General features: G+C 41.6%; 7 non-coding genes and 6 pseudogenes across 7 annotated transcripts; all 13 read left to right on the top strand.

Moving 5' to 3' along the window:
- The first annotated feature begins 5,288 nt into the window (after window positions 1–5,288).
- Window positions 5,289–5,479, top strand: LOC128655047 (U2 spliceosomal RNA). The gene has a single exon (XR_008401635.1). It is a non-coding gene; the product is annotated as a U2 spliceosomal RNA (small nuclear RNA).
- Window positions 5,480–5,747: 268 nt separating this feature from the next.
- Window positions 5,748–5,938, top strand: LOC128654918 (U2 spliceosomal RNA). Its single transcript, XR_008401558.1, has one exon. It is a non-coding gene; the product is annotated as a U2 spliceosomal RNA (small nuclear RNA).
- A 6,325-nt stretch (window positions 5,939–12,263) lies between these two features.
- On the top strand, window positions 12,264–12,486 carry LOC128654965 (uncharacterized; annotated as a pseudogene).
- A 1,159-nt stretch (window positions 12,487–13,645) lies between these two features.
- LOC128654923 (U2 spliceosomal RNA) lies at window positions 13,646–13,836 on the top strand. The gene has a single exon (XR_008401562.1). It is a non-coding gene; the product is annotated as a U2 spliceosomal RNA (small nuclear RNA).
- Window positions 13,837–20,511: 6,675 nt separating this feature from the next.
- On the top strand, window positions 20,512–20,695 carry LOC128655035 (U2 spliceosomal RNA). Its single transcript, XR_008401627.1, has one exon. It is a non-coding gene; the product is annotated as a U2 spliceosomal RNA (small nuclear RNA).
- Window positions 20,696–21,750: 1,055 nt separating this feature from the next.
- Window positions 21,751–21,941, top strand: LOC128654917 (U2 spliceosomal RNA). Its single transcript, XR_008401557.1, has one exon. It is a non-coding gene; the product is annotated as a U2 spliceosomal RNA (small nuclear RNA).
- Window positions 21,942–29,506: 7,565 nt separating this feature from the next.
- Window positions 29,507–29,710, top strand: LOC128654962 (uncharacterized; annotated as a pseudogene).
- Window positions 29,711–30,742: 1,032 nt separating this feature from the next.
- LOC128655078 (uncharacterized) lies at window positions 30,743–30,857 on the top strand (annotated as a pseudogene).
- A 311-nt stretch (window positions 30,858–31,168) lies between these two features.
- Window positions 31,169–31,373, top strand: LOC128655034 (uncharacterized; annotated as a pseudogene).
- Window positions 31,374–38,276: 6,903 nt separating this feature from the next.
- LOC128655069 (uncharacterized) lies at window positions 38,277–38,447 on the top strand (annotated as a pseudogene).
- A 12,657-nt stretch (window positions 38,448–51,104) lies between these two features.
- Window positions 51,105–51,291, top strand: LOC128654972 (U2 spliceosomal RNA). Its single transcript, XR_008401595.1, has one exon. It is a non-coding gene; the product is annotated as a U2 spliceosomal RNA (small nuclear RNA).
- Window positions 51,292–58,910: 7,619 nt separating this feature from the next.
- On the top strand, window positions 58,911–59,114 carry LOC128655015 (uncharacterized; annotated as a pseudogene).
- Window positions 59,115–65,849: 6,735 nt separating this feature from the next.
- On the top strand, window positions 65,850–66,034 carry LOC128655005 (U2 spliceosomal RNA). The gene has a single exon (XR_008401613.1). It is a non-coding gene; the product is annotated as a U2 spliceosomal RNA (small nuclear RNA).
- Window positions 66,035–70,666: the final 4,632 nt, after the last annotated feature.

Consider the following 70,666-nt stretch of genomic DNA (forward strand, 5'->3'; position numbering starts at 1 on the left):
CTCTTGCTTTCGGATGGCGGACTCTAAATTTTTTTCGGCCCCAGGAGGGGCGCGAATGTTTACTGTTGCTAGAAATTCAGTTAGGTATTTTATTGATGAGACAGTTAGGAATAAGGTAACTGAAAATTTTTTGTTTGATAAAATTTTGTTTGGTCTTTTCAAGTTTCAGAAAGAGGATTTTTTTTGTAGTCAGGATTTTTCAAGATTAGGTTTTTTGGACATCACTTTTCACCATTTTAATGCAGTTTTTAATTTTAGGAAGCTTTACCAGGAATATGAGAAGCATAAATTATTTACAGGGATAAAATGTGATATGATTTACAGAGATGAGGATGTTTTTTTAACCTTGCATATGTACAATCCTTACATTCAAGAGGAGGATATTGTAAAATATTTGAGGAAATATTGTTCCAAGGTACAATTTGTTAAAAAAAACAGTTAATGAGAAGGGCATATGGAATGGTAAGAGACTGTATAAGGTCCAATTCATTAAAGATGATACTTGCCACAATGGTATTAGATGCCCACCTTTGAATGTGTCAATAGGTCCTAATAAAGGAAGGGCTTACTATAGGGGACAAGCTATGTTTTGCAGAAAATGTATGGTCTACGGACATAAAATGGAAGATTGTAAACAGAAATATTGCACTAATTGTATGTGTGATGAGCATTCTACTAATGAATGTCGTATAAGAAAATGTGATCTGTGTAATTCTCTTGATCATTTGTATAGAGAGTGCCCTAAGAGATCTTTTCCCTATGCTGCTTCTGTTAAAAAAGACATTTCTAAAGTTAAAGCTCCAGAGTTCTTTCCAAATACTTCAGACAAGTCAGATTTTGAGTCTAATGATGTATTTATTGTTTGTGATGAGAAAATTGCACAATCTGTGACCCCTGAGGAGGAATCTCTTCCTGGGTCTTCTTGTCTTTCTTCTATTCCAGAACCTAAAGATACTTTTGAAACATCAGATTCTACAGAGGCTCCTAAACAAAAGCGTCAGAAGTCGGATAGAGCCGTGAGGAGATTGGAGAAACGTGCTATGGCTCGGGAAGCTTCCCAGATGTCCCACCCAGATGATACCGTGGAAGATCTTAAAGATGACAGTACGGTTGCTGCTCTGTCCAGGAAAAAGGCTCTTTCTCTTTCTTGTGTTTCAGATACAAGTATTCCTTGCGCACAGCCGCAGGCCCCGGAGGAGGTGTTGACGGATGAAGAGGCAGTTGCGGAGGCGGATGCTTCGTTGTCGGTTGAACACCAGCGGGATGATGTAGAAGAGGTCCTTCCGATGGATATGAGCGATTCAGCAAAGAGATCTTGGACGACAGAGCAGCAGGAGTCAGGGATTGAATCCAAAAGAAGACCTGTTTCATCTTCTGGCGGGACTGCTGATATTATGAACTTTCAGTCTCTTGATGTTCCTCATGAGTCAGCTATAATTGAGGACTTTGTGTCTAATGTAGAATCTGATCATTCTTCATCTGATAGCCTCGGGATGGATTTGGAGCATGAGTCTGACTTGTCGGGCTTAGAGTCTCCTGCCTCTCCCAGAGGTATTTTGTTTCGTCCAGTTAAGAGTGGAAAATACCCTTAATTAATGGAGCTTAAAATATTGTCTTTTAATGTCCGTAGCATTGCATCTAAGGTTCGTAGAACTGCTATGTTAGTTTTCCTGGCTACTCTGGGAATACATATACTATGTTTACAATAATGTGCCCTTCCATTTTCTAATAATTATGTTTCTTTGCAAAAAGAATGGAACTTTGGCCCCTCTGTATGGTCAGGTTCAGACGATAATAGATCTGCAGGGGTGGCTATTTTATGTAATTGTCTGCAAAGATTTCTTTTAATGATTTTGTTTTTACAGTTTTTAATATTTATGCTTCTCCCTTAAAACAGGAGCGACTCGAATTGTTGGAGACACTGCGACTTTTTCTGCGATCGGAGCCAATGTTGGTAGCTGGGGATTTTAACACCATTCTCCAGGCTACAGGGCGCAAGAGAAAAAGGGGTGAAGCTGCCACCGATATCACCTCTCGTACGTTGGCTGAGATGGTCGCAGACGCAGGTTTGAGTGATGTGTGGAAGTGTGTGAACCCACAAGATGATGGTTTTACGTGGGGGAGAGCTAATGCACAATCACAAATTGATTTTATTTTTGCTTCAAAGCATTTTATTCCTTTGCAGGCAACGCTCCAGAATAACATTTTCTCTGACCACCTGTGTTTATGTGCCACCTTCCAGGTGTCAGGGGAGGTAAGAGGGCCAGGGACATGGAAATTAAATGTTTTATTGCTTGAGGATGAAAATGTTGTAAATAGGTTTTATAAGATGTATTTTAATTTACAGAAACTTAAGAGATTTTATAAGTCCAGAGTGTATTGGTGGGTAATGGCTAAGGCAGAAATAAAGAGCTTTTTTATTAAGTGGGGGAAGATTAAAGCTGCTGAGAGTAGGCGTATTTATGCCGACTTACTTGCCCAGAAGCAGTGGTTACATGGCCTTAGTCAGTCAGGTGTGCAGGTAGATGAGGAGATTGCCAGAATTAAATTAGCCATTAAGAAGGAAATAGAGAATATTGGTAAAACTATTATTTTTAATGCCAGAATTAAGGAGCTTGAGGATGGGGAAAAATGTACCCGGTATTTTTTTAAAAAAAACCTTTTAAAAGAAATTCTATGACAAAGTTGGTGGAGGGGGATCAGGAGAGCTCTTCCACTGAAGGAATGCTTAAAATTGCATCTAGTTTTTATAAGTCCCTTTTTAATAAGAAAGCAGTTGATTTTAATTGTAAGGCTATGTTTTTAGATTCCATTACAGAGACTGTACCTGTCAGTGAAATTGAAGCCTTAATTGCCCCGGTCATGCAAAATGAGATTAAACAGGCTATATATGATAGTCATAGTGCTAAGTCCCCAGGTGCCGACGGTCTGCCATATGAATTTTATAAGAATTTTTGGGATTTAATTAAGGATGACTTTCTTGCAGTATGTAGAGATGTATTAGATACTGGGAAGGTGCCTGATAATTTCTCCCAGGGAATTGTTACCTTACTTTATAAGAAGGGCTCTAGAGAAGACATCCGCAACTGGCACCCAATTACGCTTCTGAACTGCGATTATAAATTAATTGCAAAACTTCTTGCTAATAGAATGCGTAAAGTTATCCACTTTGTTATTAAAGATGAGCAGACTTGTGCGGTGCCTGGGAGAACTATCCTTGATGGTTTATGGCTTTTAAGAGACTCCCTTTTATTTTCATCCTCCAGAAATCAGGCTGTTGGGTTATTAAGTCTGGACTTTGAAAAAGCTTTTGATAGCTTATCTCATGATTTTCTTTTTTTCCGTTCTTAAACAGATGGGGTTTCCTGACCTCTTGGTACAGCGGATTCAGTCTCTGTATAATTGTGGTAAGAGCTCTCTGCAGGTAAATGGGTATTTGGGGGAAGCCTTTCCTATGAAGTCCGGGGTAAGGCAGGGGTGTCCTATGTCCCCTCTCCTTTTTATCTGTGCGTTAGAACCCCTTCTTAATAAGTTCAGGAATGATAAAGTTATTAAAGGTGTTTTTATCCCTGGTTCTGGTGGGCAGCAAGCTAAAGTGTTATCCTATATGGATGATGTTAATATTTTATGTACATCCTATGCTGCTATACATAGATCTATTTTTTGGGCTAATTTAATGTCTTCTGCCTCAGCTCTTAAGCTTAACATTTTAAAAAGTGCCTGTATGATCTTTGGTGTATGGAGAGATGATCTTCCTCATGAAATACCAGTGGTATATGATAAAATCAAAGTTTTGGGAGTCTGGTTTGACCAACGTTTGTCTGGTCAGGAAAATTGGTCTCTCCTGGTACAGAAGATTGAAGACAGGTGTACTTTTTGGAAGTTGAGGGATTTGTCTTTAGAAGGCAAAATCCTTGTCATTAAATCCATACTTTTGCCCCTTATTCTTTTTAGTTGTATGGTTTTCCCACCAAATGCGCTCTGGATGAAAAGAATTAAAAAACCTGTTTTTTTTTTTTTGAATTCTTTCATGGATAAGATAAGAAGAGAAAAATTGTGTCTCCCTAAAAATTGTGGGGGAAAAGATTTTCCTGACATTGAAAAGTATGTTTACCTTAAGTTTTTTGCTCATACTGTCAAAACTGTCCAAAGTGATAGTAAGGTGGCTTCTTTTGTCAAATTTTATGTTGGTAAATTGTTACAGAAGTATGGGTGGTATAACATTTCTTTACAGCTGCCCTTTTTGTTGGACCCTCCTAAGTTTTATTTGCTTTTACAAAAAATTGTAACTGTATATAGCTTAGTTAATTTACCTTTGTTGTTTCTGATCAGAAGAAATTAACTAACCATATTTCTTCCAATTGTCAGGTCTTTCCTGTTGACAGACTTTCTGAGACCCTTTCCAGAGAGGTATGGTGCAAGGTATCCCATAAGAGTCTAGCTAATCCACAAAAAGATTTGGGCTGGTCTGCTGTCCATAGCTGCATCCCCACACGTGAATTCCAGCACAGGCGAGGATTAGTTAGGAGTGAACAGTGTCCTAGAGATAATTGTTATTTTCCAGAAACCGTTATGCATTTACTCTGGAATTGTGCTTTTGCTAAGCAAGTGTGGGCTAGTTTTATACCCCTGTTTAAAGAGATTTCTGGAATCAGATTTTTATCTTATGAAGTCATTTTATATGGGAAATCCTTAGTTTTGTCTAAAGACAAGGACAGAATAGTCTGGCAATTTACTAATTGCGTTAAGTTAGCCCTGTGGAAGTTCCGCAATATATTTTTATTTAAGAGAGAGTCCCTTTCTGTGTCTGATTGCGTAGGTTTAACGCTAGGTACAGCCTATACTTACTTTTTGTTGGATAAAAAACAGGATGATGTTAAAGCCAAGTTATTATGGAAAATTAATTTATGGAATAATAAAATTGTATTTTGAGTTTTTCATTGCTGTTTTTTCTTTTCTTTTAGTTTTGTTTCCTGGTTCCAGTTTTCTTTTCTGAGGGACAGAAGAGGGACAGCGTCGAGGGACATTGTAGTTTATTTGTAGGGTCATGGGGTTTTTTGTGAGGGACAGATTGAGTTTATAAGTAGGGTGTTTTTTCAGGGAAATTAAGGGGAAGCAAGGGATAGTTTGTTGTGTTTTGTTTTTCTGTATTTTTTGATTATGTAAATTTTTGATAATGTAAATTTCTGATCACATATATTGATGACTTTGTATTTTATGATTGTGATCTTATCTGATTATGTAAATATGTTCATATTATTGTGTTTTTAAACTTGTGTATTTATGTGTGAACTTTTTGAATAAAAGATAAAAAAAAATAAAAAAATATTTTCTTATCAGTTTAATATCTGATACGCGCCCTATCTGGGTGCCATATATTAAATGGATTTTAGAAACAGGGAGATGGAAGAAGAGCTTGCTCTGTCCACTCCACGCATTGACCTGGTATTGCAGTACCTCCAGGACCGGTGCACCCCTCTCTTTTGCTGTGTGACAAAAACAGAATCATCCTCATCCCAACAACCAGAAGCCGAAATGAGCTGCTGCTGCTTTTTCTCCTGAAGCAGATTATTTTGTTGTTGTGTTTTGTGCCTGGCCTAGCAGCCTGCCATGTGTTGTTATTTGCTGCTGCTGCTTTAGAATTTGCAATGGTGTGATTTGTGGTTAGCATTGGAGTGCTGCCCTGTCTCCCCGAGGCAGAGGGAGTGCTCTGAGCGTGCGGCGTCCCAGACAAGAGCGTTGCGGTTATCGCTTCTCGGCCTTTTGGCTAAGATCAAGTGTAGTATCTGTTCTTATCAGTTTAATATCTGATACGCGCCCTATCTGGGTGCCATATATTAAATGGATTTTTGAAACAGGGAGATGGAAGAAGAGCTTGCTCTGTCTACTCCACGCATTGACCTGGTATTGCAGTACCTCCAGGACCGGTGCACCCCTCTCTTTTGCAGTGTGACAAAAACAGAATGATCCTCCTCATCATCCATGCAACAACCAAAAGCCGAAAAAAGAGCTTCAGCAGCATCAGATATTTGCAAGAAAGCCTCAGCGACGAGCAGCTTTCCCGCCTGCTTTCTTTTCCGAGTTTTGTTAACCCCTTGTGTGCTGGGCCCAAAAAGCCTAGGAAGCGGTATTTACCTGGCGAGGCGACGTGTTTGTTAGCCTTGGTTGTTCCTTTTTCATGGGACGAGCCTTTCCGCACAAATCTATGTCTTGCAGCGTGAATTTATTTATGTAATTATGTAATAATTTATTGATGCATTTATATATGTATTTATTTGTTGATTTATGTATTTATTGATGTATGTGTGTCATCCTCTTGTATGTATTTTGATGTGTCCATCGCTTGATTTATATCTATGTGTTTATAAAATCTTTCTTTTGTTTGTTTGTTTCTTTCTTTCTTTCTTTTTATCTATCTATCTATCTATCTATCTATCTATCTATCATCTATCTATCTATCCCTCCTTCTTGGCAGACAATAAAAGTCTTTGGAGCTGTCAATGTTGTCCGTGTGCTTCTTTCTCCACCTGGTGCCCGCTCATGGAAGTTTTTTCAAAAATGATTGTAGCCTGCTAGCTAGCTAGCTAGCTAGCTAGGTAGGTAGGTAGGTAGGTAGGTAGGCCCACAAGATCCACTAGCAGCTAGGTAGGTGCAATCAGCCTGATCAGCCAGGTGGCTTTGTCGCCTTTCTGCCTGTCTGTCTCCAGAGGTAATTTGTTTTTCTTGATCTAGCCTTTGGGTAGTGAGGAGGACCCTCTCACTTTGCCTGGGGCCCCTTCCCTTCGGGTTGGGGCAACTGCTGCTATTAGGTGTGAGGCATTCCCTCTTTACTAACGAGTTGTGATCGGTAGCTGCCTTTTTTGTAGGTTTTTTTTTTTTTTTTTCTGTAGGTAGAGATTCTATCCCCTTGGCCTTGATCCCCTTCCTCCTTTTTGGGTGGGGGGTCTTGTTGCTTTTGGGGGTGGTATTTCTTCTTTTTTCGGATAGAATGGATACTCGTAAGTCTCAGCCGGCCCATGGGGTGCGGTTTCGGAATACCGTCCGAATTTTTGTTGAGGATAGTGAGAGGCAGAGAGTGACAGAAAGTTATTTGTTTATTGAAATTCTGTTTGGGCTCCTGTCTTTTGATGCTAAAGATTTTCACTGTAGTCAGGATTTCTCTAGGATAGGATATTTTGATGTTACTTTTGTTTATGCCTCTCAGTGTTTCAACTTTAGGAAGAGATTTTTGGAACATAATTTTGACCCTAAGATGAAAGGTTTGCATGTAGAGTTTGCTAATGAGGAGAATGTACTATTGACCATTCATATGTTTAACCCCCATGTGCTAGATAAGGATATTGAGTCCTACTTGTTTAGATTTTGTTCTAAAGTAAAATTTGCAAGGAAGTTGTATAATGCTCATGAAGTTTGGAATGGAAAATGTCACTTATGTCACTTTTATTGCTGATGATTCTTGCTATAATGGGTTTAGATGTCCTCCTTTAAATATTACAATTGGCCCTAATAAAGGTAGAGCTTATTTTAAAGATCAGCCAAAGTTTTGTAGAAAGTGCCAAAATTATGGCCATGTTGAAGAGGTTTGTGCACAGAAAAATTGTTCTACCTGTCAGAGTGATGAACATTGTACTAGGGATTGTCCTATAAAGAAATGTACTTTGTGTTTGTCTTTTGATCATCTTTTCAGAGACTGCCCTCGTAAAGCTAGACCCACTTATGCTACTGCTGCCAGAGGTTTGATGACTGGAATGCCAGCCGTGAGTCGTAAAGATTCCTTGCAAGCCACGAGACCTGATGTTCAACAAAGGACGGATGAGGTTCCGGGACTCTCTTCAGATTCAAATAGCAGGGCCCCTGAGGGAGATTCTCCCGAAGGGATCCTTTCTGTGTTCTTTCCTCCTTCTGTAGGTTCTGAGGCATTGCCAAAGGAGAAGCGTGACCCTGAGGTTAAACGGAGGAGAAAGTTGGATGCGATTGGTTCCAGTTCTCCAGTTATACAAGTTCAGTGTGATCAAGGCACAGGTGCAGTGGAGCCAGAAACCGGTGATCCGGAAGGCCAGGAAGCTGCTGGCAGGGGCTCTTCTTCCTTTCCTGTTAAGGACTTGCTGTCTGATTCATCTGTGACGTCATGTATACCTTGTGCTCAGAAGCCTTGTAGTTCGAGTGATGAGGATGCTGAAGGAGATTCTGTTGCTACTTCGATGGTTTGTCCTAAGGCTGACTCTCTTCTGCAAACTACACCAATGGATCTATCTGAGCTGAAGAAAAGATCACAGGAGGAAGACGTTTCTGATATTGAGCCGAAAGCCAAGAAGAAGCCTGATGTTGAACTTTGTGGAACTGGTTTCATTGACTCTTTTTCCTCTGTTGATAGCCCTATGGCAGATAGTTTGCTTATTTGTACTTCTCCTGAAAGCCTCAGAGAGGATCTTATGGTCTCGGATTCTGAATCCGACCTCTCTGGAGGAGTTCTTTGTAAGTCATCTCGTGGTGATTCTAATATCATTCTGTGATGGAGATTAAAATTGCATCATTTAATGTACGTGCCATTACCTCTAAGGCATGAAGGGCAGCTTTGTTAGCATATGTGGCCACTTTGGGGTTTCATATTATATGTTTACAGGAGTGTGCAATTCCATTCTCTACTGACTATGCTCCTTTTGAAAAGGAATGGAAATATGGGCCCTCTATTTGGTCTGGTTCTAATGAAAACAAATCCTCTGGTGTGGCTGTTCTTTTTAAAAGTAATGATTTTAAAGTTTTGCATTCTCAAGTCCTTGTTCCAGGTAGAGCGTTGTCTGCAAATGTTACTATTAATGATTTTTGTTTTTCCTTGTTTAACATCTATGCTTCTCCCATTAAGCAGGAGAGATTGGACCTGCTTGAAACTGTTAAGTTTTTTTTCCGATCAGAGCCAACCCTGGTAGCAGGTGATTTCAACACTATCCTGCAGGCAGAAGGGAGGAAGCGGAAGAGAGGTGAAGCTACCACCGATATCACCTCTCGAGTACTGTCTGAGATGATCTCTGATGCAGGTTTGGCTGATGCGTGGAAACAGGTCAACCGACGGGATCCAGGGTTCTCGTGGGGAAGAGAGAATTCTCAGTCTCGTTTAGATTATGTTTTTTGTTCATCTCATTTTAAAACTTTGCAGGCAACACTCATGGGAAATGTATTTTCTGATCACAAATGTTTGTGTGTCTCCCTAGCTGTAACAGGGGAGGTGAGAGGGCCTGGGACATGGAAACTGAATGTTTCATTGCTTAATGATGAAATTGTTATTGACTGTTTTACATCTTTGTATAAACATTTGCAATCTCTTAGGAAATTTTATGATTCTCATATTTACTGGTGGTTAATGGTAAAAAAAGAGGTTAAACGTTTTTTTGATAAATGGGGTAAACGTAAGGCTGCAGAGAGTAGGAAGGTTTATGCAGATCTACAATCTAGGCTCCAGTGGCTATGTAGATTGAAGTCTTTTGGTGCACCAGTTGAGGATGAGATTGCTAAAGTTAAGGTAGCTATTAAGAAACGGATAGAGGAGGTAGGCAAGTCTATCATATTTAATGCAAGAGTGCGAGATATTGAGGAGGGAGAGAAGTGCACCAGATACTTCTTTAAAAAACTTTTGTAAGAAGGGATATAAGGGTGTTAGTGGAGGAGGATAAGGAAGGTTCATCATCGGCTGATGTTCTAAATATTGCTTCTGGTTTTTATAGGGATCTTTATGCAGAGAAGCCAGTGGATTCCAATTGTAAGTCCTTGTTTATGGATTCCATCTCTGATAAGATTCCTGAATCAGAATTGGATGACCTGTCTGCTCCAGTATCATTGGTTGAAGTTCAGCTGGCTGTTGAGGATAGTAAGAATAATAAATCTCCAGGTATTGACGGTTTGTCATATGAATTTTTTAAAATCTTTTGGTTTCTGATTAAAGATGACTTTTTAGCAGTTTGTGAGGATGTTTTGGATAGGGGTATTGTACCTGATGGTTTCTCTCAGGGTTTGGTTACCCTATTGTATAAGAAGGGGCCCAGAGATAATATCCGTAACTGGAGGCCTATCACCTTATTAAACTGCGATTACAAGATCATGGCTAAAGTTATTTCTAACAGAATGAAGAAAACTATTCATTATGTTATAAAAAATTATCAGACCTGTGCAGTGCCTGGCCGTACTATTCTTGACAGTTTATGTTTAATGAGAGATTCTTTATTCTATGCATCTAGTATTAATCAGCCTGTTGCTTTATTAAGCATGGATTTTCAGAAGGCTTTTGATAGTATTTCCCATAGTTTTCTTTTTTCTATACTGGAGCGGATGGGTTTTCCTGCAATATTGTTACAACAAGTGAAATCTCTATATATGAATGGAGTGAGCTCGTTACAGATAAATGGGTATATTGGGGAGGCCTTCCCAATTAGATCTGGGGTTAGGCAGGGGTGTCCCATGTCCCCTCTTTTGTTTATTTGTACCCTAGAGCCTTTTCTGAACAAGCTTAGAGAGGACAAAGTAATTAGAGGGATTTTTGTTCCTGGTTCAGGTGGGAAGCAAGTAAAGTGTATCAGCTACATGGATGATGTTAGCGTCCTTTGTACTTCCTCTGCTAGTATACATAGGTGTGTTCTTTGGGCTAGACTTATGCCATCTGCTTCTGCCTTACAGCTTAACCTTAATAAAAGTGCTTGTCTGATTCTTGGTCACTGGAGAGAAGATTTACCCCAAATTATTCAGGTAGTTTATGACAAAATTAAAGTTTTAGGGATTTGGTTTTCTCAGAATCTTACTGGTGAAGAAAATTGGTCGATTTTAGTTAATAAGATCGAAGAGAGATGTAATTTCTGGAGTCTTCGTGACCTTACTTTAGAAGGTAAGGTCCTGATAATTAAGTCTGTTTTGCTTCCCCTGGTACTTTTTTCTTGTCTTATTTTTCCTCCTAACAATGTTTGGTTAAAGAGGATTAAGAAACCCTTGTTTTATTTTTTCTGGGCATCCAAAATGGAAAAATTAAGGAGAGAAAAAGTTTGTTCCCCTAAATTCTGTGGTGGTAAAGATTTTCCAGATTTGGATAAATATATATATTTAAAGTTCTTTGCCCTTACAGTTAAGTCCTCTTTGAAAGACAATAGGGTAGCCGCCTTTATTAGATTTTTTGCAGGCAGGTTGTTGCATAGACATAAATGGTTACAACTATCTAATACTTCTCCTTTTAGATTAGACACTCACAAGTTTTATTGTATTTTGCAAAATATAATCAGCAAATATGGTTTAGCCAATCTGTCTTTAGATATTGTTTGTGATCAAAAGAAACTGACTCATTTTGTCTCCTCTGTTTGTATAGTAATTCCTGTGGACAGATTTTCAGAAGCTTTATCTAGACAGGTTTGGGCTAATGTGTCTAATAAATGTTTGTGCAATTCTGAGAAGGATTTGGCTTGGTCTGCCGTGCACGAGTGTCTACCTACTTGCCAATTTCAATGTAGACGTGGTCTGGTAAGCGCAGAGAAATGTCCCAGAGACGGGTGTGGTGACCCAGAGACCGTGTTCCATTTGTTATGGGGTTGTAATTATGCAAAGTTAGTTTGGAGTAAAATGTTTCCTCTTTTGCAGATTCTTGGAGATTTGAAAGTATTTACCTTTGAAGTCATTTTGTATGGAAAACAGTTAACCCTGTCCAAAGCTAAAGATCGTGTTTTGTGGCAAATTATTAACTGTGTGAAGTTAGCATTATGGAATTTTAGAAATTTATATTTATTTAAGAAAGAGAAATTGTCTGTTGAAAATTGCATTGGTTTAGCTTTAGGAACATCCTATTCTTATTTTCTGATTGACAAAAAGATTAATTCTGGGAAGGCAACCGCTTTGTGGAAGCCTGATCAGTGGTCTCATCTGATCTTTGTGTAAATTTGTATTTCTTGTTTGTTATTTTTCTGTTTTCTAATTATTGTTTTTTCTTTTGTAGGTATCTTCATCTGATGAAGGGACAGCGGAAGGGACAGTGAAGAAAAGACAGAAGAAGGGACATTGTTAGTTTATTCCTAAGGGTCAGGTTTTTTTTTGTTAGGGTCAGTGTCAGTTCATGTGTAGGGAGAGTGGTGAGGGTTAGTGAGGGTTTGTGTTAGGGGAAGGTTTTTTGTTTTTTATATTGTTTTTGTATTGCACTATATTTTATTGTAATGTTTTGTGTTTTGTAACTGTATTGTATTTTGTCACTATATTTTGTTGTATTTTGGAATTGTATTATTGTGCTTTTATGTTTCTGTATTTTTCTTTTACTTGTTTTTAAATGTATTATATATCCATGTGGATTTTCAATAAAAGACAAAAAAAAAATCTGTTCTTATCAGTTTAATATCTGATACGCTCCCTATCTGGGTGCCATATATTAAATGGATTTTTGAAACAGGGAGATGGAAGAAGAGCTTGCTCTGTCCACTCCACGCATTGACCTGGTATTGCAGTACCTCCAGGACCGGTGCACCCCTCTCTTTTGCTGTGTGACAAAAACAGAATAATCATCCTCATCCATACAACAACCAGAAGCGGAAATGAGCTGCAGCAGCAGATTTTTGGAAGAAAGCCTCGTCGACGAGCTGCTTTCCTGCCTGCTTGATTTCATTTCGGTTTCTTGTTAACCCCTTGTGTGCCGGTCCAAAAAAGCCTAGGAAACGGTATTAAGCTGGCGAGGCGACGTGTTTGCTATCCTTTTGTGTTCATTCTTCATTTGATGAGCATTTCTTCCCCAATCTATGTATTGCTGTGTAAATGCATGCATTCATTTATAAATTTTTTTTGTTCTCTCTATTTATTAATTTATGTATTTATGTATTTATTTATTTATTGATTGATTTATTTCTGTGGTTCCTCATTTTGTATGTATTTCGATGTGTCCATTTCTTGCTTTATTGATGTGTTTACTAATAATTTCTTTCTTTCTATCTTTCTATCTTTCTATCTTTCTATCTTTCTATCTATCTTTCTATCTATCTATCTATCTATCTATCTATCTATCTCTCCTTCTTGGCAGACAATAAAAGTCTTTGGAGCTGTCAATGTTGTCTGTGTGCTTCTTTCTCCCCCTGGTGGTGCCTGGACAGGGAAGTTTTAAAAAATAGAGTTGAGCCTGCTTGCTAGCTAGCTAGCTAGCTAGCTAGCTAGCTAGCTATCGAGCTAGACAGGCAGGCAGGCAGCTAGGCCCACAAGATCCAGTAGCAGCAGCAGCAGCAGCAGCAGCAGCTACTCGGTCCAATCAGCCTGATCTGCCAGCCCGGTGGCTTTGAAGCCTTTCTGTGAGTCTGCGGAGTGCAGCTCCGACGATGGCGGGGGGAAGGAGGGGGGCTGTTTTCGGGGGAGGGTGGAGGAGGCGGAGCCATGCAAATTGGAGAGCAGCTCTCTGTCCAGTAGTCAGGAGGCAGCAGCAGGTTCCTGGTCGCCGCTGCTGCTTTTTCTCCTAAAGCAGATTATTTTGTGGTTATATCTAGTTGTGTTTTGTGCCTGGCCTAGCAGCCTGCCATGTGTTGTTATTTGCTGCTGCTTTAGGATTTGCAATGGTGTGATTAGTGGTTAGCATTGGAGTGCTGCCCTGTCTCCCCGAGGCAGAGTGAGTGCTCTGAGCGTGCGGCGTCCCAGACAAGAGCGTTGCGTTATCGCTTCTCGGCCTTTTGGCTAAGATCAAGTGTAGTATCTGTTCTTATCAGTTTAATATCTGATACGCGCCCTATCTGGGTGCCATATATTAAATGGATTTTTGAAACAGGGAGATGGAAGAAGAGCTTGCTCTGTCCACTCCACGCATTGACCTGGTATTGCAGTACCTCCAGGACCGGTGCACCCCTCTCTTTTGCAGTGTGACAAAAACAGAATGATCCTCCTCATCATCCATGCAACAACCAAAAGCCGAAAAAAGAGCTGCAGCAGCATCAGATATTTGCAAGAAAGCCTCGGCGACGAGCAGCTTTCCCGCCTGCTTTCTTTTCCGAGTTTTGTTAACCCCTTGTGTGCTGGGCCCAAAAAGCCTAGGAAGCGGTATTTACCTGGCGAGGCGACGTGTTTGTTAGCCTTGGTTGTTCCTTTTTCATGGGACGAGCCTTTCCGCACAAATCTATGTCTTGCAGCGTGAATTTATTTATGTAATTATGTAATAATTTATTGATGCATTTATATATGTATTTATTTGTTGATTTATGTATTTATTGATGTATGTGTGTCATCCTCTTGTGTGTATTTTGATGTGTCCATCGCTTGATTTATATCTATGTGTTTATAAAATCTTTCTTTTGTTTGTTTGTTTGTTTGTTTCTTTCTTTCTTTTTATCTATCTATCTATCTATCTATCTATCTATCTATCCCTCCTTCTTGGCAGACAATAAAAGTCTTTGGAGCTGTCAATGTTGTCCGTGTGCTTCTTTCTCCACCAGGTGCCCGCTCATGGAAGTTTTTTCAAAAATGATTGTAGCCTGCTAGCTAGCTAGCTAGCTAGCTAGGTAGGTAGGTAGGTAGGTAGGCGGGCAGCTAGGCCCACAAGATCCACTAGCAGCTAGGTTTTGGAGAGCAAAATTGGAGAGCAGCTATCTGTCCAGTAGTCAGGCAGCAGGTTCCTGGTGGTCGTCGCCGCCGCTGCTGCTTTTTTATCTTGAAGCAGATTGTATTAGTTGTGTTTGTTTGCCTGGCCTGTGTTGTTGTGGTTTGTAGCAGCAGCAGCAGCAGCAGCTTGTGAATTTCCAAAGGTGTGATGTGTCTCCTCGAGGCAGAGGGAGTTCTCGGAGCGTGCGGCGTTCCAGACAAGAGCTTTGCGTTATCGCTTCTAGGCCTTTTGGCTAAGATCAGTGGTAATTTTTTGTTTTACTGATCTAGCCAAAAGGTATCTGAGGGACCCCCACACTCGGCCTTTTGCCCTTTCCCTTCGGGGTTAGGGTGTTGCTGCTATTGGGTGTGGGGCATTACCCGAGGTAAACGAGGGGCGATCGGTAGGTGTTTTTTTTGAGTGTGAGGACCTGCCCCCTTGGCCTTGGGCCCCTTCCCCTTTTTGGGTTGGGGTCCTTGCTGCTATTGGGGGGGTGGCATTCCCTTATACAAGAAGATGGCGAATCGTGATTTTTGGTCGGCCCAGGGGGCGCGACTTAGAAATGGTGTCAGAGTTTTTGTTGCTGAACAGCATAGAGTTAGGGTTACTGAAGCTTATTTATTTAAAGAGGTTCTTTTAGGGTTACTGAAATTTGATGTGAAAGATTTTCATTGTTCTCAAGATTTTTCTCGTTGGGGTTTTTTTGATGTTACATTTACAAGTCCTGCTGGCTGTTATAATTTCAAACAAAGGTTTCATAGGCACAAAGACAGTGAGGTTTTGGTGGGGATTCAGGCTGATTATCTGTATAGGGAGGAAGAGATATTCTTAATTGTACACATGTTTAACCCTTTTATCTCTGAAGGGGATATTGAGATATATCTTTCTAGGTTCTGCTCTCAAGTGGAGTTTCAAAAGAAGCTGACCAATCAGTTTGGGGTATGGAATGGTAAGCGTTTGTATTTGGTTAAATTTAAAAAAGATGATTCTTGCCCTAGTGGTTTTAAGTCTCCCCCTATGAATGTTTCTATTGGCCTTAATAAAGGGAGAATTTATTTTAGAGGACAGCCTCCTTTTTGTAGAAAATGCTGTAGTTATGGGCATATGATGGATACATGCACACAGAAAAAATGTATAATTTGTGATTCTGATAATCATGTTGCCAGGGACTGTAAAGTTAAAACCTGTGACTTGTGTGAAGCCAGAGGACATCTCTGTCGTGATTGTCCTCTTAAGTCCAGGTTTGTTAATTCCTATGCTAATGTGGCTAAGGCCCTTCTTTTGTCTGAACCTTCTACCTCTAGAGATTTTCTTTCATAGAAAGAAGAAGAAGAAAAGGACGATCTTTTTGGATCCATTTCTGATGCCTGTGATGATGATGAGAAGCCTACATCAAAAGGGGATTTGGAGAAAGTTTCTTTTGTGTCTTTTGTTTCTCCTGCAGGTCCTGTGTATCAACCTCTTAATCAGCGGTCGAGATGGAAGAGTACTGTTAAAATTTCCCAGGCTGTGGACTGCACTGAAAGTCTCTTATCAGGCGAAGATATGGCAGCTGAGTCCTGTGATGGTACGCCTGAGGGCAAGGAAGCTGGTGACAGTGATTTAAACTCCCATTCTGGAAAGGACCATGTGTCTTTTTGTTCTCTTTCAGACATTTCTACACTTCCTTGTGCTCAAATTCCTGTTGCCAGTGGAGTGGACACAGAGGGTGAGGCAGTTGTGGAAACGGTTGTCTCACCTGAAGAGGTCGTCCCTTTGGATATTTCAGAGGAAGAATGTCAGATGGATACGTCTTTGTTTTCTAAGAGAATTGAAGCGGATGGTGAGAATGAAGATCCTTTAGTGGAGCCTGAGAGTAAGCGGAGATGTGGTGCAGAGGCCTGTGTGGACTTTTCTCCTTCATCGGGTGATTTGTATAAGACTCCTGATTTTGAGACTATTACGTATTCTCCTTTAGGTTCTCCTGCAGAATCTTCTGTAGGAAGCCTCAGGATTGGTGAGCACATTGACTCTTCGTGCTCCACTTCTCCTGGAGGTATTGAAAGAAGGTTAAGTTCTGGAGGTAGATCTGATTCTATGTCCTAATGGCTGTTAATATCTTGTCACTTAATGTGCGCTCCATAAAGTCTAAGGAGCGTAGAGCTGCTTTATTTGCGTATGTTTTTTCTTTAGGTGTGCAGATTATCCTTTTACAAGAATGTTCAATTCCCTCTTCTCCAGATTATAGCTGTTATGAAAGAGAGTGGGTGTATGGTCCATCTTGCTGGTCTGGCGGGGATGATAATAAAAGTTCTGGGGTGGCTATTTTATGTTCTGCTAATTGTGAGATTTTGTCTTCCAGAGTTATTGTTCCTGGTCGAGCGCTGTCTGTCCAAGTGTCTATAGATGGTAAAGTTATTAACATTTGTAATGTTTATGCCTCTCCCTCCAAACAGGAGAGGGTAGAATTTTTTGAACTATTACGTACTTTTCTTTATGCAGCTGACCCAATGATCCTGGCCGGGGACTTCAATACTATTTTGTCGGCCGAAGGGAGAAAACGTAATAGGGGTGAATGTGCCACCGATGTCACCTCTAGACTTCTTAAAGATCTTGTTGATGACCTGTGCCTGACGGACGTATGGTTGCAAGTGAACCCACGTGATCCCGGTTATACGTGGGGGAGAGAGAACGTTCAGTCGCGGATCGATTTTATATTTTGCTCCTCGTCCTTTTTTACTGTAAGACAGACAGCGCTCAGAGACAACGTCTTCTCTGACCATAAAACCCTTTGTTCTACTGTTGATATTTCTGGTCACACTAAAGGTAAAGGGGTTTGGAAACTTAATGTTTCTCTCCTTAATGATGTTAATGTTGTTGCTGATTTTATTTCTTTGTACCATAACTTGCAAAATGACAAATCACGTTATTCTTCTGTTTTATTTTGGTGGTTTATGGTAAAATCTAAGATTAAGTCCTTTTTTATTAGATGGGGAAAGATTAAAGCTCAGGAAAGAAGAGATGTGTATAATGACTTGCAGAATAGGCTATCTTTTCTGTACAGACATAGAGATGCTGGTATTTCTGTGAGTGAAGAGATAGTTGAAACTAAGTCGAAGATTAAAAAGAGGATTGAGGAGATGGGGAAACAGATCATTTTTAATGCCAGAATAAGAGAGGTGGAAGAAAATGAAAAGTGTACAAGGTATTTTTTCAGAAAACCTTTTAAGAAAAATGATATTGGTGTGCTTGAGGAGGGAGGTGTGGAACATACTAGTCTACCTGAAATACTTAAGTGTGCTAGGAGTTTTTATTCTGACCTGTATGTTAATAAGTCTGTTGATGTGAGTGTACAATCTGACTTTTTACATTCTCTTTCAGATAAACTTCCTGAGTCTGATGTCTCTTTCCTGTGTGACCTTATCTCTGAACTTGAGTTAAAAGCTGCCATTGATCAGGGTGCCACTAATAAATCCCCAGGGCTTGATGGTATCCCCTACGAATTTTATAAAGTATTTTGGGAAACTATTAAAGGAGATCTGTTAGAAGTTTGTAGAACATGTTTGCAAATGTCTATTGTTCCTGAGTCCTTTACTAAAGGGGTTATCACACTTCTATATAAAAAGGGCGACAAAAAGAACATTCGGAACTGGAGACCCATTACTATCCTAAACTCTGACTATAAGTTGCTAACTAAGATCTTAGCTAATCGTATTAAGACCATGGTTCATTATGTAGTTGGAGTTGATCAGTCATGTGCTGTTCCTGGAAGATCTATTTTGGACAGCTTGTCTCTCTTGCGTGACAGTTTACTTTTTGCAGAGAGTAGGAAACAGCCTGTGGCTTTGCTCAGCCTTGATTTTGAGAAAGCCTATGGCATGATCTCTCATAGTTTTCTGTTTTTAGTTTTGGAGAAGATGGGTTTTCCAATGGTTCTTTTGAACCAGCTAAAGTCCTTATACATGAGCAGTACAAGTACTATACAAATAAGAGGTCAGTGTAGTGAAGCCTTTCCTGTTCAATCCGGGGTCCGTCAGGGTTGTCCTCTCTCTCCTGTGTTATTCATTTGTGCTATTGAGCCCCTTCTATGCAAGATTTGCTCTGATAAAGTTGTTAGAGGGATTTTTGTGCCAGGAGCAGGTGGACAACAAGCTAAATGCATTGCCTATATGGATGATGTTAACATTCTCTGTACCTCTTTTTCTTCTGTTAACAGATGTTTGTGGTGGGTGAAACTTTTTAGTTGTGCATCAGCCCTTAAAGTTAACCTGCAGAAGAGTATATGTATGGTGTATGGCTCTTGGAAGGATGATGTGCCTCAAGATCTTCAGGTTGAGTATGAGTGTGTGAAGGTTCTTGGGGTTTGGTTTGAGAAGTCTTTATCTGGGGAAAAGAATTGGTCCCATGTACTTTCTCGGATTCAGGATAAAGTTAATTTTTGGAAGATACGTGATCTGTCCTTGGAGGGTAAAATTTTGATAATTAAAGCTGTACTTTTGCCTGTTATTCTTTATATTTGTACAGTTTTTCCTCCTACTTCTCTTTGGTGTAAAAGGTTAAACAAACCTCTTTTTCATTTCTTGTGGAGCTCTAATATGGAGAAGTTACGGAGAGATAAAATCTGCAGAAAGAAGGTCCTTGGGGGGAAAGATGCCCCTGATTTGCAGAAATTTATTTTTCTAAAGGTTCTGGCTAATATGGTGAGATCTGCAAATCTACAATCTCTGTCTGGTGCTTTTATAAGGTTTTTTTTGGTCATTTATTCCGTAGACATAATTGGGTTGATTTGACTTTGCAGTGTCCTTTTTCTCTGATTCCGCCAAAGTTTTTTTCCTTTCTAGAGAAGATTATTAGTCAGTTTAAATTGGGACAGTTGTCTAAAGATATTATTACTGGTCAGAGGAAACTTACTGAATGGGTTAATGCTGGTTCTATTGTACTTCCTGTAGATCGTTTTTCTGAACAATTGTCTAGATCTATATGGTGTAATGTTTCTAATAACTGTCTCTTTAATTCTCAGAAGGACTTGGCATGGATGGCTGTTCATGACTGCATTCCCACCCGCCAGTTTCAGCATCAGCAAGGTTTGGTCAGGAGTGAAGTGTGCCCAAGAGTGAAGTGTGGTGCTCCTGAGTCTGTGCATCATCTCTTTTGGGGGTGTATGTTTGCTAAGGGAGTGTGGCAGAAGTTTATCCCTCTACTGACATCTGTGTGTGGGGTGACTGCTGTGACATATGACACTGTTCTGTATGGTATGAAGTTGTCTTTGTCTACTGAAAATGATCGTATGGCCTGGCAAATTATTAACAGTGTGAAAGAGGCTTTATGGAAGTTTCGTAATATTTGTCTCTTTAAACATGAATCTCTATCTGTTGATGATTGTGTTGGTTTGAGTCTCAGTTTTGTATATTTGTATTTTCTTTTGGATAAAAAATCTGATGATAAAAGAGCTGTTGATGAATGGAAACCAGAATTATGATTAGGAAGAGTTATTTTGTAATTCTTTATTTTTGAATGTTTTTTTCATGATTTTCTGATATTTGTTTTGTCTCTTGTTTTTTGCAGATGTCCTTAATTTTTGGATCTGAAGAGGGACAGTCGGAGGGACAGATGAGGAGGGACAGCGAGAGGGACATTTTTCAGGATTAGCTTTAGGTTTTAGTTTTTGGGTGAAGGATAGTGTTAGGTTTTCGTTTTAGGGTCAGTTTTTCAGGGTTAGTGAGGGTGAGTGAGGGACAGTTTACTGTTTAAATTTTGTTTCTTTTTAGTATAGGTGGTTTTTTTGTCTAGATTAGGTTGTGTATTACTGTTTCATATGTATAATTGTGTTGTTTTCTTGATTATGTTAATTTATGTTTAATTATGTTAATTTTTTATGTATCTTTTTTGTCTTTTATTTTTGTGGATATGTATTTTTATGTTTCTGTAATATACGTTTTATTCTGTTTTTTAAATTTTATGTATATATGTGAACTTTTTGAAAAAAAAAATAAAAAAAAATCTGTTCTTATCAGTTTAATATCTGATACACGCCCTATCTGGGTGCCATATATTAAATGGATTTTTGAAACAGGGAGATGGAAGAAGAGCTTGCTCTGTCCACTCCACGCATTGACCTAGTATTGCAGTACCTCCAGGACCGGTGCACCCCTCTCTTTTGCAGTGTGACAAAAACAGAATGATCCTCCTCATCATCCATGCAACAACCAAAAGCCGAAAAAAGAGCTGCAGCAGCATCAGATATTTGCAAGAAAGCCTCAGCGACGAGCAGCTTTCCCGCCTGCTTTCTTTTCCGAGTTTTGTTAACCCCTTGTGTGCTGGGCCCAAAAAGCCTAGGAAGCGGTATTTACCTGGCGAGGCGACGTGTTTGTTAGCCTTGGTTGTTCCTTTTTCATGGGACGAGCCTTTCCGCACAAATCTATGTCTTGCAGCGTGAATTTATTTATGTAATTATGTAATAATTTATTGATGCATTTATATATGTATTTATTTGTTGATTTATGTATTTATTGATGTATGTGTGTCATCCTCTTGTATGTATTTTGATGTGTCCATCGCTTGATTTATATCTATGTGTTTATAAAATCTTTCTTTTGTTTGTTTCTTTCTTTCTTTCTTTCTTTCTATCTATCTATCTATCTATCTATCTATCCCTCCTTCTTGGCAGACAATAAAAGTCTTTGGAGCTGTCAATGTTGTCCGTGTGCTTCTTTCTCCACCTGGTGCCCGCTCATGGAAGTTTTTTCAAAAATGACTGTAGCCTGCTAGCTAGCTAGGTAGGTAGGTAGGTAGGCGGGCAGCTAGGCCCACAAGATCCACTAGCAGCTAGGTAGGTGCAATCAGCCTGATCAGCCAGGTGGCTTTGTCACCTTTCTGCCTGTCTGTCTCCAGAGTGCAGCTCCGACGATGGCGGGGGGGGGGGGGAGGAGGGGGGCCGTTTTCGGGGGAGGGGGGAGGAGGCGGAGCCATGCAAATTGGAGAGCAGCTATCTGTCCAGTAGTCAGGCAGCAGGTTCCTGGTCGTCGTCGCCGTCGCTGCTGCTTTTTTATCTTGAAGCGGATTGTATTAGTTGTGTTTGTTTGCCTGGCCTGTGTTGTTGTGGTTTGCAGCAGCAGCAGCAGCTTATGAATTTCCAAAGGTGTGATGTGTCTCCTCGAGGCAGAGGGAGTTCTCGGAGCGTGCAGCGTTCCAGACAAGAGCTTTGCGTTATCGCTTCTCGGCCTTTTGGCTAAGATCAAGTGTAGTATCTGTTCTTATCAGTTTAATATCTGATACGCGCCCTATCTGGGTGCCATATATTAAATGGATTTTTGAAACAGGGAGATGGAAGAAGAGCTTGCTCTGTCCACTCCACGCATTGACCTGGTATTGCAGTACCTCCAGGAGCGGTGCACCCCTCTCTTTTGCAGTGTGACAAAAATAGAATGATCCTCCTCATCATCCATGCAACAACCAAAAGCCGAAAAAAGAGCTGCAGCAGCATCAGATATTTGCAAGAAAGCCTCAGCGACGAGCAGCTTTCCCGCCTGCTTTCTTTTCCGAGTTTTGTTAACCCCTTGTGTGCTGGGCCCAAAAAGCCTAGGAAGCGGTATTTAGCTGGCGAGGCGACGTGTTTGTTAGCCTTGGTTGTTCCTTTTTCATGGGACGAGCCTTTCCGCACAAATCTATGTCTTGCAGCGTGAATTTATTTATGTAATTATGTAATAATTTATTGATGCATTTATATATGTATTTATTTGTTGATTTATGTATTTATTGATGTATGTGTGTCATCCTCTTGTATGTATTTTGATGTGTCCATCGCTTGATTTATATCTATGTGTTTATAAAATCTTTCTTTTGTTTGTTTGTTTCTTTCTTTCTTTCTTTTTATCTATCTATCTATCTATCTATCTATCTATCTATCTATCTATCATCTATCTATCTATCCCTCCTTCTTGGCAGACAATAAAAGTCTTTGGAGCTGTCAATGTTGTTCGTGTGCTTCTTTCTCCACCTGGTGCCCGCTCATGGAAGTTTTTTCAAAAATGATTGTAGCCTGCTAGCTAGGTAGGTAGGTAGGTAGGCGGGCAGCTAGGCCCACAAGATCCACTAGCAGCTAGGTAGGTGCAATCAGCCTGATCAGCCAGGTGGCTTTGTCGCCTTTCTGCCTGTCTGTCTCCAGAGTGCAGCTCCGACGATGGTGGGGGGGAAGGAGGGGGGCCGTTTTCGGGGGAGGGTGGGGGGGAAGGAGGGGGGCCGTTTTCGGGGGAGGGTGGAGGAGGCGGAGCCATGCAAATTGGAGAGCAGCTATCTGTCCAGTAGTCAGGCAGCAGGTTCCTGGAGGTCGTCGCCGCCGCTGCTGCTTTTTTATCTTGAAGCAGATTGTATTAGTTGTGTTTGTTTGCCTGGCCTGTGTTGTTGTGGTTTGCAGCAGCAGCAGCAGCAGCAGCTTGTGAATTTCCAAAGGTGTGATGTGTCTCCTCGAGGCAGAGGGAGTTCTCGGAGTGTGCGGCGTTCCAGACAAGAGCTTTGCGTTATCACTTCTCGGCTTTTGGCTAAGATCAGAGGGTATTTTTTGCTGATCTTGGCTGATTGCAGTGGATAAGAACCTTTGTTGCTTTGCCTTTGGGCCCCTTCCCCTAGTGGGTTGGGGTGATTGCTGCTATTAGGCACAGAGCTTTCTTTGAAACTTAAAACGGCTTGTGATCGGTAGGTGTTTTTTTTTTTTTTGGAGGAGGGCCACTCCCTTGGCCTTGAGTCCTGGTCCCCTTTTTTGGGACCAGGGCTCTTGTTGCCTTTGGGGGGTGGTAACCCTTTCTGCAGAGGGCGATGGCAAATCGTGATTTTTTGTCAGCCAAAGGGGTGCGACTACGAAATACAGTTAGGATTTTTGTTCAGGAGGCACAGAGGATGACTGTAACAGAGAGTTTTTTGTTTCGTGTCATTCTTTTTGGCATGTTGAATTTTAAGAAAGATTTTTTTCATTGCTCCCAAGATTTTGTAAAGTTTGGTTTTTATGATATTACTTTCAGTAGCCCAGCTCATTGCTATAATTTTAGACAGAAGTATGAATTGCATAAAGATGAGTTAAAGAAAATGGGAATTGAGGTAGATTATGTGTATAGAGAGGAGGAGGTTCAACTTGTTGTTCACATGTTTAATCCTTATATTTCAGAAAGTGATATTGCTGATTACCTGACTCGTTATTGTTCCAAGGTTTCTTCTCCAAGGAAGTTATTGAATGAATATGGGATATGGAACGGGAAACGTCAGTATATGGTAACCTTTAAAAAAGATGATTCTAGTTCTAGCGGTTTCAGTGCCCCCCCTATGACTATGTCAATTGGAGCTAATAAAGGTAGAATTTTTTATAGAGGTCAACCACCTTTTTGTAGAAAGTGTCTTTCTTATGGACATTTACTTGATAAATGTACTGCCTCTGTGTGTTCTGTATGTAATAGTTCTGATCACCTGGCCAGGGAATGTAGAGTAAAACGTTGTAATATGTGTAATTCTCTTGAGCATCTGTTTAGAGATTGTCCTGTTAAAGCTAATTTGTATTCCAGTGCTATCAAAAGGACTCCAGGACAGATGCCTCTACAGGAGACTCCAACCCCTCCTGCGACTTCCTGTATTTCTGATTCTTATCAAGAAGATTTGAGACGGATTATGGCTGAAGATTTGCGGGAGGCCTCTCAAAAAGAGGAGGTGGCATCATCTTCGGTTTCTGTGGTCCTTGAGTCTAAAGGGGGAAAGAAGCCGCCTGCAAAAAAGCCTAAGAAGTCTCTTAAACCCAAAGTGGTTATTGGAGAAAGTCAAGAGATGGAGAATACTGTGGAAGATGTGCCATCTGTTCTGGCGGGTAAGGAGGCTGTGAGTGGTCTTTCTGTTTCTCAGTCAGGTTGTGAGGTCATGTCCCAGATGGATGTTGGTCAGAAGTCCCCTGATGGTCTGATGGAAAAGCCAGTGGATGCTCAGAAGTTCCAGTTAGGTGAATCTCAAATGTCCGGTATTCCTTGTGGCCAAAGGTCATTTCCGTGTGGCGGGGCTAATACAGACGATGAAGCGGTTGAGAGATCGGCTGTCGATTCTGATGTGAAGTCCCAGACGGAGTTTGTGGAGGAAGATACTAGGATGGATTTATCTGAGTCTGGTAAGAGATCTAGGGGTGAAGATGGTCAAGGGCCTGATCCTAAGCGTAAAGCTGAAGTTTCGGAAGAAGTGATTATGTCTCCTTTTTGGGAAGGTTTTGCAGGAGGGGAACTCTTCTTGTCTTGTTCTCCTTCATCTCACCTCAGAGAGGGCTATGGTTCAGAAGAATCACCATCCTCATCACCTGGAGGTCCTTTGTGTCGTAAGAGTACAGCAGAGAGTCGCTTTTTACTGTAATGGATATAAAAGTTGTTACATTTAATGTGCGCTCTGTGCAATCTTCTGTGCGTAGAGCTGCACTTCTTGCCTTTCTTGCTACGTTATCTGCTAATGTTATTTTTTTGCAGGAGTGTGCTTTGTATTTCAGTACCGATTCCAGTTCATTGCAGAGGGAGTGGCAGTGTGGTCCCTCTGTTTGGTCTGGAGGGGACGATAATAAGTGCTCCGGTGGTGTTATTTTATGTAAAGGTGACTGTAACATCATCAGTACCACTGAAATCATCCCAGGTAGAGCGCTGTTTGTTAAACTTCAAATTAATGGGGTTTTTGTTAATTGCTGTAATATTTATGCCTCTCCTAATAAACAGGAGAGAATAGATCTTTTGTCATTTATAAGTCCTTTTTTGCATGGGGTTGATCCTTTAATCCTAGCTGGAGATTTTAATACCGTGCTCCATGTAGAGGACAGGAAAAGGAAAAGAGGCGAAATGGTGACTGATGTGACCTCTAGAATGTTACATGATTTAATATCAGATCTTGTCCTGACTGATGTGTGGCGTAAAAAGAATCCACATGATCCTGGTTATACATGGGCGAGACAGGATACTCAGTCACGGATAGATTTTATTTTTTGTACCTCTGGTTTTTCTGTGACACAAACAGCGCTCATAGATAATATTTTTTCTGATCACAAATGCCTAAGTGCCTCTTTGTGTATTACAGGTAACAGTAGAGGTCCTGGGTTTTGGAAACTGAACTCCTCCTTATTAGATGATAGGGCATTATTTGATGATTTTTCTTCTTTTTATCAAAATTTACAACATTTAAAAAAAATTTATAGCGACAATTTGAATTGGTGGTTTGTGGTGAAAAATGAGATAAAAAGTTTTTTCTTGAAATGGAGTAAAATAAAAGCTAGAGAGAAAAGTGAGGTTTTTAAAAAATCTTCAGAATAGGTTACAGTTTCTGTATAGAATGAATGACTATGGAATTGATGTATCTGAGGAGTTGGGTAATGCCAAAGCTGACATTAAAAAATGTATTACTGAGATTGGTAGGAAAATTATCTTTAAATCTAGGGTTCAGCACTTAGAGGAAAATGAGACCTGCTCCAGATATTTTTTTAAAAAAGCTTATGTTAAGTCCATTATGAGTTCTTTAGAGGAAGGTGGGGTGTCTTATTCATCTAATAAGGGGATGCTTAGGGTTGCTACATCTTTTTATACTGATTTGTATGCTGAAAAGCAGATTTCACCTGACCCTTTGTTTTTGGACTCTATTTCAGATTTTCTACCAGAAAATGAGTCTTCAGAGCTGTGTGGTCCTATTACAGAGGCCGAGATTAAAAGAGCTGTGAATGAGGCTGCTGGAAACAAGTCGCCTGGAGTGGATGGCCTGTCATATGAATTCTATAAACATTTTTGGTCTTTGATTAAAGATGATTTGGTTGTGATATTTAATGATTTGTTGTCTTGTAGAAATATTCCTGAGGCTTTTTCCAAAGGGCTGGTTACATTGTTGTATAAGAAAGGGGACAAGGGTAATATAAAAAATTGGCACCCTATTACTTTATTGAACTGTGACCACAAGCTTTTTACTAAAGTTATTACTAATCGCTTTAAAAATGTTTTACATTATGTCATTAAAGATGATCAGTCCTGTGGTGTGCCAGGAAGATGTGTCACAGATAGCCTAAGTCTGCTGCGTGATGCTGTGTCCTACTGTAAGCAGAGGGAACAACCGATAGCTGTCCTCTCCCTGGATTTTGAGAAGGCATATGATTCTGTCTCCCACAGTTTTTTATTTGCGGTTCTGAGAAAAATGGGCTTTCCACCTTTTTTTTATTAATGTCATTAAAAGCCTTTATTCATGTGGTACCAGTAATATTCTAATTAATGGTTTCTTAGGAGATTCTTTTCCCGTTAATTTGGGCGTCAGACAGGGATGCCCTTTGTCCCCAGCTCTTTTCATATGCGCTTTAGAGCCTCTTTTGAATAAGATTCGCAATGATAAAATAGTTAAAGGAGTTTTTGTACCTGGCTTTCGGGGACAACAAGTTAATGCTATAGCTTACATGGACGATGTAAATATTCTCTGTCCTTCTTATTCTACTGCTCACAGGTCTCTGCTCTGGGTGGATTTGTTTTCTTTGGCCTCTGCTCTTAAGGTTAATCTTGATAAGTGCTCATTTATGATTTTTGGGTCCTGGAAAGATGATGTGCCAAATAATATTCAGGTGTTATTTGATCAAATAAAAATCCTTGGGGTTTGGTTTGATAAGGATCTTATAGGTCAAAAGAATTGGGAAGTGGTAGTTCAAAAATTGCAGGATAAAATTAATTTTTGGAAATTAAGAGACCTTACTTTGGAAGGTAAAACTCTTATTATTAAAAGTGTATTATTGCCTATTATTCTGTATAGCTCCATTATTTTTCCTCCAAGTAAGATATGGTGGAAACGTATTAAAAAGCCTATTTTTCATTTTTTTGGGGGGTCTAAAATGGAGAAGCTCAAAAGGGATTTTTTGTGTAAGACTAAAGAATGTGGTGGTAAGGGGCTTCCAGAGTTAGATAGTTTTTTATATTTAAAGGTCCTTTCGTAACAATGAGTAATCAATTTGTTAGTACATATGGAAAATAGGAATATGTAACTAATGTGTATCTAGAATCCTTTTATCAATTTGCATTTAGAAATTTTCTTTTATTAATGTGACCAGAATATAATGATTTAATATGTTCTAACAATTAGTTGTTTTATCGATTTTAACATTGTGACAGATTGTTTATCATTAATATCCATGTTAACATTCTATTTCCGTTATGGCACTTACAATTGGTTTAAAGACCTATACAAACCGCTATAAAAGAGTCTAATACGGAAACAGAGGCAGTTCTTGAAAAAGTCCCTCCGTTTAGGGACGAAACGCGTAGAACAGACAGTAGCTACTTTGTTATTTTGACCCTGGGAAGCCGCCGTAGGAGTTCCGGTATCACGTGGTACACGCATATCACTGGTAGGAAAACCTTACACGGAAGTGCTGAGGGTCACCGCTTGCATCCCCGCATGAAAGGGTCAGTATATTTTACAAATACAGACGTTCTATTGTTAATCTTCATGAACTATTGATTACGAAGGGGAACTGTTTTATCATATGTGCCTGTATAAATCGTTTTTCTTGTGAGTATATACATAGCGTGTGGCTATAATTAAAGTTGGAAATCTACACTTGAATCGTGTCTGCGCTCTTCTGTTTTCTCCTTATATTCTGATCACTTATCACGGGATACAGATTATCAACCGTTTGGAGGAGCGGCAGCACTGTTCTGGATTTACGGACAGCGTTTACAAATATATAAGAACTGAAATGGACTCATAAACATAAGTATTTGATTGACAATCAGTTTTATGGGGTATTTCTTATATATATAAGTGTGTGATGTTTTATGCATATTAGTGCAATTAGTTTATAACATACATAATATTTTTCTTGACACCCTTATATACTTGTTTGCGCTTCTCTGTTTTCAGCCCTCCCGTGTGGAGGGTTAAAAAACAAGTGTGTATATATATTTTAAGATATGGTGGAAACGTATTAAAAAGCCTATTTTTCATTTTTTTGGGGGGTCTAACATGGAGAAGCTCAAAAGGGATTTTTTGTGTAAGACTAAAGAATGTGGTGGTAAGGGGCTTCCAGAGTTAGATAGTTTTTTATATTTAAAGGTCCTTTCGTATGTTGCCAAAAATTTAAGTTGTGATAGGAATTTTGCAGCTTTTTTTAGATATTTTGCTGGAGTGTTTTTTTCAAGATATAAATGGTTTAAGCTCTCTTTAATGTCTCCTTTTACTTATAATCTCCCTCAGTTTTTTAAGGGTTTAGAACCCATTGTTCGAGATTTTAAGCTTCAACATGTGTCTTTAGAAACTGTTAAGGATCATAAAAAACTCTCAGCTTTTGTCCACAGTAATGCCACCATTGTTCCAATTGAACGTTTTTCTGAAATTTTTTGTAAAGAAATTTGGCAAAAAGTTTCTCATCCATGCCTTTTTAATTTTCAGAAAGATTTCGCTTGGGCTGCCGTACATCAATGTGTACCTACCCGTTTTTTCCAACACAGGAGGGGTTTGGTAAGGTCTGAGGTTTGTCCTAGAGTCACCTGTGGGGGCGCTGAAACCGTTTTTCATATTTTATGGGAATGTCCATTTGCTAAGTGCATGTGGCATAAGTGTGCTGATCTGTTAAATTCCCTTACTGGCGTTTCCAATGTAAATTATGAAATGATTTCATATGGTAAAACTCTTTTACTCTCTAATGTAAAACACAGAGTGGTTTGGCAGATTTGTAATAGTATTAAAGAGTCACTTTGGAAATTTAGGAATTTATTTTTGTTCGAACATAATGAATTGTCTATTAATGATTGTCTTGGTTTTTTTTTCAGTCTGATCTTTTCTTATTTCCTGATTGACAAGAAAAGAAATGATAAGGAATCTTATGTTTTATGGAGACCTAATTCCTGGGCTACTTTAGTTCAAAAATAAAAACATAAACTTGTTCTTTCTGACTGTATTGATATTTTAATTGTATTGTTTTTGTATTTTATGCATATATGTTTTATTCTTTCTGTTTAAAATTTGTATTTTTCTAATAAAAGAAAAAAAAAAAAATCTGTTCTTATCAGTTTAATATCTGATATGCGCCCTATCTGGGTGCCATATATTAAATGGATTTTTGAAACAGGGAGATGGAAGAAGAGCTTGCTCTGTCCACTCCACACATTGACCTGGTATTGCAGTACCTCCAGGACCGGTGCACCCCTCTCTTTTGCTGTGTGACAAAAACAGAATGATCCTCCTCCTCCTCATCCATGCAACAACCAAAAGCCGAAAAGAGCTACAGCAGCATCAGATATTTGCAAGAAAGCCTCAGCGACGAGCAGCTTTCCTGCCTGCTTTCTTTTCCGAGTCTTGTTAACCCCTTGTGTGCTGGGCCCAAAAAGCCTAGGAAGCAGTATTTAGCTGGCGAGGCGACGTGTTTGTTAGCCTTGGTTGTTCCTTTTTCATGGGACGAGCCTTTCCGCACAAATCTATGTATTGCAGCGTGAATTTATTTATTTATTTAATTATTTAATTATTTATTTATGCATTTATTTGTAGATTTATTTATTTATTGATGTATGTGTGTCATCCTTTTGTATGTATTTTGATGTGTCCATCGCTTGATTTATATCTATGTGTTTATAAAATCTTTCTTTTGTTTGTTTCTTTCTTTCTTTCTTTCTATCTATCTCTCCCTCCTTCTTGGCAGACAATAAAAGTCTTTGGAGCTGTCAATGTTGTCCGTGTGCTTCTTTCTCCACCTGGTGCCCGCTCATGGAAGTTTTTTCAAAAATGATTGTAGCCTACAAGCTAGCTAGGTAGGTAGGTAGGCGGGCAGCTAGGCCCACAAGATCCACTGGCAGCTAGGTAGGTGCAATCAGCCTGATCAGCCAGGTGGCTTTGTCGCCTTTCTGCCTGTCTGTCTCCAGAGTGCAGCTCCGACGATGGCGGGGGGGGGGGGAAGGAGGGGGGCCGTTTTCGGGGGAGGGTGGAGGAGGCGGAGCCATGCAAATTGGAGAGCAGCTATCTGTCCAGTAGTCGGGCAGCAGGTTCCTGGTCGTCGTCGCCGCTGCTGCTTTTTTTATCCTGAAGCAGATTGTATTAGTTGTGTTTGTTTGCCTGGGCTAGCAGCCTGGCCTGTGTTGTTGTGGGTTGCAGCAGCAGCAGCTTGTGAATTTCCAAAGGTGTTATGTGTCTCCTTGAGGCAGAGGGAGTTCTCGGAGCGTGCGGCGTTCCAGACAAGAGCTTTGCGTTATCGCTTCTCGGCCTTTTGGCTGAGATCAAGTGTAGTATCTGCCCTGCATTGTACATGGGGGTAGTAAGGGCGTCCTGGTTTTCGGTGGTTTTCTGGGTTGACCTGAAATCCCCTAGCAGGGTGGAGAACAGCTTGGTCTTGGTCAGGGGTCGAGGGGGGGCCTGGGTATCAGGCTTGAGGGGGTTGTGAAACCTCTCCTTGCTTGTATCTGGCCTCCCAGAGCATTTGGCAGCGGTCGCCTGTGTGGGTACGCTGGCCTGGCATTTTTTGCAATTTCCACCAAGAACGAATTATTGGAAATTATTGGAAGGAATTATTATGGACTGATTAATTGGCTTTTGAAATTTGGCGAGGTTATTGGATTGATTTGGATTTTGATTTGGACGAGTTAGCTATTGTAAATTTGTGGATATATATATATGTGAATAATTTGGTGATAGGTGATAGGGTAGGATAAAAAAATAAAATAAAAAAAAATCTGTTCTTATCAGTTTAATATCTGATACGCGCCCTATCTGGGTGCCATATATTAAATGGATTTTTGAAACAGGGAGATAGAAGAAGAGCTTGCTCTGTCCACTCCACGCATTGACCTGGTATTGCAGTACCTCCAGGACTGGTGCACCCCTCTCTTTTGCTGTGTGACAAAAACAGAATCAACCCAAACTAAGCAAAAGCCGACAAGCCGAAATGAGCTGCTGCTGCTGCAGCAGCAGCATTTTGGACGAAAGCCTCAGCCGCAAGCATCTGTCCTGCCTGCTTTCTTTTTTGCCATACTGGGCGCGCAGCTTTCTTTTGGACTCTTGTTAACCCCTTGTCTGCTGTCCCTAAGAAGCCTAGGAAACGGCTGTAACCTGGCGAGGTGACGTGTTTGCTATGCTTTTTTGTTCATTCTTCATTTGATGAGCATTTCTTCCCAAATCTCTGTATTGCTGTGTAAATTCATTTATTTATTTATTTGTTTGTTTATTTATTTATGTGTTTCCTCATTTTGTATGTATTTTGATGTGTCCATTGCTTGATTTATTGATGTGTTTAATAACTATTTTCTTTCTTTCTTTCTTTCTTTCTTTCTATCTATCTATCTATCACTCCTTCTTGGCAGACAATAAAAGTCTTTTGAGCTGTCAATGTTGTCTGTGTGCTGCTTTCTTTACCTGGTGCCTGGACAGGGAAGTTGAAAAAAAAAAAGTTGAGCCTGCTAGCTAGCTAGCTAGCTAGCTAGCTAGACAGGCAGGCAGCTAGGCCCACAAGATCCAGTAGTAGCTGCAGCAGCTACTAGCTGCAATCAGCCTGATCAGCCAGCCCGGTGGCTTTCACGCCTTTCTGTCTGTCTCCGAAGTGCAGCTACGATGATGGCGGGGGGAAGGAGGGGGGACGTTTTTGGGGGAGGGGGGAGGAGGCGGAGCCATGCAAATTGGAGAGCAGCTCTCTGTCCAGTAGTCAGGAGACAGCAGCAGGTTCCTGGTCGCCGCTGCTGTTTTTTCTCATAAAGCAGAATGTTTTCTGTTATCCCTGGCCAGTAGTGGTGCTTTTTGTGTGGCCTAGCAGCCTGCCATGTATTGTTGTTGGTTGTTGCTGCAGCTTTTGAATTTCCAATGGTGTGATTTGTGGTCAGCATTGGAGTGCTGCTCTGTCTCCCCGAGGCAGAGGGAGTGCTCTGAGCGTGCGGCGTCCCAGACAAGAGCGTTGCGTATCGCTTCTCGGCCTTTTGGCTCAGATCAAGTGTCTGGGCCATTAGGAGTTGCGGAACCTGACCCCTCGGCCTGGTGGTGTTTCCTTCGGGTGCACCACCTGCTGCTATTGGGGGGTTAGCTATCCAAAGCGTCCGAGTTGGGATCAAAGTTGCCATTATGGCGGCAATTGTTGGAGCTGGAGTTGGAGTTGCTGATGTCATCGGAGGAAGTGATGGAGGCCGATCTGCAGATGGAGGAGGAGTCGTTGCTGGAGATCGAGGTGGATTGGTGGAGGAGGCTGGAGTTCGGGAGGAGGCTGGAGTTCGTGAGGAGGCTGGAGATCGAGGTAGTGGAGTCGGTGATGTGGCTGGAGGTCGATTTGGTGGTAAGGGGGTACCAGGAGGACATAGGCGGGTGGATCCTACTGGATCTTATCCGCATGATACGCTCCGTATCCAGGTGGCTCCGGAGCATCAAGTTTTAAAAAGTGGTGTTTTTTTGCAGAAAACAATTTTGGTTGATTTATTTGGTTTTTCCTTTGAACAGTTTATGTGTTTCCAGGATTTTTATAGGAAAGGCCATTTTGATTTAACTATGATTTCTAACCAGCTGGCCACTGTTGTTCTGGAGAAGTGCAGGATTTATAAAGCACATGAGGCTTTGGAGGGGGTTAAAATTACCCCTATGTTTGGTGGCGGGGAGAAACTCCTTATTGTTCATATGTACAATCCCCATGTTAAGGAGGCAGAGATCACCCGCTACCTCATGTTAGACAGGCAGGCAGTTAGACAGGCAGGCAGCTAGGCCCACAAGATCCAGTAGTAGCAGCAGCAGCTACTATGTGCAATCAGCCTGATCAGCCAGCCCGGTGGCTTTCACGCCTTTCTGTCTGTCTCCGGAGTGCAGCTCCGACGATGGCGGGGGGAAGGAGGGGGCCGTTTTCGGGGGAGGGTGGAGGAGGCGGAGCCATGCAAATTGGAGAGCAGCTCTCTGTCCAGTAGTCAGGAGACAGCAGCAGGTTCCTGGTCGCTGCTGCTGTTTTTTCTCATAAAGCAGAATGTTTTCTGTTATCCCTGGCCAGTAGTGGTGTTTTTTGTGTGGCCTAGCAGCCTGCCATGTATTGTTGTTGGTTGTTGCTGCAGCTTTTGAATTTCCAATGGTGTGATTTGTGGTCAGCATTGGAGTGCTGCTCTGTCTCCCCGAGGCAGAGGGAGTGCTCTGAGCGTGCGGCGTCCCAGACAAGAGCGTTGCGTTATCGCTTCTCGGCCTTTTGGCACGATCCTTGGTTGTGTCATTTGGCTTTGCGAATCAGGGTACGAGACCCCTCGGCCTTAGGGCATCGGTGACTATGTCACCTTAAGCCCTTTGCTGCTATTGGGGGGTGACTGCCCTGGTAAGCTTTGTGGGAGAAGGTGATCCTGAATACATCATGGCGAGTTCTTCTGGATTTCGGTCGGCAACAGCTCGTTTGAGGAACAGTTTTCGGGTGACGGTTTCGGAGGAGGAGAGACGTCGTGTGAATTTGAAATGTCTGGTGGAGGGAATTCTGGAAGGTCTGTTTGGCTTTGCAAGAGCATCAATCTACTGCCTTCAAGATAATCCTGTTCGAGGTATTTATGATTTGACCCTTGCTTGTGAAAACCTGTTTACTGATTTGTACAAGAAGTATAGGGAGAATAGGGGCCATCCTTTGCTCAAAGGTGTGGAGTTTACTTCCACATCTGAAAATATTGAGAGGCCTTTGACAGTACTAATGTACAATCCTTATGTGGAAACTGAGGATATTGTAACTTTTCTTAGAAGATACTGTGTTCAGGTACGGTTCACATATAAGGTTGTGAATGATTTTGGCATCTGTAATGGGAAGAGGCGTTTTATGGTCATTTTCAATAAAAATTCTGATGGCCATGGGGGTTTGGATCATCCTCTCTCAAATTTCTCTATTGGGCGCAATAGGGGTTATTTGTTTTATCCTGGGCAGCCCTTTTTTTGTAGGAACTGTCAGGATTTTGGCCATATGAAGGATGAGTGCCCTAAGAAAGATCCTTGTAAAAATTGTGGGCAGGAAGGGCATGCTCGTGACAAATGTCCTAAACAGAAGACCTGTGATTTGTGTGGGCAGGCTGGTCATTTGTGTGACTCTTGTCCTAAGAAGGCTCGTTTCCAGGGTGAATCTTCATCCCTTGTAAGGAGGAAGCAGAATTTGTCTGTTACTCCCGAAGCTGTTGAACAGGCTGTTGCTTTGCCTGTTGCTGAGACTTTGGTTCGCTCCGGTTGGACCCAGAGAGAGGATGGATCCTGGGATCCTGGTGTTTGGTGTTCCAGCCCTGGTGTTGGTGTGTCATCTGCCAAACCTGTTTCCTCTGGGGCCGGAGTTAATATAAAGGTGGCTGTTTCTGATAAAGATGAGGTTGCAGGTCCTTCATGTCTTGAAACTGCTGCTCAAGGTGAGATGGAGGTTGATGTAAAATCTTCTAAAAATAAACATGATTCTTTGGAATTTGAGCAGCTGGCTAAGAAATCTAAGAAAGAAGATTCTTTTGATTCTCTTTTTGATGATCTGGCAGGGGAACGTCTGCCTTTCTCTCCTCCTGCTGAGCTGGATTTTCAATCTGAGTTAGAGCGGACTCCTGTCTTGTCAGTTATGGCAGATTCCCCTTTGGGGATAGAAAGTCCATTGTATGATCCTACAAGGCAAGAAGTGATGTTGTCCAGTGAATCTACCTCAGCTTTCTTGGAGGATGCTTGTGTTTCCTCTTTTAAAGCTATTACAGAAATGGAATCCTTGCCTGATGGAAGTTCTGGAGCTAAACATCAAGATGAAATAACAAGTTATCTTGTGAGGATGATTAAGGTTGTCTCACTCAATGTGAGATCTATGAAGAGCTCTTCCAAGAGGGCTGCTTTGTTTTCTTATTTAGAATCTTTAGACTGTGATTTAATTTGTTTACAAGAGTGTAATATTTCTAGGAAAGAAGATTATACAGATTGGAAGCATGAGTGGTCCCTTGGTCCCTCAGCTTGGTCTGGTGGGAATGACATTAAGAATTCGGGTGTGGTTATTTTAGGTGGTAGAAATATTTTTATTAAATCTATTGAGGAGATTTTTCCAGGGAGAGCTTTAGTTATTGTATTTAGTTTTTGTGTAGAATTATTATTTAGTTTTTGTGGAGAATTATTTAAATGTATTAATGTTTATAGCCCTGTGGGGATTCATGATAGGGAAGATTTATTTCAAATGTTACCTTTCTTTATGTCTGGTTCTACACCTGTTATATTAGTGGGTGATTTTAATTGTTTGCTGCCTGGGGAAAAGAGGTTAGGAGGTGCTGATTGTGGTAGGATTGACAAAACATCTAATTTTTTGGAAAATTTACTTGAGGATTTTCAGTTATGTGATGCTTGGGTTAAGGGTGGAAATAGGGTGGAGGATGGGTTTACATGGAAGAATAATTTTGTTTTTTCTAGGATTGATTTTGTTTTTATTCCTAGGTTTTTTAAGGTTAGTCATATGTCCTTGATTGTTAATGGGTTTTCTGATCATGTATTGTTGTTGTGTGAGTGTGATTGTACGTGTATTAGGAGAGGTAGGTCGGATTTATGGAAGTTGAATGTTTCTTTGTTAGGTGAGGATGGGATTAGGAATGAATTTATTGTGTTGTATCGGAAATTGCAAAATCAGAGGACAAGTGATATTTTGTTATGGTGGGAATGGGCGAAAGGTCAAATTAAGAAGTTTTTTTGTGTTTGTGGAAGGAAGAAGGTTTTGGAAAAGAGGTGGTTTTTTGAAAATTTAAATTTTCAGTTGCAGTCTCATTTTAGGATGAGAAGTGTAGGAATTGATGTTTCTTCTCTAATTGAAAAAACTAAAAAAGAAATTAAGTCTGCCCTTCATGAAAAAGGGAAAGAAATTATCTTTAATTCTAGGGTTCAAAATCTAGAAGATAATGAGAAATGTTCTCGTTATTTTTTTAAGAAAATTAGTGAACGCAGTAGAGATTTGATGGAGTGTCTTGATGGTCATTCCAATATTGATAACTTGCTTAATATTGTTTTTGATTTTTATTCTGATCTTTTTTCCAAAAGACCTGTTGATTCCCATTTGAAAGATTTTTTTCTTGATGGTGTGTCAGATTGTTTGGATTTGGATGATAAAGAAGTTTTGTGTAGGGAGGTTGGTGAGGATGAGGTTTTGAGTGCTATTAAGAGTTTTGCTTCAGGTAAGACTCCTGGATGTGATGGGTTGCCTGTTGAGTTTTATTTGCAGTTTTGGGAGATTTTGAAAGATGATCTTGTTTTGATTTTTCGTGAATGTATGAGAGTGGATGTGTTACCTTTGTCTTGGAGACGGGGTTTTGTGTCTCTTATTTATAAGAAGAAAGGTGATAAAGAATGTTTGAAAAATTGGCGTCCAATTACTTTGTTAAATTGTGACTATAAGATCTTTGCTAAGTTGATTGCTGTTAGGATGAGAAATGTTATTGCTAAGGTTGTGGGTGAGAATCAGGTGTGTGGTGTGCCTGGTCGGAGTTTGCATGAGAATTTAAGTGTTTTGAGAGATGCTGTATGGCATGAAAGGGTGAGAGGTCAGAGTGTTGTTATGTTGACTTTGGATTTTGAGAAGGCTTTTGATCGTGTGGATCATGAGTGGATGTTGTCTGTTTTGAGAAGAATGGGTTTTCCTGTTTTCATATGTAAACAGATTTCTACTATGTATTGTTTGAATGTTAGCGAAATTTTGGTTAATGGTTTTTTGTCTAGAGGTGTGAGTTTGAAGAGTGGGGTGAAACAAGGGTGTCCCCTTTCTCCTCTGTTGTTTATTTGTTCTGTTGAACCTTTGTTACAAGCTATTAGATGTGATAAGGTTATTCGTGGGGTACCAATTCCTGGTGGTGGTGGGGTGTGTTTAAAAGTCCTGGGTTATATGGACGACTTGACTATTTTGTGTAAGTCTGTGTGTTCCCTTCAAAGGGTGATTAGGAATGTTGAGTGGTTTAGTATGGTTTCAGGTTTTAAGTTGAATTTAGATAAATCTGAGTGCTTGGTGTATGGGGAATGTGAAGGGGTGGATAGTGTTGGTGTTAAGGTTGTTTCTGATAAATTAAGAATTTTGGGTGTTTATTTTTCCCAAGATTTCAAAGGTGAAATTAATTGGGAAATTTTGTTAGGGAAGATCAAAAAGAAAATGCTTACGTGGAATTTGAGGAGTTTAACGAAAGAGGGCAGAATTTTAGTTTTAAAACAAATTGTGTTACCTATGATTTTGTTTTTGGGGTTAGTTTTTCCCCCTACAGATTTGTGTTTAAAGAGGTTGGTTCGAGTATTGTTTTTGTTTTTTTGGGGTTGTAAGATGGAAAGTTTGAAGAGAGAGAAGTTATATCTTGATCATTCTAAAGGTGGAAAGAATTTTCCAAATATTTCTGTTTTTTTGTTTTCCAAATATTTGTCTTTTTATATTAATGCTTGTTTGAAAGGTGGGTTGTGTGGTAGGTTTGTGAAGTATGCTGCTGGTTTCTTTTTTAGGCGCCATAAGTGGGTTTTGTTTGATAATGCGTTGCCTTTATGTTGGTCTTTACCATGGCAGTATGTTTATCTGGAGAAAGCTGTGAGGATGTTTAAGTTGCAGAATGAGCCTTTGGAGGTGGTGAGGGATTATAAAAAAATTAAAGCTAAAGCATGTGAGGGTATGGAAGTTTGTTTGGTGTCTCCTTTTAATGCAAAAATGTCTGAGGAGATTTGGAAATGTGTTTCACATAAGTCCTTGTCTAATCAGCAAAGAGATCTTGCATGGGCTATTGTTCATGGCTGTTTGCCTACAAGGGCTTTTCAGCGTGCTAGAGGCCTGGTGGCAAGCGCAAAGTGTTCGAGAGATGAGTGTAGGAGTGATGATAATATCTGATACGCGCCCTATCTGGGTGCCATATATTAAATGGATTTTTTTGAAACAGGGAGATGGAAGAAGAGCTTGCTCTGTCCACTCCACGCATTGACCTGGTATTGCAGTACCTCCAGGACCGGTGCACCCCTCTCTTTTGCTGTGTGACAAAAACAGAATCAACCCAAACTAAGCAAAAGCCGACAAGCTGAAATGAGCTGCTGCTGCTGCAGCAGCAGCATTTTGGACGAAAGCCTCAGCCGCAAGCATCTGTCCTGCCTGCTTTCTTTTTTGCCATCCTGTGCGCGCAGCTTTCTTTTGGACTCTTGTTAACCCCTTTTGCTGTGTGACAAAAACAGAATCAACCCAAACTAAGCAAAAGCTGACAAGCCGAAATGAGCTGCTGCTGCTGCTGCAGCAGCATTTTGGACAAAAGCCTCAGCCGCAAGCATCTGTCCTGCCTGCTTTCTTTGTTGCCATCCTGTGCACGCAGCTTTCTTTTGGACTCTTGTAAACCCTTTGTCTGCTGTCCCTAAGAAGCCTAGGAAATGGCTGTAACCTGGCGAGGTGACGTGTTTGCTATGCTTTTTTGTTCATTCTTCATTTGATGAGCATTTCTTCCCAAATCTCTGTATTGCTGTGTAAATTCATTTATTTATTTATTTGTTTGTTTATTTATTTATTTATTTATGTGTTTCCTCATTTTGTATGTATTTTGATGTGTCCATTGCTTGATTTATTGATGTGTTTAATAACTATTTTCTTTCTTTCTTTCTATCTATCTATCACTCCTTCTTGGCAGACAATAAAAGTCTTTTGAGCTGGGGGGGCGGAGCCAACAGCCGAGGAGATCAGACGTGGGTCTGCTGAGCTCCTAGGCCTTAACTAATTACAATACCTAAATACAGCCATGGACTGAGCTAAATTCATGTAAAAACAACTACCAGCCGAGCTATAAAGGAGAGGCACCCTGCCTGAGCTGATTTGTACTACTGATCACCAATTTTGCACCCATACTATAGGAGGTTGCTAGACTGCGTGAGATCAGATACTTGGGCCTACCTCCACTATTGCGGGACTACAGGACTAAGCCTGACACTGCTTTTAAAATGGAGGAAACTCAGGAGCTACTCTACGCTAAACTACAAGGGCTAGATCAGCAGATGGAAAGCTGCTTTATCGATCTCACTGACACGTGGAGATCAGCGATGCGAGGAATACCAAGTAGCGTGCACGGAGACGCGCTGACAGATTTCACCTTCACAAACCTTCCGCCACCACAATCCCAGCTGCCACTAGGACATATTGGAAACGAAGATCCAGATTGCCCTTTACAGGGCCAACCCGGCGTGATGTCAGCCGATCATACAGCACCCGCAGTGAAAACTGAAATAACGCCGAAAAATATATCTCAGAGGGAGGTGCTCGGGTGGCCATTAAACTCCATGACTTTCCTTACAGCAGCAGAGATGACTCGTCTCCTGTCAGCATTTGCTAATGCAGAGGTACTTGGTCGCTGTAATAGCGGTTTGCAGCTTACTCTTATACCTGAACAAGATTGCGACCAAAGGTCTGATTTGACTTTGTTGCTGGGGCCTTTCAGTGCAGTTATGGTGAAAGCTTACGTCCACGTTCCCGTAGAGGGTGAGTCCTCATACCCAAAACCCACAAGCTCATCTCCACATGGCCATGGTATCGGATATTTTATTCATCCCTGTCGGAGTGCAGATCATAATACCCTCTGGTCACTAAGAGACTGGCTCAGTAACCCTTTGGTCATTTCCTTGAGGAAGGCTGGTATAGGATGACTTTATGATTAGCAATTGGTCATGTTAGAGTGTACATTAACATTCCTCTTAGTGACCTCTCCTAAGTTGCAGCTTAGGTTTACATAAAATGAAAGGCAATGACTCCTGGGATCTTTACAAATGATGCCTGTATTTCCTTAACTGTATGCCTATGGAATAATGATTGGTCTTCATCTTCTTGTATTGTTTATATTCTGTGTTATTGAATTTCAGGAGCACATTATGTGCATAGTTTAACACTGTTTACAGATTATGCTACTACGTGTAGTGAGACTCTGTGTGGGCTCGGGCACCTGATGCTAATTTTCTTATTTTTCCATGCACTTTAATAAGACGTTTTTTGTTTTTTTTCCTATTATACTGGAGAGTTTTATAGATACTTGTCCTTGCATAATCCTGTTCTGTTGACTAATAAGACACCACTGCTACATGAGGGTAGTATGTACACTTACGCTAATTTGGGCTGGAACCCTCCTATATTCTAGGAATTCTTTTTGGATATTTTCCCTATACTAATACAAAGCCCTAGTATCTACCTTTATTGCTGTTTAGTATGAAACAACTACACTGCTATTCTATTTTTTTTATGCAACATGTTGTAAACACACCACAGAATAGCCACTCTATGCATTGCAGGATTTTGTTTAGTGCTATTTATCTTATGCACAATCTGCTCTCTCTGCTTAATCTCTAAATAGCATATCCTCCTACTCTCTATTTGCCTATAGCTAGAGAAGCATGGTGCAGACTTTCATTGTCATCTTCTGACATTATTACTAAGCTTCCCTAAAGGTTTTGCTCCCTTTTCTTAATTTTTTTTTTATGTTGCATTATATGGAATATGTATCTGGGTTATATGCTTTTTTTATGCCCTGTCTTCCCTAGTATATTTTATGACCTAGTGATGTGTATCTAGATAGCTAATATATAGGACAGGGATGAAACTTTAGTTTATCTACTTATGGGGATCAGATATATATAGGTGCAGCAAGGGTTAATGCTAATTTTCTCTCAATAATTCCCTTGTGGGCAGCTGTTAAGGTGGTTAGACTAACAGGAATTTGTACAATCCCAATTCCAGACGCACACTCTGCTTCTATATTATATTCTGCCATAGGATACCATTAATTCTTACTACTTATTCTGTTGCATGGTGTTTTATTATGGTATTTACATATCTCTATACGGCCATATTAGTGTAGTGGCAATTCAATTATCACAGTTGAAGGCTTATGTCTACCTATTGTACTATATACTTAAGTGTTTAATACGCATCCTTACCCTAGTTTACCACCCATTATAACAGTCAACATATGGCATAAGGTTAGAGAGATGCTACTCCTCTGATCGCACTAATGCAGATTATATATGTAATATGTTCAATCACATGTCTTAGACTCCATATGTCCGCGTGATTGCAATTTAGCTAATCTATTAACATATCCATAATAATATTATTCCTGTTTATTGTTATGTGAGTAAGGGGACTCTTTGGTATTAGCGGGACAGTTTGTATCAGTGTTGATATATATCTGTGATGCCCTGCAGGATTATACAGACTATTTTCCAAGTTACCAAGTTTTGAGCATTGCAAATATTGGAGATCTATATTATGCCTCTATACGTGGTGATATAACCTTTTACTTACTTCATGATTAGAAGATGTGCATGTATGGTCTAGATATGATGTTAGTTTTTACACAATATTTATACTCAATCCTATTGTGTACTATTATAACCCTTTGACATACTCTCCACTGTATCCCTCTTTATTTATAAAATACTCATCTTCCCATAACCCTCTTTCTCAGCTAAATTAAGGAGTCAATACATTATAGTTTATTTATTATCCAACAGATTACTTAACCTTCATGTTTAATATTAAATTGCCCTTCTCTATACCCCCATTTTATTTACTTATGCATGGCTAATAATTCATAGATAGATAACAAGATGGCATTGCCCATTTACTTTGCTACATGGCCAAGACTAAGAGTCCCCACCAAGTCTCCTAATATACCTTTATATTTATATGGCTCCGCCCTCCACCCTTCCCCTACTATACATAGCGGTGCTTACCCGCTGAATCTCCCCCTCCCCACCTTGCTAAACGTATTCACGCTCCTTTTGAAGCTCTATTAGGGCTAGACTTCTGGCCATCAGTTGTCTATTATTTTCTATATTTTTGGTCCATGGGACCTAAAACTAAGTTCCTAACTGGCCAGCCATACATGATATACTATTGAAAAAATGAGGTATCGTTAACCGTTCACCAATGTACTATATAGAGACCGAGATGTTTCAATTAATTGTGTTTGTATTTTGTTCATATGACAAAAGGTGTTCTGTATTTTATGTATATTTTTTGCAAAAACCTCAATAAAAAAAAAAAATATTTAAAAAAAAAAAGTCTTTTGAGCTGTCAATGTTGTCTGTGTGCTGCTTTCTCCACCTGGTGCCTGGACAGGGAAGTTGAAAAAAAAAAGTTGAGCCTGCTAGCTAGCTAGCTAGCTAGCTAGACAGGCAGGCAGGCAGCTAGGCCCACAAGATCCAGTAGTAGCAGCAGCAGCAACTAGGTGCAATCAGCCTGATCAGCCAGCCCGGTGGCTTTCACGTCTTTCTGTCTGTCTCCGGAGTGCAGCTACGACGATGGCGGGGGGAAGGAGGGGGGCCATTTTCAGGGGAGGGTGGAGGAGGCGGAGCCATGCAAATTGGAGAGCAGCTCTCTGTCCAGTAGTCAGGAGACAGCAGCAGGTTCCTGGTCGCCGCTGCTGTTTTTTCTCATAAAGCAGAATGTTTTCTGTTATCCCTGGCCAGTAGTGGTGCTTTTTGTGTGGCCTAGCAGCCTGCCATGTATTGTTGTTGGTTGTTGCTGCAGCTTTTGAATTTCCAATGGTGTGATTTGTGGTCAGCATTGGAGTGCTGCTCTGTCTCCCCGAGGCAGAGGGAGTGCTCTGAGCGTGCGGCGTCCCAGACAAGAGCGTTGCGTTATCGCTTCTCGGCCTTTTGGCTTAGATCAAGTGTCTGGGCCATTAGGAGTTGCGGAACCTGACCCCTCGGCCTGGTGGTGTTTCCTTCGGGTGCACCACCTGCTGCTATTGGGGGGTTAGCTATCCAAAGCGTCCGAGTTGGGATCAAAGTTGCCATTATGGCGGCAATTGTTGGAGCTGGAGTTGGAGTTGCTGATGTCATCGGAGGAAGTGATGGAGGCCGATCTGCAGATGGAGGAGGAGTCGTTGCTGGAGATCGAGGTGGATTGGTGGAGGAGGCTGGAGTTCGGGAGGAGGCTGGAGTTCGGGAGGAGGCTGGAGATCGAGGTAGTGGAGTCGGTTATGTGGCTGGAGGTCGATTTGGTAGTAAGGGGGTACCAGGAGGACGTAGGCGGGTGGATCCTACTGGATCTTATCCGCATGATACGCTCCGTATCCAGGTGGCTCCGGAGCATCAAGTTTTAAAAAGTGGTGTTTTTTTGCAGAAAACAATTTTGGTTGATTTATTTGGTTTTTCCTTTGAACAGTTTATGTGTTTCCAGGATTTTTATAGGAAAGGCCATTTTGTTTTAACTATGATTTCTAACCAGCTGGCCACTGTTGTTCTGGAGAAGTGCAGGATTTATAAAGCACATGAGGCTTTGGAGGGGGTTAAAATTACCCCTATGTTTGGTGGCGGGGAGAAACTCCTTATTGTTCATATGTACAATCCCCATGTTAAGGAGGCAGAGATCACCCGCTACCTCATGCATTTCTGTGCGAGGATTAATCCTGAGGGGAAAGTCTTTAATTCCCTTGGAGTCTGGACGGGAAAATGGAAATTCAGGGTGTCTTTCCGTCCAGACGAGGAGGAATTTGGGGGTTTTCTTAGACCCCCCTCTGTTCTCCATTGGGAGTAACAGAGGCATTCTTGTCTTTAATCAAATGCCCCCATACTATCGCAAGTGTTTGCGGTATGGGCATGACCCCTCTGACTGCGTCGAGAACCAGGTTTATCGTTTTTGTAAAAAGTCAGGACATCTGAGCAAAGACTGTACCGTCCGCATTTGTGATCTCTGCGGTGAGTCAGACCATTTGAGTCGCTCCTGTCCGGAGAGGCGCAGATGGGAGACTCGGAAGCAGCCCTTTGTGGTGCGTCTGGGTACTCCTTCTGAGAAGGGGGAGTGTCAGGCGCATCCTGTGGCGGTGCAGTCTGTCCCCTTGCCTCCTGTGGAGGAAGCGGATGAAGAAATGGATTTGTCTGTTAAGGAGGTACGTGAGCCCATGGATACTGGAGAGGTGGGTGTTTCTGGTTCTACTGAGGGGTCTTTGGTTCCTCCTACTAAACAAAAGAGGTCAGCTGTCAAATCAGGATATAAGGTGGAGAAGCTTGCTTCTGTGAAACCGAAGTTGATAAAACCTGTTGTGGATCCTGTGGCTGAGAGGGATGAAAATCCCTCAAAGAAGCTGAAGTCTTTGCCTGGTGAGGAATCGTCCTCTATGTCTCCTGATTTGAGCCACCTGGAGCATGACAATAGGTTCTCTGTTTTGGAACAAGATCCGGTATTCCCCAATGATGACTTACAGAACATTGATTTTGGTCTTTTTTCTGGAACAGAGAATATTTCTGATGTTAGTAGCTTTGAAGCGAGTGAACTCAGGATTGATGATTCATCAGTGCCTGCTGGAGAGGTTGTAGCAAGTCCTGTGCCCAGTGACATTTCGGAGGGCCAGGGTGGTTTCCTGCTTAGGAGATTTTCTAGGTAGGAAGTTTTGCTGCTCCTCTCTAGATGCTAAATATAGCATCCTTAAATACACGGGGCTTTAAAAGCCCTCCTCGGAGGGCAGCCCTGTGTGATTTTTTAGGTAACACTAATAATAACATTATTTATTTGCAAGAGTGCTGTATAGATAAAAATGATAAGGTGGAAGTTTTAGAAAAATATTTTAGAAAAATATTGGGATAGGGGCCCATCAGTATGGTCAGGTAGTAACGAGAATAAATCTGTAGGGGTGGGCATCCTTTTTAATAGCCATGATTTTATTATTAATAGTTTTATTGAAATTGTCCCGGGTAGGCTTTTAGTTGTCCATGTCAGTTATTTTAATTTTAGTTTTAGATGTATTAATGTTTATGCCCCTGTTATTAAGAAAGAGAGGTTAGAGTTTTTTAAGATTTTAGCTTTGTTTTTAGCAGGATCAGAACCTTTGATTTTAGGTGGGGATTTTAACTGTGTTTTACCAGGTGAGAAGAGGGAGAGTATGAGTGTGAGTGAGTATTTGGATGGGTCTGCTAGTGTGTTGAAAGGTATGATTGAGGATTTTAGGCTAAATGATGTATGGATGAGGTTGAATGGTGCGGATCCTGGTTTTACGTGGAGTAATAGGGCGGTTAAATCCCGTATTGATTTTATGTTTTTATCAAAGGTTTTTAGTTTGCGGTCTTTTTAAGTGAGAATGTGTTTTCTGACCACAAGCTTTTAGAGTGTGTGTGTGAATTACCTGCTGAGCAGAATTTTAAATCTTATTGGAAATTGAATACCTCTCTTTTAGATGATGATTTTATTAGACAGAGTTTTATTGCTAGTTATAAGAAATTGAGTTTTAGTCGGAGGTATGAGGACATTATTTTATGGTGGGATAGAGTTAAAGTTTTAATTTGGGACTTTTTTTATTAAAATGGGTAAGAGAGTGGCTAGGGAGAAGAGGGAATTTTATTGTAAATTAAATTTTAGACTTCAAGCACTTTATCAGGCACGATCTTATGGTTTTAATGTAGATGATGATATTTTAAAATTAAAAGAAGAAATTAGGAAAAATTTAGAGGAAAAGGGGAAACAAATAATTTTTTATTCTAAGGTACAAGTTTTAGAGGAGGATGAGAAGTGTTCTAGGTTCTTTTTTAAAAAATTAGTTAGTAAAAAGAGTTTTATGGGGAGTATAGAGGGGAAATCTGACATTAATGGTATGAAGCAAGAGGTTTTAATTTTTATTCGGATCTATATTCTCCTAAATTTTTAGATCCCTCCCTAAAAGAACATTTTTTATCACAATTGTATTCTTCTTTTAATTTTAATGATCAATCTTTTTTAGCTCAGGATTTTAATTGTGCAGAAATTTTAGGGGTTATTAAAAGTTTTAGTAATGGTAAGACATAATAGATTAGAGAACTGGCACTAGATATAGTGTATAGAGGAATAAATGGATAATAAATCCGGTGCTACCCTTCAATATATATAAGTATAGATGAACAGGTAAGAGAACCTAAAGTTTAAGGGTTTAATATAGCACTCATTCCTACTAAGGTTAATTATAAAAAATTGAATTTTTATTTACTTAAAGTTAAACAATAATAAAGGGGAGTCAACACCTTTATAGTACCCACTAGCTCGCTGTGCACCTTGTCCCCCTGTTTCCTGGCCGATAGCAGCTCCCTCGGCTTCAGGTGACAGGGACAAGGGACAGCAATAAAACCAATATAAATGTGCACCGAGGTGCTTACAATTTCCACAAATGCGTTTCGGCTGTGTAAACCAGCCTTTGTCAATGTGTAAGAGCAAACCGAGGCCCGGGTGCCACCCTCTTATATAGTGCTAACACAGACTATCCCCACCAATCCGCTTCGGCCTTTGACAACGCCCATCATCGCACCAATAAGCCACTGTGCATTCAGGGCGTATCCTGATGCTCACATTTGATAGGATTCCTCTGAAGCGGCTTCGTCTCTACTGATTTTCAATTGGTTGCGCGTAATAACAACTTATACTCACTTGATAAACAAACAAACTTCCTAAGAGTGAACATATTGAGTTATTTGTAATATCCATCATCTCGTAATTATTACTAGCTGATACCATCATTGCTATATATTACTGTTCGAGTTAAGTCTTTAGCAACTGTTCTTTGTAATTCAGTGTTAGAATGTCCTGTCTGCACGGCTAATCGTAATATGATTAAACATCCTTAATCTTTTTTCTATGCTCATGCATTAAACGACTACTATCTTTTCATCATTGACATATCATATTTCAAACAAAATCTTGTGTGATTATATTTTCTAATTGTCTCGTGAATGTGGCCATTCCCAGGGCGGATTATAGTATTGGAATATTCTTCTGAAGTGTTTCCGTGGGTGTATTTCAATTCCAACTGTCACTTCATCATTTCTGCAGTGTTCGAGTTAGGTGATTCCTTATAGTGAATCGTGTGATTACTGACTTGGTATAGTTACTCAGATCACTATAAATAAATAATAGTCACATATCTAGAACTAAGAGATCACTGTCCAGTTTAATCTCTGTTTTGTCTATGTTGAGTCTAAGATTTACGTTCTCTAGCAGAGTCATGACCCATTAATATTATTATGGAATTTCTATGCGAAGTTGGTAATTCTATTACATTTAACCCAGTTATACATAGCCATCACTCACAGACAGTATGTTAGCTAATATATGTGCATTACATGTATCAAGATTTTAGAAAAATGTCACTGAAGTTTAGCTTCATATCTTTATGGTATCATTATTATTAATGTTTCATTTCGATGGTGTAAATCAGATATGTTAGTTGATAGACAAAATATTGCCTGATTAGAGTATGAAGTCAAATATGTTTCTATCATCTCTTATAGGTAAAGATGCATTGCACTCATTTATAATTATAGCATGTTTTGTTAATGTGATAAGACTTATGTGAATGCTTATCTACCTAGATATATAATCCTCACATAGTAGTATTAGTATGAAAATACATATACAATATGTTTGGGTTTTTTTCTATATGCTTTTTATAAGCGGAGGATGTTTATGAGAGTAGTTGTTAGATTGTAGTAGTTGTTGGCAACTAAAAGGGAGGGGGGGGAACAGATAAAGCACTATGGACGGCACGTTAAAACAAAACAACTTATTACATGTATGCACAATGTACCATATGAATGTTGATTATACATTCACAATATTAATCATCCTGTGTTCCCTTTCGAACACTTGAGATGTTTTATCATGGAATGTTATTTGAACTAAAATCAACATTTTCATTTTACATTTATACAACTTTGCAAAGTATTGTTCTAAATACAGATTCGGAAAACTAAGATTATCATTCCTCCTAATTTACAAGAAAACCCAATAATTATTTGCTTCGTTCATTCCGTGTGGCATTACTGTGTTTAATTTAAATATCCAAGTTGTTATTACGCGCAACCAATTGAAAATCAGTAGAGACGAAGCCGCTTCAGAGGAATCCTATCAAATGTGAGCATCAGGATACGCCCTGAATGCACAGTGGCTTATTGGTGCGATGATGGGCATTGTCAAAGGCCGAAGCGGATTGGTGGGGATAGTCTGTGTTAGCACTATATAAGAGGGTGGCACCCGGGCCTCGGTTTGCTCTTACACATTGACAAAGGCTGGTTTACACAGCCGAAACGCGTTTGTGGAAATTGTAAGCACCTCGGTGCACATTTATATTGGTTTTATTGCTGTCCCTTGTCCCTGTCACCTGAAGCCGAGGGAGCTGCTATCGGCCAGGAAACAGGGGGACAAGGTGCACAGCGAGCTAGTGGGTACTATAAAGGTGTTGACTCCCCTTTATTATTGTTTAACTTTAAGTAAATAAAAATTCAATTTTTTATAATTAACCTTAGTAGGAATGAGTGCTATATTAAACCCTTAAACTTTAGGTTCTCTTACCTGTTCATCTATAGTAATGGTAAGACCCCAGGAAATGATGGGTTACCAATTTAATTTTATAGGGTTTTTTGGGATGTTTTAAAAGATGATTTTATGATTTTATTTAAAAAGTGTAGTGATTTTAATATTTTACCTTTATCTTGGACGCAGGGAGTTGTTGTTTTAATTTATAAAAAAGGTGATAAAGATTTTATTAAGAACTGGCGTCCCATTACACTTTTAAATACAGATTATAAAATTTTTACTAAACTTTTAGCATCCCGTTTGAAATCTGTCATTTCCAAAGTTGTAGCCCCCTGTCAGGCCTGTGCGGTGCCTGGGAGGAGTATTACGGAAATTTTAAGCACTATTAGAGATTCAATATTTTATTGTTTAGATAGGGACCAGAGCTTGGCTCTTTTTAGTGTAGACTTTGAGAAAGCCTTCGATCGCGTGTCACATGAGTTTTTATTTACGGTTTTAGAAAGGATGGGTGTGCCTGTACGGATGCTGAATCAGATTAAGAGTGTGTATGATGGTTGTGTGAGTAGAGAGTCTGTTAATGGGTTTTTAACTGATGGTGTTTTTATTAAGTCTGGAGTTAAGCAGGGCTGCCCTTTATCACCTATTTTATTTATTTGTTGTGTTGAGCCACTATTATGTGCATTAAGAAAAGACAAGGTGATTCGTGTTGTGCCTGTTCCTGGAGGGGGAGGAACGCAAGCTAAAACCGTGGCATACATGGATGACATCACCATTCTGTGCACTGACATAGTCTCTTTAAATAGAGCAGTAAGGACTGTGGAGTGGTTCTGTTGTGCGTCTGGGTGTAAGATGAATGCGGATAAATCTGAGTGTATGTTGTATGGCCGGTGGGACAGTTTGCTTGATGTGACTGTGCCGTTTGTGAGAGATAAGATTAAGATTTTAGGCACCTATTTTACGGGTAACATGAAGTATGATTTTATGTGGGAAACCGTTTTAGCTAAAGTTAAGAAAAAAATTCAGTTATGGGCTTTTAGGAAGTTGACTTTAGAGGGTAAGATTTTAATAGTGAGACAAGTGATTTTACCCATTGTTTTATATGTATCCATGGTTTTATTTCCCCCGGTTTTATTAAGAGAATTATCCGTGAATGTTTTATTTTTTATTGGGGGGCTAAAATGGAGCGTTTTAAAAGAACTGAACTACAGAAATTGTCTTTTAATGGTGGGAAGAACGCTCTGGACATGGATAAGTTTTTAAGTTTTTATCCTATAATATAAAGATGGCTCTTTGCAGTGAGGATTGCATTGCTAGTTTGTTTATAAAATACACCACTGGATTTATTTTTCACAAATACAAATGGGTTTAATTGGCTTTGAATAGACCTTATGCGTTTAACCTGCCCAAACATTATGTGGTTTTAGAGAGAATCATTCGAGTTTTTAAGTTGCAGAATTTTACTACAGAGACTTTGATTGACCATAAGAAAATTTTTGGGGTATTTTTCACTGGCGAAGTTATAAGTCCTGTTATAAATTTTTCTGCAATTGTCTCTCGACAAATCTGGAAGAATGTGGCGCATAAATTTCTATCTAACTTCCAGAAGGATTTGGCCTGGGGGATTGTCACAGACTCTCTCCCTACCAGGGAATTCCAGCATAGACGGGGCCTGGTTGCCAGTGCCAAGTGCCCTCGAGCAGGGTGTGAGAGTTGTGAGACGCCACTTCACATCTTTTGGAACTGCAGATTTGCACAAGAGGTCTGGAGGCAAATTAGTCCCCTTCTAAAGTGGGTAGGCGGTCTGAGGATTCTCAACCATGAGGCTGTTTTATATGGCAAGATGCTTTGCATAGCGGAAGAAAAGTTTTTATATGTCTGGCTTATTATCAATTGTTTTAAAGAAGCCATCTGGCTGGCCAGAAATATTTTACTTTTTAATCATGAACTTTTATCTGTAAAGAACTGTGTACAATATGCCTTGAGTTTAATCCATATTTATTATTTACGTGACAAGAAAAGCATCGGAGATAGACGCTAAAGCACATTTTGGCTTTCTGTTCTGGAGCCGGATCTCCTTTTAATTATTTTTTATGCTTTTCTAGGGACAGCTGTAGGGACAGCTGTAGGGTCAGTTAGTTGGGTTGGTGAAGAGAGGGATAGAGCTGAGGGTGAGCTTATAGGGTTATTCTGAGGGACAGTTCTTTTATGCCAGTTGTTTTATGCCAGTTGTTTTATGCCAGTTATTTTATGCCAGTTATTTTATGTCTGTTTGTTTAAGCCAGTTTTTACTGATTTTTCTGGCTTTTTCACAGATGATGTGATTGAGTCCCTCATTGGTTTTATGTGCGTATTCTCCTTCGGGGGAATTAAAACTGGAGGTTAACTCTTAACTGAAGTGAAAAGAAAAAAAAAATCTGTTCTTATCAGTTTAATATCTGATACGCGCCCTATCTGGGTGCCATATATTAAATGGATTTTTGAAACAGGGAGATGGAAGAAGAGCTTGCTCTGTCCACTCCACGCATTGACCTGGTATTGCAGTACCTCCAGGACCGGTGCACCCCTCTCTTTTGCTGTGTGACAAAAACAGAATCAACCCAAACTAAGCAAAAGCCGACAAGCCGAAATGAGCTGCAGCTGCTGCTGCAGCAGCAGCATTTTGGACGAAAGCCTCAGCCGCAAGCATCTGTCCTGCCTGCTTTCTTTTTTGCCATCCTGTGCGCGCAGCTTTCTTTTGGACTCTTGTTAACCCCTTGTCTGCTGTCCCTAAGAAGCCTAGGAAACGGCTGTAACCTGGCGAGGTGACGTGTTTGCTATGCTTTTTTGTTCATTCTTCATTTGATGAGCATTTCTTCCCAAATCTCTGTATTGCTGTGTAAATTCATTCATTTATTTATTTGTTTGTTTATTTATTTATTTATTTATTTATGTGTTTCCTCATTTTGTATGTATTTTGATGTGTCCATTGCTTGATTTATTGATGTGTTTAATAACTATTTTCTTTATTTCTTTCTTTCTATCTATCTATCACTCCTTCTTGGCAGACAATAAAAGTCTTTTGAGCTGTCAATGTTGTCTGTGTGCTGCTTTCTCCACCTGGTGCCTGGACAGGGAAGTTGAAAAAAAAAAAGTTAAGCCTGCTAGCTATCTAGCTAGCTAGACAGGCAGGCAGCTAGGCCCACAAGATCCAGTAGTAGCAGCAGCTACTAGGTGCAATCAGCCTGATCAGCCAGCCCGGTGGCTTTCACGCCTTTCTGTCTGTCTCCGGAGTGCAGCTCCGACAATGGCGAGGGGAAGGAGGGGGGCCGTTTTCGGGGGAGGGTGGAGGAGGCGGAGCCATGCAAATTGGAGAGCAGCTCTCTGTCCAGTAGTCAGGAGGCAGCAGCAGGTTCCTGGTCGCTGCTGCTGTTTTTTCTCATAAAGCAGAATGTTTTCTGTTATCCCTGGCCAGTAGTGGTGTTTTTTGTGTGGCCTAGCAGCCTGCCATGTATTGTTGTTGGTTGTTGCTGCAGCTTTTGAATTTCCAATGGTGTGATTTGTGGTCAGCATTGGAGTGCTGCTCTGTCTCCCCGAGGCAGAGGGAGTGCTCTGAGCGTGCGGCGTCCCAGACAAGAGCGTTGCGTTATCGCTTCTCGGCCTTTTGGCTAAGATCAAGTGTAGATTTATCTCACTAATCTAACCTTAGGCATCTGAAGGACCCCCACATTTGGCCTGTTGCCCTCCCCTGCGGGTTTGGGTGCTGCTGCTATTGGGTGTGGGGCATTACCTTCAGTAAACGAGAGGAGGTCGGTACCGTAGGGCGATTGAACTGTTTATTCCTACCAACACCTGGCGGATGAAATGCTTGTAGTGGCCTAAAAACCTCCGCATAACACTAGTGAAGTGGAATACTCAGGCAGTCTCTTGTGACTTTGTTGACCGTACACCAACACCGGGTGGATTTATGCTGGGGCTAAACACTCCTAACACCTGTGAGGATGAGCGGGCATTGTAACTAGAGCACTGATTACAGGGCGAGATCTCCGCACAGATCAGAGCGAAACCACCTAGGTAGATCTCCGCACAGATCTAAGCTATACCCCTTGGTAAGATCTCCGCACAGATCTGAGCGAGCAAAACTCCCCTGCGAGATCTCCGAATAGATCAGAGGGAGGACCACGCCAGGAGACTCTCTGCTTCCACAGACAGCACACCCTAGCAGCCCCTCCAAGCCTCTACAGGACCTGCTCCACCACAGAGGTAACCTGCTCACCTGTAACAGTGCCATCTGTGGGCGAAAGCAGGAAGTGCACCTGGGAGGAAACAGCACTCCAGCACAGTGACCCCTGTCGGCTGCTTGGAGAACTGCAGCTGAAGCCTACAACTTCATCACAGCTCCAGCGGCTACCCACCACCACTGCCCTCCCAGACAGCACTCCCCAGCTGTGCAGAAAGGGACCACAGGGATGGACAGCGAAGGCTTCACCCCAGTGAGGAGGGTCAATCAGACCAGTTGCCGTAAGAGGGACAAGACAGCCATAGCTCCCTCAGCCCCGACAGCCAGCAGCTCTCCCCCTGCTCTGCTCCCCAGCAGCAGTAACCAAGGCCCCCCAGCCCCAGGAAGCAGCAGCCAGGGTAAGCTACCACAATTAGATCCGTGGATGAAGCAGACGGTGGCGGCTCAGCTAAAAGAGGTAGAGGGCAAGCTACCAAATGTAGATGAGGCTTTCTTCTGTAAAAAGCTTCTACAGGACCATGGCTTCCCCAGTGATGAAGTCACCTCAGTACAGTCTGGGCTCATAAAGGGGGTGTTCCTCATCACCTTCTTTACCATGGCAGCCTGCAAGCGATACTGGAGCATGGTCCAGTCAAGAATAAAGGAGAGGCCATTCTCTCAGTTTCTCTGGAACTGCCCAATCCAGAATGAGGAAAGGAGAGTTACAGTGGCCCTGAGGAGCCCATACAGCTCTGGTAAAGATGTCTCCACCTTCCTGGGCCGCTTTTGCACCGTGGTAAAGCAGCCCATAAAGATCCTAATCGAAGGAGGCTACTGGACTGGGAACTACTCAGTTATAGTACGCCTGTGGGCCGACAAAGATGCCAAGGACGGCGTGAAACACCTACCCCAGAGTTTCTCCCTCTGGAACAACCACAATATCCTGTACTACCCTGACCTCCCAAGGACCTGCAGGAAGTGCGGACAGCTCGGTCACCTGGGCAAGGACTGCAAAGAGAAAGTCTTTATCCACTGCAAAGTACCCGGACACGACACAAAAGACTGCCCCAGGAAGAAGACGTGCAACCTCTGTGGAGAGGCAACACACATCTTCAAGGACTGCCCCAAGAGAGACAGGAGCTATGCTGCCAAGGCAAGCAAGGGACTGAGCGGTTCGGGACCGGCTCCTGTCACACAGGAAAAAAAGCGAGCTAAGAAATCTGATGTGGGTAAGAACACAGGCAACCCTGCCCCCGCCAAGGGAGGGAAGCCTGTTAAGGGGCACAGCCAAAAGGAGGCCTCCCAAACAGCACCCGCTGCTGTGGCTCTTTTAACTACTGCCCCACCCCCTGCAAAACCTTCCTCTTCCCTAACAATAGCAGTTCCCGGTAGCTCCCAGCCTGCTATTGTTCCCCCCTGCCCCACCCCTCCCCCAATCCCTATAGCCAGCTCTGCCACTGCAGACACCCTGCCTCTCCCTCCCCCCCTCCCTCCCACTGCAGCTGCTCTAACCCAGTCCCCAGCAGCAGCAGACCCCTTTCCCCCTCTCAGTCTCCCTGCAGGTCCCCCACTATCAGAGCAACTGAAGGCACAGAAAAGGAAGCTGCAGGAGGAAAGCCCCAAGGCCGGGACCAACAAGAAGGCCCCTCGAGATAACCATGTCCCTTCATGCAGCACAATTGACTACGGAACAATAGACGATATCGATCAAATCACGGACTCCCTGACACCCACAGATGAACCAGCCAATCGCAGCGTGACAGAGACCATAGAGGAGATCTTGGAGAAACCAGAGAACCAATGGATACAGTCCAGCCAGGAGGAGCCTCCGGATGTGGCCGACACAGGAGGTGGTGATCCCCAGACGGAAACGGAGATGGGTAACTAAAGTGGCTGTCTGTATCAACCTTTTTTATCTCTTTCATGATGGCTACCTTTACTGTGTTTTCCATTAATGTGAGGAGTATTAGGGATGTGTATAGATGCCAGTGCATTTTTACCTTTCTAATGTCTCAGAAATGCGATATTTACATGTTGCAGGAATGTGCTTTACCTTTTTCTCAGTCCTACAGGCATTTGTCTGGACAGTGGTCTCACGGCCCCTCCTACTGGTCTGGGGGTAGCGATTGCAGGAATGCTGGCTTAGCCACTTTGATCAGGGGTGGACATTTCACGACCGAGACTGTCCATGAACTCGTCTGCGGCCGCTTGTTGGTAGTAGACGGTTTGTGGGCAGGGGAGCCGGTTAGGCTCATCAATGTGTATGCCTCCCCTGATAAAAATGAACGACTGGAACTTTTCCAACGCCTCAGACTGCAGCTTGCGACCTCCAGGACAGTGGTGATGGGCGGAGATTTCAACTGCCCGATTGAGGAGGGTGGGCGTAGCTCTGTCCCAGCTGCCAAGCTGGACATTACATCTAAACTGCCGAGGGAGATGATCAGTGAGGCATCCTTTGGGACGCAGTGGGTACCATTGGGGCCGGCTCTGTGAACTACACTTGGAGCCGCCCTGATGGCTCAGTGCGCTCTAGGATCGACTTCCTGTTTACTTCCAGGGCAGTCAGACATGTGCAGTACTCCATGGTCCCCTGCTTCTTCTCTGACCACAGGGCCATAAGGTTTACAGGAGAACTGGGCAATGGCTTCCCATCTTGCCCGGGCTCCTGGAACCTGAACTGTGCCTTGCTGGAAAGGGAGGATATAATAGGGGAACTGAGGGGTGCTTATATTGCATGGAGGGATGAGATGTGTGCCTTCCCCACTGTAGCTCAGTGGTGGGAGTATGTTAAACTGAAGATTCGCAGTTTCTTTCAGGTTAAGGGCAGACGCCTGGTGAGTGAGAGGAGGGGGGACTTTAGGAGCCTGCAGAACCGTCTGCAGTCCCTTCAGGATCTCCAACTCTGTGGATGAGATGTGAGCGAGGAACTGGAGGATACCAAGAGGCACCTGAAAGGGCACTTTGAGGAAGAATCCAGGAGAATCATCTTCCGTACCAAGGTGGAGAACCTGGAGAAGGGTGAGAAATGTAACTTTTTCTTTTTCAGGAAACTCCACGCTGCACACACGCCCCTGACTGAGCTGCGAGACCCAGACGGTGTACTGAGGCAAGGGAAGCAAGGGGTCCTGAAAGTGGTCACAGACTTCTACAGGGATCTCTACTCCCCCAAGGAAACAGAGGAAGCTGCAGCAGATAGGTTCCTGTCAGGTATAACTAACACGATTGATCCCACAGGTACTGCCTCCATGGAGACCCCGCTAACAGGCGAGGAACTGCTCTCTGCCGCTAAATCTTTTAAGCCGGGTAAGACTCCGGGCAGTGATGGTCTCCCAGCGGAATTTTATGTAAAGCTGTGGGATCTCATTGACCCAGACTTGCTAGAGCTATATGAGGAGATGGTGGTGGGGGGCAGGATGCCAACCTCTATGAGGGAGAGTATGCTAACGTTCCTGTATAAGCAGAAGGGGGAGAGATGCGACCTTAAAAACTGGAGACCCATCTCGCTCCTTAATGTGGACTACAAGATCCTAGCTAAAGTAATGGCAAACAGGCTGAAGGAGGTTATAGGGCAGTTCATCCACCCGGATCAGACCTGCGGTATCCCTGGCCGCAGGATAGCAGATAGCCTTGCCCTCATCAGAGACACGGTCCATTACATCAAGGACCGCCGCATCCATGCGGCCCTGGTCTGCTTAGATCAGGAGAAGGCCTTTGATCGTGTCTCTCACCACTTTATGGGGAGGGTACTGCGTAGCTTCGGGTTGGGAGATATGTTCTGTACTTATGTCAGCCTGATGTATAACGATATTTTCAGTACGGTACAGGTGAACGGCTGGAAAACTGACCCCTTCCCAGTGCTGTCTGGGGTCAGACAAGGCTGCCCTCTCTCACCTCTCCTTTTTGTCTGTTGTATAGAGTTCTTCGCCGAGTGCATCAGACGGAACCCAGAGATCAGAGGGATCAACGTACCAGGACCAGGAAGACACGAGGTTAAGTGCTCGATCTATATGGACGTCGTCACCATTTTCTGCGCTGATCATCAGTCGGTGAGGAGACTTGTCCAGACATGTGAGGACTTCGGCAGAGCTTCAGGCGCAAAGGTCAACTGTGGGAAATCGGAGACTATGCTCTTTGGCGAATGGCATCCGGCCTCTGAACCACTACCCTTCCCCATCAGATCAAACCTCATCAAAATCCTGGGAGTTTGGTTTGGAGGAGAGGGCGCGGCCCTGAAGTGCTGGGAGTAGAGACTTACCCGAGTGAATCAAAAGTTCGGATTATGGAGCCTCAGAGAACTTTCCATCGAAGGGAAAATACTTGTGCTGCGGAACGAGATAATTCCAGTCCTGCAGTACGTAGCCCAGGCCTGGCCCCCTCTTGCAACTGTGAGCAGGGCTATCACCAGGGCAGAGTGAAGCGCACAGTAATGTACAAGGAGCCCCACAAGGGAGGCAAAGGAGTGCCTGACATCCCCACCATGCTGCGAGCTTTCTTCGTGTGCAATGCCGTGCGCAGGACCTTGAGAGACAATGCCCTGGGAGCCGCAGGAAACTCGCAGGAAACTCCATGTCCCGTTTCTTCCTTTTACCTCTATGGAGGGGTTTCAAATGGGACAAATGGGACAGCTCCTACCCCTACAACTGGAACACCCCCTGGTTCTACCTTGATGTGTGCAAGTTCGTAAGGGAGCACCATCTGGAGGGAGTCAAGCCTGATCTATGGACCCCCAAGGTGATTTACAAAGGTATAAGGAGTAAGGACTTACTCGAGAACATTCAAGGGATGCCCTCTCAGACAGCCGAGACTGTCTGGAGGAATGTAGCTTCAAAGAGACTCACCAACAGGCACAGAGACACCTCCTGGATGGCAATTCAGGGGGGGCTACCCCTCAGATCTTTCATGCACTCAAGAGGACTGAGCAGATACAGCCACTGCCCCCACGGTTGTGGCGCAGAAGAAACATCTCTGCATGTATTCTGGGAATGCCCTTTTGCCCAGGCCTTGTTGGACGAGGTAGAGACTGAGCTAAAAGACTCTGTACCGAGGCGGCATTTGTCTATGCACTCGGTTCTATATGGACTATTCCCAGGCACACACACTATGGACGCTATATACAATGCATGGCGCCTTATGTGCTGTGTCAAAGACTCTCTATGGTTTGCCAGAAATCGTCTGATCCTGAAGAATGAGAGGAAAACAACTCAGGACTGCCGCAGGCTTATTCACAGCCTGCTCAGAGACTATGCCATCATCGATGGCCCTGCGGAGGAGGACTAAACGCCCTCCTGCCTTGTCATACTTCAGCCCTAACCCCATCCAATCACCACCCCAGTCTTGCCCCCACTGCCCCTGGCCCTGACCACCCCTGCAGCCCCCTACACCACAGATGTTTTTCTACGATGCAAACATGTCGATTCACTGTGAATAGTGATTGTATGATTAAAGTTGTAAGAATTGTAAGGATGTAAGGAAAAGTACTTAAAGACTCTGTACTGCGCCGCTGTCATTTAACTGTGCTGCGTCACAGTACATTGTTGTATGAACGCTGTTACGACTGTAAATTATATAATTTATGTATAATAAAGAATTTTTCAAAAAAAAAAAAAAAATCTGTCCTGCATTGCACATGGGGGTAGTAGGGGCGTCCTGGTTTTCGGTGGTTTTCCAGGTTGACCTGAAATCCCCTAGCAGGGTGGAGAACAGCTTGGTCTTGGTCAGGGGTCGAGGGGGGGCCTGGGTATCAGGCTTGAGGGGGTTGTGAAACCTCTTCTTGCTTGTATCTGGCCTCCCAGAGCATTCGGCAGCGGTCGCCTGTGTGGGTACGCTGGCCTGGCATTTTTTGCACTTTCCACCAAGAACGATTATTATTGGAAATTATTGGAAAGATTATTATGGATTGATTAAATTGGCTTTTGAAATTTGGCGCGGATATTGGATTGATTTGGATTTTTGATTTGGACGAGTAAGCTATTGTAAATTTGTGGATATGTATATATGTAAATTTGGTGATAGGTGATAGGGTAGGATAAAAAAAAAAAAAATCTGTTCTTATCAGTTTAATATCTGATACGCGCCCTATCTGGGTGCCATATATTAAATGGATTTTTGAAACAGGGAGATGGAAGAAGAGCTTGCTCTGTCCACTCCACGCATTGACCTGGTATTGCAGTACCTCCAGGACCGGTGCACCCCTCTCTTTTGCTTTGTGACAAAAACAGAATCAACCCAAACTAAGCAAAAGCCGACACGCCGAAATGAGCTGCTGCTGCTGCTGCAGCAGCAGCATTTTGGACGAAAGCCTCAGCCGCAAGCATCTGTCCTGCCTGCTTTCTTTTTTGCCATCCTGTGCGCGCAGCTTTCTTTTGGACTCTTGTTAACCCCTTGTCTGCTGTCCCTAAGAAGCCTAGGAAACGGCTGTAACCTGGCGAGGTGACGTGTTTGGTATGCTTTTTTGTTCATTCTTCATTTGATGAGCATTTCTTCCCAAATCTCTGTATTGCTGTGTAAATTCATTTATTTATTTATTTGTTTGTTTATTTATTTATTTATGTGTTTCCTCATTTTGTATGTATTTTGATGTGTCCATTGCTTGATTTATTGATGTGTTTCATAACTATTTTCTTTCTTTCTTTCTTTCTATCTATCTATCACTCCTTCTTGGCAGACAATAAAAGTCTTTTGAGCTGTCAATGTTGTCTGTGTGCTGCTTTCTCCACCTGGTGCCTGGACAGGGAAGTTGAAAAAAAAAAAGTTGAGCCTGCTAGCTAGCTATACAGGCAGGCAGCTAGGCCCACAAGATCCAGTAGTAGCAGCAGCAGCTACTAGGTGCAATCAGCCTGATCAGCCAGCCCGGTGGCTTTCACGCCTTTCTGTCTGTCTCCGGAGTGCAGCTCCGATGATGGCGGGGGGAAGGAGGGGGGCCGTTTTCGGGGGAGGGTGATGGAGGCGGAGCCATGCAAATTGGAGAGCAGCTCTCTGTCCAGTAGTCAGGAGACAGCAGCAGGCTCCTGGTCGCCGCTGCTGTTTTTTCTCATAAAGCAGAATGTTTTCTGTTATCCCTGGCCAGTAGTGGTGTTTTTTGTGTGGCCTAGCAGCCTGCCATGTATTGTTGTTGGTTGTTGCTGCAGCTTTTGAATTTCCAATGGTGTGATTTATGGTCAGCATTGGAGTGCTGCTCTGTCTCCCCGAGGCAGAGGGAGTGCTCTGAGCGTGCGGCGTCCCAGACAAGAGCGTTGCGTTATCGCTTCTCGGCCTTTTGGCTAAGATCAGTGGTAATTTTTTGTGTTACTGATCTGGCCAAAAGGTATCTGAGGGACCCCCACACTCGGCCTTTTGCCCTTTCCCTTCGGGGTTAGGGTGTTGCTGCTATTGGGTGTGGGGCATTACCCGAGGTAAACGAGGGGCGATCGGTAGGTGTTTTTTTTTAGTGTGAGGACCTGCCCCCTTGGCCTTGGGCCCCTTCCCCTTTTTGGGTTGGGGTCCTTGCTGCTTTTGGGGGGGTGGGATTTCCTCATACAAGAAGATGGCGAATCGTGATTTTTGGTCGGCCCAGGGGGTGCGACTTAGAAATGGTGTCAGAGTTTTTGTTGCTGAACAGCATAGAGTTAGGGTTACTGAAGCTTATTTATTTAAAGAGGTTCTTTTAGGGTTACTGAAATTTGATGTGAAAGATTTTCATTGTTCTCAAGATTTTTCTCGTTGGGGTTTTTTTGATGTTACATTTACAAGTCCTGCTGGTTGTTATAATTTCAAGCAAAGGTTTCATAGGCACAAAGACAGTGAGGTTTTGGTGGGGATTCAGGCTGATTATCTGTATAGGGAGGAAGAGATATTCTTAACTGTACATATGTTTAACCCTTTCATCTCTGAAGGGGATATTGAGACATATCTTTCTAGGTTCTGCTCTCAAGTGGAGTTTCAAAAGAAGCTGACCAATCAGTTTGGGGTATGGAATGGTAAGCGGTTGTATTTGGTTAAATTTAAAAAAGATGATTCTTGCCCTAGTGGTTTTAAGTCTCCCCCTATGAATGTTTCTATTGGCCTTAATAAAGGGAGAATTTATTTTAGAGGACAGCCTCCTTTTTGTAGAAAATGCTGTAGTTATCGGCATATGATGGATACATGCACACAGAAAAAATGTATAATTTGTGATTCTGATAATCATGTTGCCAGGGACTGCAAAGTTAAATCCTGTGACTTGTGTGAAGCCAGAGGACATCTCTGTCGTGATTGTCCTCTTAAGTCCATTTTTGCTAATTCCTATGCTAATGTGGCTAAGGCCCTTCCTTTGTCTGAACCTTCTACCTCTAGAGATTCTTTTTTACAGAAAGAAGAAGAACAGGACGATCTTTTTGGATCCATTTCAGATGCCTCTGATGATGATGAGAAGCCTACATCAAAAGGAGATTTGGAGAAAGTTTATTTTGTGTCTCTTGTTTCTCCTGCAGGTCCTGTTTATCAACCTCTTAATCAGCGGTCGAGATGGAAGAGTACTGTTAAAATTTCCCAGGCTGTGGACTGCACTGAAGGTCTCTTATCAGGCGAAGATATGGCAGCTGAGTCCTGTGATGGTACGCCTGAGGGCAAGGAAGCTGGTGACAGTGATTTAAACTCCCATCCTGGAAAGGACCATGTGTCTTTTTGTTCTCTTTCAGACGTTTCTACACTTCCTTGTGCTCAAATTCCTGTTGCCAGTGGAGTGGACACAGAGGGTGAGGCAGTTGTGGAAACGGTTGTCTTACCTGAAGAGGTCGTCCCTGTGGATATTTCAGATGGATACGTCTTTGTTTTCTAAGAGAATTGAAGCGGATGGTGAGAATGAAGATCCTTTAGTGGAGCCTGAGAGTAAGCTGAGATGTGGTGCAGACGCCTGTGTGGACTTTTCTCCTTCATCGGGTGATTTGTATAAGACTCCTGATTTTGAGACTATTACGTATTCTCCTTTAGGTTTTCCTGCAGAATATTCTGTAGGAAGCCTCAGGATTGGTGAGCACTTTGACTCTTCGTGCTCCACTTCTCCTTGAGGTATTGAAAGAAGGTTAAGTTCTGGAGGTAGATCTGATTCTATGTCCTAATGGCTGTTAACATCTTGTCACTTAATGTGCGCTCCATAAAGTCTAAGGAGCGTAGAGCTGCTTTATTTGCGTATGTTTTTTCTTTAGGTGTGCAGATTATCCTTTTACAAGAATGTTCAATTTCCTCTTCTCCAGATTATAGCTGTTATGAAAGAGAGTGGGTGTATGGTCCATCTTGCTGGTCTGGCGGGGATGATAATAAATGTTCTGGGGTGGCTATTTTATGTTCTGCTAATTGTGAGATTTTGTCTTCCAGAGTTATTGTTCCTGGTCGAGCGCTGTCTGTCCAAGTGTCTATAGATGGTAAAGTTATTAACATTTGTAATGCTTATGCCTCTCCCTCCAAACAGGAGAGGGTAGAATTTTTTGAACTATTACGTACTTTTCCTTACGGAGCTGACCCAATGATCCTGGCCGGGGACTTCAATACTATTTTGTCGGCCGAAGGGAGAAAACGTAAGAGGGATGACTGTGCCACCGATGTCACCTTTAGACTTCTTAAAGATCTTGTTGATGACCTGTGCCTGACGGACGTATGGTTGCAAGTGAACCCACGTGATCCCGGTTATACGTGGGGGAGAGAGAACGTTCAGTCGCGGATCGATTTTATATTTTGCTCCTCGTCCTTTTTTACTGTAAGACAGACAGCGCTCAGAGACAACGTCTTCTCTGACCATAAAACCCTTTGTTCTACTGTTGATATTTCTGGTCACACTAAAGGTAAAGGGGTTTGGAAACTTAATGTTTCTCTCCTTAATGATGTTAATGTTGTTGCTGATTTTCTTTCTTTGTACCATAACTTGCAAAATGACAAATCACGTTATTCTTCTGTTTTATTTTGGTGGTTTATGGTAAAATCTAAGATTAAGTCCTTTTTTATTAGATGGGGAAAGATTAAAGCTCAGGAAAGAAGAGATGTGTATAATGACTTGCAGAATAGGCTATCTTTTCTGTACAGACTTAGAGATGCTGGTATTTCTGTGAGTGAAGAGATAGTTGAAACTAAGTCGAAGATTAAAAAGAGCATTGAGGAGATGGGGAAACAGATCATTTTTAATGTCAGAATAAGAGAGGTGGAAGAAAATGAAAAGTGTACAATGTATTTTTTCAGAAAACCTTTTAAGAAAAAATGATATTGGTGTGCTTGAGGAGGGAGGTGTGGAACATACTAGTCTACCTGAAATACTTAAGTGTGCTAGGAGTTTTTATTCTGACCTGTATGTTAATAAGTCTGTTGATGTGAGTGTACAATCTGACTTTTTACATTCTCTTTCAGATAAACTTCCTGAGTCTGATGTCTCTTTCCTGTGTGACCTTATCTCTGAACTTGAGTTAAAAGCTGCCATTGATCAGGGTGCCACTTATAAATCCCCAGGGCTTGATGGTATCCCCTACGAATTTTATAAAGTATTTTGGGAAACTATTAAAGGAGATCTGTTAGAAGTTTGTAGAACATGTTTGCAAATGTCTATTGTTCCTGAGTCCTTCACTAAAGGGGTTATCACACTTCTATATAAAAAGGGTGACAAAAAGAACATTAGGAACTGGAGACCCATTACTCTCCTAAACTGTGACTATAAGTTGCTAACTAAGATCTTAGCTAATCGTATTAAGACCATGGTTCATTATGTAGTTGGAGTTGATCAGTCATGTGCTGTTCCTAGAAGATCTATTTTGGACAGCTTGTCTCTCTTGCGTGACAGTTTACTTTTTGCAGAGAGTAGGAAACAGCCTGTGGCTTTGCTCAGCCTTGATTTTGAGAAAGCCTATGACATGATCTCTCATAGTTTTCTGTTTTTAGTTTTGGAGAAGATGGGTTTTCCAATGGTTCTTTTAAACCAGCTAAAGTCCTTATACATGAGCAGTACAAGTACTATACAAATAAGAGGTCAGTGTAGTGAAGCCTTTCCTGTACAATCCGGGGTCCGTCAGGGTTGTCCTCTCTCTCCTGTGCTATTCATTTGTGCTATTGAGCCCCTTCTATGCAAGATTCGCTCTGATAAAGTTGTTAGAGGGATCTTTGTGCCAGGAGCAGGTGGACAACAAGCTAAATGCATTGCCTATATGGATGATGTTAACATTCTCTGTACCTCCTTTTCTTCTGTTAACAGATGTTTGTGGTGGGTGAAACTGTTTAGTTGTGCATCAGCCCTTAAAGTTAACCTGCAGAAGAGTATATGTATGGTGTATGGCTCTTGGAAGGATGATGTGCCTCAAGATCTTCAGGTTGAGTATGAGTGTGTGAAGGTTCTTGGGGTTTGGTTTGAGAAGTCTTTATCTGGGGAAAAGAATTGGTCACATGTACTTTCTCGGATTCAGGATAAAGTTAATTTTTGGAGGTTACGTGATCTGTCCTTGGAAGGGAAAATTTTGATAACTAAAGCTGTACTTTTGCCTGTTATTCTTTATATTTGTACAGTTTTTCCTCCTACTTCTCTTTGGTGTAAAAGGTTAAACAAACATCTTTTTCATTTCTTGTGGAGCTCTAATATGGAGAAGTTACGGAGAGATAAAATCTGCAGAAAGAAGGTCCTTGGGGGGAAAGATGCCCCTGATTTGCAGAAATTTATTTTTCTAAAGGTTCTGGCTTATATGGTGAGATCTGCAAATCTACAATCTCTGACTGGTGCTTTTATAAGGTTTTTTGTTGGTCATTTATTTCGTAGACATAATTGGGTTGATTTGACTTTGCAGTGTCCTTTTTCTCTGATTCCGACAAAGTTTTTTCCTTTCTAGAGAAGATTATTGGTCAGTTTAAATTGGGACAGTTGTCTAAAGATATTATTACTAATCAGAGGAAACTTACTGAATGGGTTAATGCTGGTTCTATTGTACTTCCTGTAGATCGTTTTTCTGAACAATTGTCTAGATCTATATGGTGTAATGTTTCTAATAACTGTCTCTTTAATTCTCAGAAGGACTTGGCATGGATGGCTGTTCATGACTGCATTCCCACCCGCCAGTTTCAGCATCAGCGAGGTTTGGTCAGGAGTGAAGTGTGCCCGAGAGTGAAGTGTGGTGCTCCTGAGTCTGTGCATCATCTCTTTTGGGGGTGTATGTTTGCTAAGGGAGTGTGGCAGAAGTTTATCCCTCTACTGCCATCTGTGTGTGGGGTGACTGCTGTGACATATGACACTGTTCTGTATGGTATGAAGTTGTCTTTGTCTACTGAAAATGATCGTATGGCCTATCAAATTATTAACAGTGTGAAAGAGGCTTTATGGAAGTTTCGTAATATTTGTCTCTTTAAACATGAATCTCTATCTGTTGATGATTGTGTTGGTTTGAGTCTCAGTTTTGTATATTTGTATTTTCTTTTGGATAAAAAATCTGATGATAAAAGAGCTGTTGATGAATGGAAACCAGAATTATGGTTAGGAAGAGTTATTTTGTAATTCTTTATTTTTGAATGTTTTTTTGATGATTTTCTGATATTTGTTTTGTCTTTTTTTCGCAGATGTCCTTAATTTTTGGATCTGAAGAGGGACAGTCGGAGGGACAGATGAGGAGGGACAGCGAGAGGGACATTTTTCAGGATTAGCTTTAGGTTTTAGGTGAAGGATAGTGTTAGGTTTTCGTTTTAGGGTCAGTTTTTCAGGGTTAGTGAGGGTGAGTGAGGGACAGTTTACTGTTTTAATTTTGTTTCTTTTTAGTATAGGTGGTTTTTTGTCTAGATTAGGTTGTGTATTACTGTTTCATATGTATAATTGTGTTGTTTTCTTGACTATGTTAATTTATGTTTAATTATGTTAATTTTTTATGTATCTTTTTTGTCTTTTATTTTTGTGGATATGTATTCTTATGTTTCTGTAATATACATTTTATTCTGTTTTTTAAATTTTATGTATATATGTGAACTTTTTTAATAAAAAGATAAAAAAAAAAAATCTGTTCTTATCGGTTTAATATCTGATACGCGCCCTATCTGGGTGCCATATATTAAATGGATTTTTGAAACAGGGAGATGGAAGAAGAGCTTGCTCTGTCCACTCCACGCATTGACCTGGTATTGCAGTACCTCCAGGACTGGTGCACCCCTCTCTTTTGCTGTGTGACAAAAACAGAATCAACCCAAACTAAGCAAAAGCCGACAAGCCGAAATGAGCTGCTGCTGCAGCAGCAGCATTTTGGACGAAAGCCTCAGCCGCAAGCATCTGTCCTGCCTGCTTTCTTTTTTGCCATCCTGTGCGCGCAGCTTTCTTTTGGACTCTTGTTAACCCCTTGTCTGTTGTCCCTAAGAAGCCTAGGAAACGGCTGTAACCTGGCGAGGTGACGTGTTTGCTATGCTTTTTTGTTCATTCTTCATTTGATGAGCATTTCTTCCCAAATCTCTGTATTGCTGTGTAAATTCATTTATTTATTTATTTATTTGTTTGTTTATTTATTTATTTATGTGTTTCCTCATTTTGTATGTATTTTGATGTGTCCATTGCTTGATTTATTGATGTGTTTAATAACTATTTTCTTTCTTTCTTTCTTTCTATCTATCTATCTATCACTCCTTCTTGGCAGACAATAAAAGTCTTTTGAGCTGTCAATGTTGTCTGTGTGCTGCTTTCTCCACCTGGTGCCTGGACAGGGAAGTTGAAAAAAAAAAAGTTGAGCCTGCTAGCTAGCTAGCTAGCTAGACAGGCAGGCAGCTAGGCCCACAAGATCCAGTAGTAGCAGCAGCAGCTACTAGGTGCAATCAGCCTGATCAGCCAGCCCGGTGGCTTTCACGCCTTTCTGTCTGTCTCCGGAGTGCAGCTCTGATGATGGCGGGGGGAAGGAGGGGGGCCGTTTTCGGGGGAGGGTGGAGGAGGCGGAGCCATGCAAATTGGAGAGCAGCTCTCTGTCCAGTAGTCAGGAGAAAGCAGCAGGTTCCTGGTCGCCGCTGATGTTTTTTATCATAAAGCAGAATGTTTTCTGTTATCCCTGGCCAGTAGTGGTGTTTTTTGTGTGGCCTAGCAGCCTGCCATGTTGTTGGTTGTTGCTGCAGCTTTTGAATTTCCAATGGTGTGATTTGTGGTCAGCATTGGAGTGCTGCTCTGTCTCCCCGAGGCAGAGGGAGTGCTCTGAGCGTGCGGCGTCCCAGACAAGAGCGTTGCGTTATCGCTTCTCGGCCTTTTGGCTAGATCAAGGGGTATTTTTGTTTTTCTTGATCTAGTCAGAGGTTGCTAAGGGACCCCCTCTCTCGGCCTGTTGCCCCTTCCCTTCGGGGTTGGGGCACTGCTGCTATTGGGTGCTGGGGCACGACCCGAAGCAAACAAGAAGCGATCGGTAGCTGTTTTTTTTTGTTTTCTTTGAGAAGACCCACTCTCTTGGCCTTGGGCTCCTTCCTTCCTTTTTTGGGGGTTGGAGTCCTTGCTGCTTTTGGGGAGTGGCATTCCTTCTCATCTTTTGGGAGATGGCAGATTCCCGTTTTTCATCGGCCTCTAACAAGGCGCGATTTTTTACAACTTATAGAAACACAGTCCGTTTTTATGTTCAAGAATCTGTTAGAGGTCTTGTTACAGAAAATTTTTTGTATGACAAAATCTTTTTTGGTTTGATGAAAATTGAATTGAGTAATTTTTTCTGTAGTCAAGATTTTTTAAAAATGGGCTTTATTGATGTCACTTTTTCCTGTCCTGCTGCTGTATTCAACTTCAGAAAGTTGTATTTAAAATATGCTGAACATGACTTACTAAAGGGTATTTGGTGTGATTTGAAGTATATGGAGGAAGATGTACTTTTGACATTGCATATGTACAATCCATACATTTCAGAGGAGGACATTTTGAAATATTTGCGTATTTACTGTTCCAAAGTTGTTTTCATTAAGAAAGTGTTTAATGAGCATGGCATTTGGAATGGTAAGCGCCTGTATCGTGTGCAATTTTGTGCTGATGAATCTTCCTTTAATGGAATGAAATGTCCTCCTATGATTGTGTTCATTGGATCTAATAAAGGCTGTGCCTATTATAAGGGTCAGGCGAGTTTTTGCAGAAAATGTTTAATTTATGGTCACAAAATGGAGAATTGTGTGAGTAAATTTTGTACTAATTGTCAGACTGATTTACATGCCACCAGTGAATGTAAAGTAAAGAAATGTCATCTTTGCCATTCATTAGATCATTTGTTTGGTGAATGTCCAAGAAAGTCAAGGCCAACCTATGCAGGTGTTGTTAAGCTTGATATTGCTAAAGAAAATTCTGATTATTTTCCTGTAAATTCAGAAGAGGAAGGTTCTGTTTATTCTGAGAATGAGTTGGATGGTGCCGATAATGTTGTTTCCCCAATAGGGGATTCTTTTGTTCCTTCTGTATCCCCTGTAGGTGTGACGGATTCAGTAGCCAAGCCTCAGAGAGAGAAATGGAAAATCGTTGGAGGTAAAAGGCCTAAAATGTCATCAGTGGAGAATGATGGAAGTAATCAGGTTCAACCAGAAGATATGACTGATCCAGTGGTATTTGGAGCAGTGGAGTCTGAGGGCGCTGAAGATGGTGATGATGGTGTTGGTAAATCCCTTTCCTGTTCTGAAGAAGGTGTCTCTTTATCTTGTATTTCAGAGATTTCAAGTATTCCATGTGGCCAGAAGTCTCCAGTGTGTAGGTCATCAGCCGATGGAGAGATGGATGAAATCTTTTCAGGAGTTGAAGTACCTGTGGAATCTGGTATGGGGGGGTCCCCTATGGATACAACCTTTTCTTGTAAGAGACCAAGAACAGATGATGATGATAAGAAGGGTGAGAAAGTGCGCCTGACAAGTAGGTCATTGGTTGAACCTGATGTGACTGTGACAGTTTCTTCTTCTCTAGGGGTTCAGGACCCTTCTAATCTTCCAGAAAGTGTTTCCTCTTCCATTTCAGACAGAGGCTCTGATGTTGTGCAGAGTTTTTCTTCCCAGGAGGCAGAAAAAGGATCAGATGTCATTGGAAGTTTCCTTTCTCAGGAGGTGAAACATGATTCTCAGATTATTGGAGTTTTTCCTTCACAAGTGGTTCAAGTTGAGACTGTCCTTATTGATGATGGTTCTTCTGAAGGTAGTTTTATGGTGGTGGAGGAGGTTTCAGAATTTTCTGATCCTGCTTCTCCCTATGAATGTATTGTTACTAAAAGACCTTAATGTTTCAATGGATATCAAGGTTATAAGTTTTAATGTGCGTGCTATTAAAACAAAAGCGCGTAGGTTGGCTTTGTTGTCTTTCATTGCTACTTTGGGCATTCATATTGTGTGCTTGCAGGAATGTGCGTTACCATCGTCTTCCGATTATGTTTCTTTTCAGAAAGAATGGACGTATGGGCCATCGGTGTGTTCGGGAGGCGATGATAACAAATCTGCTGGTGTGGCTATATTGTTTAACAATATAAATTGTTCTGTTTTAGGTTTTTGTGAAATTATCCCTGGAAGAGCGTTGTCTGTTCAGGTGATGTATGATGATTTTCCTATACATGTGGTTAACGTCTATGCTTCCCCCCTCAAGCAGGAGAGGATTGACCTTTTTGAAATCCTTCGTTTTTCCCTGAAATCGGATGTTAATATCTTGGCTGGCGATTTTAACACTGTTTTGCGGCCGGAGGGGAGGAAGCGTAAGAGAGATCATGTTTTAGTAGACGTTACGTCCAGACTCTTTGCAGAATTGGTGGAGGATAAGAAGGTGACTGATTGTTGGGGCGAAGTGAACCCTCGTGATCCTGGCTTCACGTGGGGGAGAGGTAACACTCAGTCTCGTCTGGATTATGTTTTTTGTTCTTCTTTTTTTTCCCCGTTACAGGCAACGCTCATTGATAATTTATTCTCTGACCATAAAATACTTTGTGTAACATTGAGGGCAGATCGTGAAAATAGAGGTACTGGGTTTTGGAAGTTTAATGCCTCCCTTTTAGAAGATGAGGTTATTGTTAAAAATTTCATTCAATTGTATAAAAGCTTGTCTTATTTAAAGAAATTGTATGCAACTCAGTATGGGTGGTGGGAGATGGTTAAATATGAGACTAAGCGTTTTTTTGTGAGGTGGGGGAAAATCAGAGCCCGTCAGAAGGAGAAAGTTTATGAGGACTTGCAGAAAAGGTTGCAGTGGTTGTTTAGGATGAGGAATTTTGGTTTTCGGGTAGATGAGGAGTTGTTGCTTACTAAAAAGGAGATTAAGCGTAAAATTGAGGAGATTGGTAAATCTATTATTTTTAGTGCTAGGGTAAATCATCTAGAGGAAGGGGAAAAATGCACCCGTTTCTTTTTCAAAAAACCTCATCAAAAAAGTAGTATGTCTGTTCTGGTGGAGGGCGATCAGAGGGAAACCTCTGCTGCTGGTATGTTAAAGTTGGCTAGCAAATTTTATGAGGAATTATATGATGCTAAGTCCCTTGATGATGAGTGTCAGCAGATGTTATTGGATTGCATTGTTAATAAGATTCCTTTTTGTGATGCTGAAAGTTTTGGTGTTCCTTTTACAGAACATGAATTGAAGACTGTGATTGATGAGAGTGGGAGAAATAACTCACGAGGCGCTGACGGTCTCTCCTATGAATTTTATAGGTTTTTTTGGGAGATTCTTAAACCTGATCTTCTTTTGGTATGTAAGGAAGTTTTGGGATCTGCAGTTGTTCCTGATTCTTTTAAAACAGGTATTGTTTCCTTGATTTATAAGAAAGGTCCAAAGGATGATATAAGGAATTGGAGACCTATAACCTTGATGAATTGTGACTACAAG

Source organism: Bombina bombina, chromosome 3, assembly GCF_027579735.1.
Source record: "Bombina bombina isolate aBomBom1 chromosome 3, aBomBom1.pri, whole genome shotgun sequence".
Lineage (NCBI taxonomy): Eukaryota > Metazoa > Chordata > Amphibia > Anura > Bombinatoridae > Bombina > Bombina bombina.